The sequence below is a fragment of the Falco peregrinus genome, chromosome 1, assembly GCF_023634155.1.
Source record: "Falco peregrinus isolate bFalPer1 chromosome 1, bFalPer1.pri, whole genome shotgun sequence".
NCBI classification, from domain to species: Eukaryota; Metazoa; Chordata; class Aves; order Falconiformes; family Falconidae; genus Falco; species Falco peregrinus.
The window spans coordinates 123,769,212-123,840,876 of NC_073721.1; the positions used below are offsets into that span (position 1 = coordinate 123,769,212).

At 39.7% G+C, this 71,665-nt stretch overlaps 2 protein-coding genes across 14 annotated transcripts; one reads left to right on the top strand and one right to left on the bottom strand.

The window, feature by feature from the left end:
- Positions 1-6,277: 6,277 nt before the first annotated feature.
- LINS1 (lines homolog 1) lies at positions 6,278-23,324 on the bottom strand. Of its 9 annotated transcripts, none has more exons than XM_055814726.1 (8): positions 23,246-23,324; positions 20,253-20,429; positions 18,598-19,136; positions 18,413-18,502; positions 17,026-17,167; positions 16,166-16,756; positions 12,732-12,912; positions 6,278-11,599 (listed from the first exon to the last, which is right to left on the bottom strand). In XM_055814726.1, the coding sequence occupies exons 3-8, from the start codon at positions 19,009-19,011 to the stop codon at positions 10,702-10,704; spliced, it is 2,316 nt and encodes a 771-aa protein (XP_055670701.1). In that variant the 5' UTR covers positions 19,012-19,136; positions 20,253-20,429; positions 23,246-23,324; the 3' UTR covers positions 6,278-10,701. The 9 variants fall into 9 exon arrangements, with proteins under 9 accessions (XP_055670701.1, XP_055670675.1, XP_055670705.1 ...); XM_055814700.1 differs by having other exon boundaries at positions 20,253-22,812; XM_055814730.1 differs by lacking the exon at positions 23,246-23,324 and adding an exon at positions 23,142-23,194.
- Positions 23,325-23,557: 233 nt separating this feature from the next.
- Positions 23,558-54,009, top strand: ASB7 (ankyrin repeat and SOCS box containing 7). 5 transcript variants are annotated; one of them, XM_055814768.1, is made up of 7 exons: positions 23,558-23,682; positions 24,543-24,639; positions 30,194-30,292; positions 33,412-33,672; positions 40,745-41,350; positions 49,625-49,724; positions 51,546-54,009. In XM_055814768.1, the coding sequence occupies exons 4-7, from the start codon at positions 33,462-33,464 to the stop codon at positions 51,580-51,582; spliced, it is 954 nt and encodes a 317-aa protein (XP_055670743.1). In that variant the 5' UTR covers positions 23,558-23,682; positions 24,543-24,639; positions 30,194-30,292; positions 33,412-33,461; the 3' UTR covers positions 51,583-54,009. The 5 variants fall into 5 exon arrangements, 4 of the variants coding, with proteins under 4 accessions (XP_055670743.1, XP_055670735.1, XP_055670730.1 ...); XM_055814755.1 differs by lacking the exon at positions 49,625-49,724 and adding an exon at positions 29,101-29,316 and having other exon boundaries at positions 23,560-23,682; XR_008748881.1 differs by lacking the exon at positions 49,625-49,724 and having other exon boundaries at positions 40,745-43,556; positions 51,546-51,681.
- Positions 54,010-71,665: the final 17,656 nt, after the last annotated feature.

The following is a 71,665-nucleotide window of genomic DNA, read 5'->3' on the forward strand; positions in this document are numbered from 1 at the left end:
CCTAATCAAACTATGTTAATTCATAAAAAGCGTGAACAGACCTAGAGGGCCAACACCAGTTGCTTCAAGAACCTCCTAGTAACGCTTGTCAGAATGTAAGGAAGACTCTTTTAAAGTATGACGCTTTTCTTCAAATTATTACTATTGGGAAAACCTGAAGTCCAAAATAAAATGCTAAGCTACATAATGGAGATTTTACCAGAGTTGTGAGTCTTCTTGGTCGCTTATTTACGATAAGGGTTAAGGGCAGAGAAGGATAGAGCAGCATACAAGTATGCAGCAGCCAGGATAAGCACATTATTAGAAGTACAACAGTGCCACAAGACGCATGAAGACAGCAAAATAGGAAGGAACTAGAGAGGCCTTGAAGGTGCACAAGCAAAAGGTTGCTGGCTTCTCCACCTGCACAGCAGATGACTCAAGGTTTCAAATTAGCTCTTGGGAGGTAGCGAAAGGGACAGGGCTGGTGCATTTGCACTCTGGAAAACTGTCCTATTTGCAGCTTCTGAAACAGTCTTTAGCTACCGTGCACACAGTGGCTCAAGCTTGTACACTGACTTTTTAATGAGCTCTACTCCACCCTGAACCAGCAATTAAACCAAGTCTGTTGCGCTCCACTGCTCTCAGTTCTCCTCCTGTTGGTTAGCCCCTCCTTTGCAGTTTGCCCAGACACTCTCCACCCACAAAGCCAACTAGAGGAGGAGCTGGAACCTAACTGGTATTTCATCATTTCAGCCACTGTTTGGCATCCTTTTCATGTCCTGACAGATGTGAGAGAGGTATCTTCAGCTAAATGTGTACCAGCACAGCCTCAGCAGCAGCACCCCAGCTGAAGATCTGACCCAAGCTAGGAAGCTGGCTAAAAATAGGTATACATTACAAAAAGTAAGAGGGAAAAAATGAATGGAGTTCCTCCACCTGACTGTTACAGCATTACTATGAAAGAACCCTTTCTGGCAGCTTGTTTGAATGTGTTATTTATAGCACTAGAGTCTTCAACAGGTAAGTCTCATATAAAAAAAAAACTCTGTGAAACTGAATCTTACAGAAAATTTTTTTCTTAGGATTTTACAAAGCAGATCTAGAACTAGCTTTTTTCAAGCATTTTAAATTCGAAGGGTTTTTTAATGCAATCATGTTTACATTATTAGCTAACATGATTTTTCCTGTTAATAAATTTTCCTCCCTTCCAGTTCAGAACGAAGTGCTGTTACAAGCACCTAACAGAATAATGATACAAGAAGCAGAGAAGCAAAACTACTACTGTAACCTGTACTACTTTTCTCGAAAATAAAAAGCAGTTGGAAGTTGGAAATAGGTTGGAATACTTAGTGGCAACATATAAAATTTCATTAACACCTATTCCACACTTTATCCAAAGATTATCGTAAGAGTTATTCTAGTCTTCCCTTATGAAACGCACAATGTTAGAGAGCAGCACATACTAATGATTCAGACCATAATCTGAAGTAGGGGCGGCAGGGGGGATAACAAACCCAAACCCCAGAACAGAAATAAAGGAAAGAAAAAGAAATTCCTACCTTTACGATGTTGCAGTCAAAGAGAACATAAGCACATTAGCAGGGAAGAGGCATTACGCTCACTACTTTGACAAAGGTAAACACGCCCTATCTACAGAACCCTTTCAAATTCTTCAGAGACCCACCCAGCAAAGCTGCACTTCAAGATTTCTGACTGAAGGCAATCCTGATGTCATATGTATCTACCTGGTGAAACTCAGCAGTAGTAATGCCGCGTGCCTTCCCTTGTGCTTGTTTCAACATAGTAGATGAAGAAATGTTTGAAGTCACGTGGGAACTTGTTGCACGATGAGAATTTGTCTCAGCTTACAGTGCTCTACACACACGGGAAGATGCTGCACCTGCTGATTGTACAGAAAAGGAAACGCCAAATGCATCACTTCACATTGACATTTTTAGATGTATTATCAGATGAAGTATGGGTTTTCAAATAAAGTTGAGAAAGGTTCCTGCTCCTATTGACCAGCCTCAATCAACTACATTCATGTTTTACAGAAAGTGTGCCAGTTCCTCAGAAGATATAAAGTGGAATTTTTGAAATTCCTAAAGTAGACAGAAATACACACTGAGTGACTGTTTGGTTACAGATACTATACAAACATATACATTTTACTTAAGCCTGTGTGACTTTTTTTTTTTTTAAATTTAATTCTGTGACTAAGGAATAAGGCTGAAAGTCATTCCTCAGCAGCTCTCACCAGTTTCGAATAATAAGTAACAGCTTTTAGAAGTGTTGGCATTACTTAGCATTCTGGTGGGCAGGACACCTTAATATTGTTTGAAAGGAAGGAGAGAACCTCACTGACAAGTCAGGAGCAGAGAACCTCTTATTAAGTCCTTTCCTCCTGCTTGCAGTCAGCAAACAGCAACCCATGAAATGGGAACAGACATGTCAGCGTTGAACCGAAGTTTCACCTTGCCCAGCACAGTCTCTGAAGGAAGCTAATAGCAGATTGCTACGGAAGAGTACAAGAATAGAATAAACACAAAATAGTAACTGATGATACCCTCCCAGCCTTCAGTAGTTCAGGGCTCAAACTTCCTAAACCACAGATGGTATCTATGTAAATAACACTGGAGAGTTTCCCCCATCCCTGGCCTTAATTTCTTAATTTCTACAACTCCTTCTGATCTTATTGAAATTTTCATTATAATCCACGAGATGATGATAAAAGATGTGACCCAGGCAATATTTGGATCCTGTTCATTTATTTCCCCCACAGAGAAAAGTTTGGGTTTGTTCTTATACCTTTTTCTCCCCCTTTTTTTCTTTTTGAGGTATTGTATTTTGCAACTATTGCAAGTCTTCAGCCCTTCCATAAAACTGGGAACAGTATTCAATAAACTGATGCATCAGAGGAATATTAAACATGAAGGATTATTTCAGAAAGGTAGTGTTACGGCTTTGCTGTTGCTTTAAATTATCTCCATATTTTCCCACATCTGAACCACTAGTATGAAACAAGCAGAACATTTAGGAACACTTTGCCAATTAGGAAAGCCTAGAGCAAGCTGATTCATGTATCACTTGGCTAATACTGTGCCAGTAATGTAATAGGTAATTGGCAGAAACACCTCTTTCTTATGCCTCAATCCATGATTTCTTCACTGTTACACCAAACTGCAAAAAACACCTTTGTGTGACTGGAGCAAACGTAAGGCTGCTACAAATAATAAAATGGGAAAATATGGTTTTACATACTTTTTGAGGAGCAGTTGTTTGGTAGTACTCACCACCTACACAGGACTATTACAAGATTAAAGATATTGCATGGTAAATAATGACCTAACCATACCCTCTTGATCAAAGCTGCCCACTGACCTTTCAATTATTGCTGCACTTTCATAGTATTTATCCTTCAGGTATCTTAAATTTGAATGCTGCAAGAAAACCAAACAAAAAAACCATCTTAGTCTTTATATCTGAGAAAAAAAAATAAAAAAAAAAAATCTGTCACTACTCCTTACTTGCAACATAACACCTACTCAATCAGAGGACAATTAAATATAACCAGATAATGGAGACATGTATTCAAACCAAATAATTATTTCATGTATCACTGGAAATTATGTGTAAGTTTCCAGTAAAAAAAAAAACCAGAACAAAACAAGAAAAAAAAAAAAACACCCACAAAATTCACTTCCATTTTCCAGCTAGTTAAATAAATACATTACATTACAGTGAATCCACACATTGGATGTGAGTTTTCACCTGATCTTCTAAAACTGTTACATAAGAAAGATTATAGTATTAGTTAACTTTCTCACTAGAGAAAACCCTCTTGGCAAATCTTTAAGACTATTAAATCTTAAACTTGCAGACTCAGAGGTGTTGTGTATGATGGCAACTGCAGGGGGAAGAAAAAAGAAAAAAGCGCCTATAGGTTTCTTTTGTTTTCCTTTATACAAAAATATTAAAATTCATCTAGGAAGCCAACAGATAAATGTTCTAAATATATCGCCTATTATTACCTACTCATTTTTGCTAACTGATTATCTCAATGACAGACAGTTAATCAAATCTCAGTCATATGTATACACAGAGAAAAGACAGGAATCAATTGGATCTAATAACACTAATTTGGTCCGAATTCTCTTTCACCACCAGTGAAACCCATCTGCCTGCCATCTGGCGTTCCTTCAAGATTAAGGTAAAAACCCTTGGTATTCTTATACTTTCTGCTCCCCAAGAATAAACAAATAGCTGAAATTAATCATTCCAAGTCACACGTTCAAGGACATCAATATCATAACTCATAATCTTGCAATCTGTAGTTTAAAAGAGAAGCTCCTCTTCTTCACATGAATTCTTATCGTCCTCTAATATACCAACCTTCCCCTAAATAAAAAGGGTGAAGAAGTCCATTTACAACCTGTCAAAAAGCTTTCTCCTCAAGACCTAGGAAGTATGGACCTGACCATACCAGGAAGTATGACCTGATTTGTACTTGATACAGGGAGAGAGGTTCAGTAAGGACAGTTTAATTTCTAATTAATTCTAATTACCTAATAATGCCATCTGTCATAACTGAAGACTGGGTACCTTAATGCTTGCTCTGTTCAAAATCAGGTAATACTTATTGTACATGAATGCCATTGCAGGACTAAATCAGGAATACACTCATTTTGAACACGTAGGCTGAAATCTTCAGAACACTTGTAACTTTTTAAATCATTGTTTCAGAACCTGGCTCCTGTGAATTTTAATAAGAATTAGAAAACCCAATACTCTGAGAATCTGGACCTTAATAACAAGAAGGAAGATGACAACTGAATAAAAATGGGATGTGAAGTGGTAATACTGGAAGGATAAACAGTGGAGACAAGTGAAGGAACACTAATACATTCTACTGCTGACCCAAGACGCCATCACTTCACTAAAATGCAGAGAACAGGATTATTAATAGGCTTCAAATACACCTTAGGAAAAAGGCTCCAGGAAAAGACACTGACATTACCTGGGGACTGCTTTCTAACCAATTTCTTTCACACACACTTAACAATTGAGGTATGTAAATGCTACAATTATGCTATCTCAAGTTGTTAAACTCTTGGCTGTATTTCATTTCAATACTGAACAGTGTATCAATAAGCCTCCAGGACAGCAATTAAGGATGCTCTCATATCCAGAGGCAGAGATGTATGTGTGGTTTACTGAAGAATTTATCCGGTTACAGTTTGGTCGGCATTCTTTACATAAAATCCTAGTCTGTTTGGCTTTAAATTATCCTTGATGAGATATTTTTCTTTTCCCTTGATTTAACATCAACTTGTGCATACTTGCAAAATTCACCTTTCTAATAACACTAAGGCAATTCAAATATAACTGCATGACTACATAAGGTACTTTCACTAAGTATGTTCTAACATCGTTTGAAAAGGTAAATTAGCAAAAAGAATAACTTCAGTTACTCACGTTTATAGTAAGCAATGTGTTGAAACTTGTGTGCTACTCACAAAAATCTTAGCAAAACCAACTGTATCTAAGGATTGACGTCTACAGTTCACCCTTTCCATTCCAAATACAGCACTTGCTAATTCACTCAAATAATATTCCTGTGTGCTATTACCACCTTAAGACGCAAGAGACCAACACAAAATCTTCTGCCAACACTAGATATTTAACAATTAGTCCATCCAATTCATTTAGAGCTTTTTAATTCATTTCCGACAGTCCAAATGATACAGGATTAAAAAAAGATGCCTCGTTGATCCTTGAAGCTGGAAGCACTGGTTTAACAACTGTCTGAAAACACACCTCAACAATTTGTAACACACGCACATAAGACAACACTGCAAATGTTGTTTGATTATGTTACTAGAACACTCTTAGAGCATCAATCTTGATCTACCCACAAAGAACAAAGTGCGCTTGGTGAAACTTGAAGGCAATCCTTTTGATGCTTCACAGCCAGCAATCCCCCACTGTGTATCAGCTCATAACTGAAAATGACAGAAAACACTGGCATCATACCAGTCAGTATTTTTATATTAGGCAAAGAAACACTCCTTAGAGGGACCAGTATTCTGCAGATGATGACCAAGTATCAGATTCTCTCTTGAGGAGATAATTAATTTAAAAAAAAAAAAAAAGGTTGATTTTTATATTTGCAGCATAATGGATTTTTGCCTAATTCTCACAGCAGCTGCAGTGGTGTCAGCAGAAAGAGAACACCACTTCATACAAGTTTTTCTTGAAGAATATAAATACTATGAAGGAAGCCAAGTACTGGAGGTAGGTTTCCACAAAGCATTTATTTATGTTTCAGTTAAATCCCTACATGAAATAGCTATAAGTCTGTAGTAACAAAATTACTCTAAGAGCTGACAAACTCTAGAAGGTTACATTTGAAGATAAAGCTAGCAAGCAAAAGATGAACATAATGACTGTAGAAATAAGCACACAGGATTTTGAAATTTGACAACAAATCCTTTTACATAAACAATACATGCTGTTTTGCAAAACAGGCTCCAAAATCTTATCCGTTGTTTTCTACTTAACTATTACCTCCTTCAAAGTAGCTATGGACATTTGGAAACTCTTAGAAGCTCCACAGAAAATCCTTCAGGTTTCAACACTAGCAGCAGGATCAGACGGGGCAGATCCTGTGACAACTACAATTAGCAGCTAGAACTCCAAACGTAGTTTCAGGATATGTAATACAAACCTTCCCTACAACCTTTTAAGGAGGCCAACATTCAGCAGTGCAACTTCTTTTGAGGTTGTGTGCTACTTTTTTGAACATTTCACAATTTTTTCAAATCTTCCCCCCGAAAGGGCACTGCTGACTGCAAAATTCATGTTTTGCAGCCCAGGCAAGTAGGAACCAGAAATAACTAAGGATATTGTAATTCTCCACGCAAGCTTTTTACTACAAAATACATGGTATTCCTTCCTTCCTTGCTGTATGTAAACCAGCAGCAAGCCAGCTTGTCTGTCTATTGAAGTGTCTCTGACAGTTACCAGCAATAAACTCATTTGCTCAACATTTCAAAAGACAATGACTTGGAAAAGCTTAAACCCCTGAGACTTTTCTCAACCAAGTTCAGGTCCTTGCCTGCCTGTGATAGTAAAAAAGTCTGTCTATCATCGATCATCCACTCAGACTTGTACAATTGGCTTCTAACAAGATTTCAGAGTGAACCAGGTAGCTTAAGAGTGTTGTACAAAAAACAACAATAATTTACAAACTCATTTAGACAACTCTAAGAGAAAAACACACAGAAGTAAAATTATAATGACCGCAGCATTTTCACTCCTTCTGACTGTGAGAGGCTGTGATAATACTTGATACTGACTTCAGACACCATCTCAGATTGACTGGAAGAAGTACAAACAATGCCTATCCTGCAATGATAAACCAGGGAACAACCAAGGCTCCTTATTCCCAGCTTTATACGAGTATTTTAAATACAAAAATCCTCAAGGTTGGTTTTTATTCTTGTATTACAGGATTAAAACTCACATTACAAGTCTTAAAACTAGAATGGAAAGCAGTCATAAAAATATTGTAGAAAATCCAGTTTGAAGAACCACAAGCATGGAACCACCTGGATTCAGCTGTAATTGCAATCAAGCTCCACAAATACTCAAGTTTAAAAACATTCTTTATAAAAAGCACATCCTGTAAGCAAATTCTAGTGGTAACTGCTTACTTCATTAAAGCATAATTTATTCTATTGATGTTGAAGGTAAACTCCTCCAAACAACTGCACAGACATAAATGGAGACTGTGGACATCTCAGATAGAAAACTGTCTCCAAACCGGTCACCTGATTTGTTCTGTGTCTCGCTTTGAAACAATACAAGAAAAGTTGTTAGATATCAATATCCAAAGCTAAGGCACATCAACCTCCTAGTAATAACAGATCTACTTCCAAAGTTCTAATTTAACATTGGTGATAGGTTCTGCAGCTGATATAATTTGCTCTAGCAAATGAAACAACAGCTCTGCCTAAAAATTTGAGATAGTAAAAATTCAAGCCAATAAAAACCCCCAAACCAAACAACCCCCAACCACCCCACCTTATATACACACAATGGATTAAAATATAAATTCTTTTGCACGGTGTTTTCTTTTTGCTAGACTTTTTGAATACAGCCATAGTACTACTAGCTACTCATTTCATCACTCACACTCATTTTGTGTGCGATAAAAAAAAAAGTTGACTTCTATCAGTTTTACTCTATCTCAGGTCCTACAGTTCATAAATGGTAAAATATCAACACATTAAGGTATCTTGTTGCCAGATACAAACCACATTTACCCATTTTTACCACTAAAACATTCTGAGAATTAAAACAATGGCTTTCTGAGAAGTGAAACATGTGGGAATGATCACTACTAATAACCAGCCGGGCACACAATCAACTTCATGCCTGTAAGAATTAAATACAGTTGGATTGTAATTGGATTTGCTGTATTCAAAAATCAAAAATTAGGGCTCCTACACTTCTTGCTAAATTCTACACACCAAGATTGCTAAACTTTTACTTCAAAGAAGTTTTTATAGTTGTAGTAATCACTGACAGTCAAGAAGACTAGCACTTCACAAAACCAAAATTATCTCCCCATTCTACCTTTCCCACCCTCCTTATCTTAACAGTGTCTGAGAAATACTGCTGCAATTTAGATAGTTCCAGCTGGCAAATTATGGACCAAAAAATGCTGAACAATACCATGTTCAGTGAAAACAGTGAAGTTTCTCAGTTATAATAAACCAGTCAGAAAAGGCTAGACTAGAAAAGAAGTAAGGATTGCTGAAAGGATTTCACTGAAACGCAAGTACCTACCTACGTTTAAAATGGCGATCTTGAGAAGCTCCTGCTCAACTGCCTTGCCAAAGGCACTTCCCTTGTTTGAACTGAAAAGTTCTCAAGTTGTTTGGAGCTGTATCTTTGAACATGCCTAGAGGCATGAGCAACTCTGCCCCTAGAGCACAACGAAGTTCAAACAGTAAAGAGAAACCAGGCATTCTTCTGCCCTGGACAACTCAGAGGTTAGTTTTTGACTAGAGGAGCTATAAGCATGCGTAGAAGTTCCATTCATTGACATTCTTACCTACTCCTAAGCACAAAAGTTATCTTGGGAAGAAACCAAAGCACAATGAACACACAGATTATTCAGGTCCCCTACATGCCAGTGAAGGGGATCACTCTTTCCTATATAACTGCCAAGTGATTACAGCTGTCAGCCTGAAAGAATAAAATTGAGGTTCAAACCTTCCTGCTTCAGCATTCATACTACTTAAGCACCTCTGGAAAGCACTATAATTTCCAGCTAAACTATCCCATATGATTCATCTAGTTTTCTTCCTCTCCCAACAGTGCTGATTCACCAGTTCAGAGCTCAAGACTAATCTAGAAGATGGCCACAGAGATCTGGGGGTCAGAGTCACCTCCTCCAGAGACTGTTGGTCTTAACTCAGCAACTGTATTAATTAACATTAAATAGCTATTTAAAAGGAAGACAGAGCTTACTTGGTTCTCAGAATAGAGCACTTACCATCAAGAGAATCCTAAAAAGAAAACTGCTTCTCACAGATCTGATGAGGTCTGATATTTTTACAGCAATCCCCATCATCAGTACTTCCCCATCACCTAACCCTTGTACAATCGTTACAAGCTGCACATTACGCGTACCAGCTTTAGATGGCTTCCTGCTAAGTGCACACACTGGTTTGGATCCTGTTCTAAACTAACTCTCCCCAAGCAGTCTTACACACTTACCTTTTAGGTTAATCAAATAAAACATTTAAGTATAAGAAATTAAATATCCACCTTGCTGCAGACACTTAATTTCTAGTTATCTGTTTCTGATTTAACACATGTATTAATATAAAATATGTAATGGATGTGAAGAACTGTTGTAATTTCACTTCTGTATTACCTAAGCTTGATTCTAGATATAATGCTTCACTAAAATGTTATATAAATAGGCAATATATGTACCAGTCCCACATCTCCCTTTCCTTTTAATTAAAAGGAATAGACCATAAAATACTATGAAAAAGTAAATTAAATTTTCAGTGAAATAACACTGCTGTTTAAGTCAGGCAAACAGTAAAAGCTGAAAAACCTACATCCTAGGCATTAGTTAAGCAGCCAAGAAAAGTGTGGCATGGCTTATTGTGTTTGTGATAGTACTGTGTCCTGCATTAGTGCTTTCCTCTACGTGGACATTCAGATGTGCTAAAACTCCGACTAAAGTATTTTATTTAGTTCAACCTCTAAGCAGTCAAGTGTTGCACTAACACTGCAATGTCGTCCATAAACCACTACCAATCCGGCAATGACTTCATATATAGAATGACAGTAAGTAGAATTGATGATACTTTTAAGTATTGTTGATAAGCTTCCACATTAGTAATTTATTATCAAATTTTGAATACCTAACAATTAATCCTTATATACTGTACACTGACATACATACCATGAATAAGTCTAGGAGCCTAAGGTAATGCATTGTTTCACTGAATACAATTGCAGATTTTTAAGGTGTCAACCAAAACCATGCTTATCCTGTTCGAGGTTAAATACACTGAGAGGTGCAACAGGCATGAGCTTTAGAAGTCATTAATCTCAAAGAAATATTCCCTAGTATGCTAGTTAAAAAAAATAAAATAAAAAAATCAATCACTAGAACACTTCTTTGGATTATTACGGATTCATGTTATTACTGATCTTCTCAATGTGGCTAAGTAGTTTCAACAATGCAGATGGATTATACGGGAAAAGATCTCTTCTCTGCAACTTGGAAATAGCTTTTTGCAGTTCTTCCAAACATTTTGTTGATTTGTAAAGCATTATTCTTTGGGAAATGATGTTATCTGAAGACGCCATACAAGTCAGACAGGATGAGGTATTAGAATCCTTTTGTTTCAGAGGCAACACTTCAGGCTCCAGTGTATTCCATTTATCATCTGTGTAGCTACAACCAGTTTCCCTTATCCTTGTCTCACCCTCATTATTTGAAGGCACCTGCTTTGTGTTTACCAAGCACTCTTTTCCATCTGATTCTAATGCAGAGTCTTCTGAGCTGTCATAATTAACAAGACTTTGAAGAGAACCCAGCAGAGATGTACTATCAGTGCATATCAATGAGTTAGACTGCTTAGACTCTGCAATTTCATTATCACTTTGCTCTGTTGTAAACACCAAGTAATTGTGAGAAGAAGCCAAAGATAGCAGAGTCTGTGGTTCTGGTCCACAACAAGGATTTTGCAAACTCTCATCAGTCACACAGCTTTGTTTTTCTTCATGGGGTGGCCTGACAGAAAAAATTGATTGAACAGTTCTGTGTTTGCTGTCAAAATGGTTACAGACATCTACAAACTGATGCCAGTCTTTTCTAAGAAGCTTTAAGTATCTTACCAAGTACTCCAGAAAGCAAGTTTCTGATGAAATCAAAAAATCTAGTAGTACTGTGGAATCAAATGCAATTTTTTCCAGAAAAGATAAAAAGATACAGTGAGGATTACATCCACTTGCATGTATAAGGAAGTTCCAGGTTTCCTCCTCTTTTTGGCTTAAGTTAGCAGCAGCATCGTGCCGTAATCTGAAAAGTAAGTCATGAAATGGATTAAATTCAACTGAAGTTTACTTTTTTGAAAAAAAGCCAGGTATGTCCAGAAAATGGTATTCTATATCTTTTTTGATTTTGTCAAAAAACAAAAACCGAACGAGAAGGTTTTATATTAGAATGAAGAAGAAGGTAGGCAGGTGGGGCGAGGAGATCAGGCAGTTTAGGAAGCCAAAGCACATAAAGCAGGCCTTCTTAAACAGCACTCTTCCACAGGAAACATGACAGAATAAACAAAGTTACTTAGAATATGAGAATTGTTGTTTTAATACTTTCATAAACCTGAACACAGATTAACTTTCAGGATGCTAAGCACATCGGAAAAGAGTGCCCTACTTTTATTTAGGTGTCTAGGAATTGTGTGTATCTAAGATACTACTTGCTGTATCTTCACATTTGAAGCTTGAGGGACCTTTTATAAATTAGGATAATGTCTCATATGGTAATTTAAACAACAGTGAAGCAGTGAATGTCCAGAACAAATTGCTGAAGAACACATTTCAGTCATTAACAATAACAGTTTTTAATCAACTAGCTAGAATTAACACGGGTCCAATCAGAGGGCTACTTTGCCAAAAGTGCCTGATTTCTTGAAGTTTAATTATAGTAACGTAGGATGGTTTGGGTTGGAAGGGACCTTGAAGACCATCTCATTCCAAACCCCCTGCCATGGGCAGGGACACCTTCCACCAAACCAGGTTGCTCAAAGCCCCATTGAGCCTGGCTTTGAACACATCCAGGGATGAGAATATGTCCCGTTCACGTCAGACTCTCAGTGTTGAAAGAAAAGAGTTTTACCTTTTCTCTGCATCTAACCACTGTTTTAGATTGTGAAGTCAATTATTCTGAGTTACAGGATACGATAAAATATTTAATAGGAAACTGTTGCGTAACTCCCTCATTTCAATCCAAAAAACGTAATCAAATTATCAGCAAAGTGAACTGCTCTTACACCATACACTATTACATTGTCCTGAGGTTGTTTTTTTATTATTATTACAGCTATCTTTCTTTATACAGAAGTAATCACTGGAAGTGTTAAATATACCACAATAACCTCACTAAATTACAATTCTTCATAGGTCTGTCAAATAAATTGTACACTAACCTATCAATTTTTAAATAAATAAGTAATAAAGCTTTAGCAGCTTCCCACATATCATCATCTTGCTCTATGAAAATCAAGGAGAGCCATTCACAGTGATGTACAAATGGGTGAGACTGTGCAGAAGACTTCACATGACTCCTCCAGAATATCAACAGCTGGGACATGAAACTATGGAAGTCTCCTGTGTGGGGGGGGAAAAAAAAAGTAACCATGAATGTGCTATACATTTTTTGTTACTGAACAACATACACTTTTTATTTTTTAAATTAACAAGACATAACAGATAATAAATGCATTTATCATTCCTTAGCTCAACTGATTTACACAGCATCAAGTTTTAGAGGTTAGTTCTTGCTTCTTGGTATCAAAGAAATAAAGAAACATTTTGCAGAAAACCAAAAGCAGTTAAGTTATCTAACCCTAAATTCAATGTGAATGGCTACTCTAATAAACTCTAGATATATCAATGTTTAGATGCCAATGTTAACATAAGTAACCTGCGGAAAGTTAATTTACTCATTAGATACTGCCTGCCCCCCCACAAGGAAGATGCAACTTAAGGACATCATTTATTCATCTAACAGCATTATTTATTTTCTTGGAGTTCAAGAAAGAATAATCAGAGGTCACCTAGAAAGTTTAGGGTACAATAGAGTGAATCCTCTCACACCTAAATTTGCGGACTACTGAAAAAGATTATACCTCCAAAAATCCAGGTGTATCAGGAAACCTACAAAAATGTAACTACACCTACACAGCTGGGATTTATACTTTCCTTTAGCTCCCCAATTACATAGCTTCACTGGTACCTCACAAACTGAAAAAAGGTAAATCGTAATCAAGTCAATACCACAGATGTAATGATCCTGTATGAGCACTCTGCTGAGATTTCATCTCAGATAGTTCTTCCCATATGAAACAGTAATACAATTGTCATGTTTCAATAGGATTGAAGCAACCCCCCTGCAGTGTGGTTCACTGTAAAAATTAACTGCAGTAAAAGAAATTACTCATGGATTATTTCAGTTTTCAAGTACATACAGGCTTAGGATAAAGGTACCTTCATGAGATGGTCTAGAATCCTTGCTGTAAGGATTAATGTAAGCAACTTTTTTCCTGCAGATCTTCATTTTTCCCCTCCCTCTAAACATGGCACTCTTGGATACAAAAAGCACCTCCAACTTTATGCCAGTTTACTGCAGCAGCTTACTCGTAAAATGTATTCATATGACAGACTAAGTCAAGAAACCTCTTCAATACTAATGGCATACTAGGTAGCATGGTGCTAAGTAGCAGTTTTTCATGTAACACAGCACACGCTCAATGTTTAAAAAACAGAAAAAAACCATAGCGAGGTATACCTTTACCCCAAAGGTACTCCTTAAGTAAGAACCCTAATGCTGCTGGAAGTATAGTATGGCTTGAAGAGCACAGTTGCATCATTTATACTGACAGCGATTACTGCTTTTGAAAAGTTTCCTGCAACGTGGGAATCAGTTTTACTTACCACATCATTATGTGGTTTTCCTTAATATTTAACTTTAAAATTTGCTTTTCCTCTTAGCAAATAACAGGAAAGCAAATTATCTTTGTTATTAATAGTTACTATTCAGGCTGAAATTCTTCCCTATAAATCAAAGCTATCTGGAAATTACTCTCAAAATTGAAATGAATTAAAGTTAAGCCACTGTAATTCATGGTAATAAAAAAAAAAAATAATGATAAGATCAAGCAGCTTCCCGGAAGGGAAGTTAGCATATTAAAGCATTCTGGTGCTTATTTTAACCACTTAATTTAATGCCACTAAAATAGAAGCACCATTCCTTTCAACTTGAAATTCCTCTTGACAGTTGGGCTATTTGAATCTAATTAAAGAACTCATTTTTGTGTTATGAATCTGGAAAAGAAAGGAGATGATTTTTCTGTGAGAAAGAGTTTTCATAGAGACATCTAAAACAGATTTAATCTACTTTTTTTCTATTCACTTGTTCTTAGACAATCTCAGTCTCTATACATTTTTCAGGAGGTGGATTGGCGAGTAAAATACTCTCTACAAATATTTTAAAAACTCTAAGAATGCAACTGGCATTCACAAATATAACATATTCCAAAATCTGGAAAAAGTGTCAGAAGCTGTCTTACAGAAGTCCATCACTCTTTTACACAGTCAGATGAATTAAAAATTTATTTTATGCTTGCTACATACCATAGGGATACAAAAGGTAAGATAACACATCTAGAACTTGTATTAAAATGCCTCAGTATGTTTGAAATGCTGTAAAATTTCATCCTTGTTTAAAAAGAAATAGGAATTATTTGTTACTTTTTGCCACATCACCAATTGGCTGACAATAAGGAACACCCATTCTCACATGTATCTGACTAGAAACACTGCTTCAGAACTGCTTTTCCATTTTTGCCATAAAGCCTGTAATCCAGGGACAGCAAGCTGCTTTGATCATAGCATTTGCACATTCACATGGCTTAGCATCAGATGTGCATCACGTGCCCCTCAGAGGTAAAAAGGCAATTGGGAAGACGGGATTCCAGGAGTGTCTCAAGCAAAAAACCTCACCCCACCACTTCATTGCAGCACAAAGACAACTACTAACTAGCTACCAGCGTGACACAGTAACGCATCTTCCCCCGTCAGGAACACAAGTTACACAGCATTCCCCTGCCATCCCACTGCCTGCCCTGTGGCATAGCCCTAGCACAAGGGACAGATCTGCTCTTCCTCCAACTTAATTGATCTGCTCAGTAGAACAAACACACTCAAGTAAGCAGGTATGAAAAGTATGCTTCACACCTACTAACTCAAAGGACTAGACCTAGAAGTCTGGGTGAAGAACACAACCACTATACTCTGCCAAGTCTCATAATTTTAATGTCTCTTCCTTTATAGCTTCATTATTTTTACCTTTTGTACCACTGCTAGTTTTGCCCTATTCCATTATTTGTCTGACAGTAATGTCTAGTAGCTTCAATCAAAACAATGGTACTTAAAGTTCTGCCTCCACATTTGAAAACAGGAGTGCATCACCTGCGGTTCCTTTTAGTTCCCCACCCTGAAGAGAGTAGATGCTCATACTGTGGGCTCTCCTTTTCCAACTGGAGAAGAGCCTGTGTTCCCAAGCTGCCTCAACTATTTCAAATATTAACACATGCTCTTAACAGGAAAAGTTTTCAATCCCAAATGCAGCTGTTTCAAGTCCCCCACATCGCAGGGCTAAGGATAGGATAAAATGCATAGGGACAACTAATTAGGCAGGACACAGTGATAACAGGTTTCCTGGGTGGGTCTTCTCTTTCCTCCCTCCCACCACCACTAATTCAGCTGAATTCTATTTACTGTCTTAATGAGCTGTGACTACAAAACCTGAAAGCTTTAAAAACTCTTGCTGCTTAATGAAAAAGCTAAAAAAGACGATTACCTTTGATTTCAGCTTCTGTAGCAGAGTTCTGAAACTTGAATTCCAGTGCTTTAAGCACAACCAGACTTAAGGCTCTAAGAACAGTCTGGTCATAACCACCTTGGTTATCATCTCCAGGAACAGCTTCACTGCCTCCAAAGTAGTTGGCCTTTTCACGGAGTGGGACTTGATTAAGCCAAGTCAAATTCACAGTCTGCAGAACAGCAGTACTCAGTGCAAGCATATCCTCACATAAAGATGGGTTTTCTAAAAACAGTGATCTACTTACAGCATCTTCTCTAGAGTCAGAAAGGACACATTTTTTAAGGAGCATAATTAACTTCTTCTTGATTAAGTAGTGAACCGATGAGCTGATGAGGTTCAGGACATAAGAAACTTTCAAAAACAACACTCTCTGGCATCTGAGCAGTAGTTCTAATTGAATTCTAGAAGCCAAAAGTGCTTCAAGCAGATCTATAAAACTGATCAAATTGTTTGCAGCTTTAGAATAAGGTGAAGTATAGTGATGACTGTCAAAATGATGGAACAGAATGGAGTCATAAAATCCTTCAAGCACAGCATCAAGAGGAGCCAACAACTTCTTCAAAATACCTACAGCAAGAAGAAGGTGGTTACGGAGCTGGAGGGTAACATAGCTAAATTATCAAATAAACATAAAAAAGGTGATCGACTATTCTCAGTTTTTAAGCATGTTTAAACCACTCCATTTTTAATAGTACTTCCTTTATAGTTACTCTCTTTATAACAAAGAAAACAGGTGTTCTTTAGTCAAGTTACTTTAGATGAGATTACAAGGAACATTCCCCCCCCTAGTGGGCACTCGCATATCGATAACACCATAAAACAAATCACTACCATACCTGCACCGGATAAAACTTCATCTTTCAGTATGTCCTTGATAATAGCTGTAAGAGTCCACAGACATTCCGCCAGCTGCGTATTCACAGGGAATCCTGAAAGAGTCTTCAAACTAAAGGTGAGCCAGGTGACATTGACCATATTCTATGAAAATTTGTTAGGGAAAGAGTATGCTTTACCATTGCTGTGCAAATTAAATCATAATACAATGACTTTAAGTTGTACATTAAAAGGATTCAAATGTAGGCATAGACAAAACAGTGGTAGAAACAATATATCTGTCCCGTGCCTTTTAAGTACATAGGTCTCTATTTACAAACATGAAGTCACATATGCATGCAATAGAAATTACCTGTATTTTCCAGAGAACCTCCTAACATCATATGACCGACCCAAAATCAGATAACGCTGTAGACAGCCCACATCTGAATTCATAATTCCCATACAGCTTTGCCAGAAACATTACAAACATTTCTGAGAGAATTCTATGTTCAGAGATGGAAGCTACAGTACACATTAACCAAATACGCAGCAAGTAAAAAAACTCTCAAGTAATGGGAATATTCAAACAAGAAAATACAGAAAGGCTTTTGATTAACTTTCAATATGTTATTACCTATTCTTACCGGCTGCATCACCTGACTGATATCAACTAACTGTAAAAATATTGGTAGTTGGATTACTGGGTTTTTTGAAATAGCTGTATTGCAACCTTAAAGAGAATTATTTCTTGTCATCTACACACATTTTACCCTAAAATAGTTCCAAAAAATTTCCAGATTTTTAAATAGAAAGACATTCCTCCTCACATTATAAACTTCTGTTATACACTTGATCTTCCTTTCTACATTCCATGCCCCTCCTAACGCACCTGAAGTACTCACTTAGAATACTCCCTACATCTCCTTCCCATCCATCACTTACAACCCAAAAACCCTGAAGACACACTTGATGGAAGAACTATCCCATAGTATTATCTTGTATGAACTTCACATTGTTCCCGATACTGGAGCTAAACACCCTTCAACCAAAGTGTGTGGCATTTGGAGGGGACCATCAGCAGAGTGCAGACGTGCCTTTCAGAAAGCTGGAGCAGAGCTGACATGCAGGTAACAGACTGAGGAAAGGAGCAGTTCTGATGCTGCTCTGTGGGTCTGCTTATGAAAGGAGCCTCTTTGGAAGTACTTTTAGGTTTTACAGTAGTCATACAGTGACTGCTTTTGTGCTATATAAACACTATAAAAACTTGGCTCTAGAGTTCAATGGAACAACTTCAAGGCACATACTCACTAAGCCACTCTTAAGCTGTAAAAAGTTATGCCATACTCACCTCTATTCACTAAGCCATTCTTTTAAGCTGTAAAAAGTAAAAAGTTATGCCATACTCACCTCTTCCTTCAGCTGGAAATACACAAGAGAGGCTAAACTTTCTGAAGCCATGTGAGATAACAGCTGATCAGAACTATCGAGCAGACAAATCTGCAGATGTAAAAAGAAAAAGTACCCAACGCATGTTCCTTTTTTTTTTTTTTCTCCTTTTCCCAAAATGTTTTCAGAAGTTTATAAAAGCTTACCAATTTTGAGTCAATTTTTGACTCATTCAGAAGGACAAAGATTTCACAGTACTTCTGTCTTGTATTGAATTCAATTTCCTGGGACTCTGCTTTAGCAACCATCATCTTGATCAAGGTCAACTGAAGGAGCATCACTTCTCGTGGACAGAATGAGGAGCTCATGTTTGCAAAGCTATTTGATGTATCATCTGTTGTAGGAACAACTGCATCTGACATATCAGTGTCCTGATGGATCCTAATACCACCATTAGTAGATGGCAGATGCATCCGATTACACGATTCATCTCCTTCTAGTGACTGCTCCACACACAGATTAAGTAAAGAGGTATAGTGATGGCTTTCCTTTGCTAGTGGAACACCAGCCAGTACGTCCTTATACAACTGCTGCAGAAGACAGATCTTCATTACGAACATTCAATATTCCAGAAAATGCTGTATGTCTTCACTGATTATTCATGGTCAATGCAAATCAGCTTCCAAGTTATTTTTATCCAATAAGAGAAACAGAAGCACCATTAGGCATTTCTCTTCTAAGTTACCTAGAAATAAATACTTTGCTATTACTGAACAGATAACTAGAAAGAAACAAAAGAACAACACACATTTTTAGCGTTAATATACCATTATTAAACTTATTTTGAAAATACAAATTCATTGTTTAAAAACAGCAAGAGTGATAGCTGCACAAAACTGTCCCAATGAGACATTAAAATGTATGCTGTGAAGAAGTTTACAGATCCAGTATTATTCTGCTGACACCAACATTAATTTGCTGGAACTAACAAAACCAAAAATGACTGTTACTAGGGTCTACTGCTGAAAAATATAAAGTCTTTCTCTAAACTGCTAAAACTACTAAATCCTCATTTCTTTTGGGACAGATTCCTCCAAAAACAGGCACAAAGTTTCAACAGCAAATTTTCAACTGAACTGGCAATGTTTATTGCTCCGCCAAGGCTGGACGTGGCAGCACCTCTCAAAAAACCCCCAAAAATGTAAACCAAAGGACAAGTCTTGTCTTCTGCTTCACACAGCCTACAAGCTGAATAGCATGAATATACAGAAGGGGACAACTGGGCTCTTAATTTGCTAAGGAGGACCAAAGAATTCCTTTGCATCTACAAATGCAGAACTCTAATTCTGAGCACCTACATCTTGAAACCCAAAAGGGTTTTCAGATAATGCAAAGGATCAGCAATGTCACAGGCCTGGTCTCAAAGGGCCCAGTGACTGAAAAGTCTAAAATTAAAAAATACTTAAAAAACAAAGCATAAAACCTATTAAGAGCCAATAAAGATACTTAGCCATATTCAGGAAAGGTATAAAAAACCCCATCTTTATCACCATGTCCATAGAACGTATCTTTTAATCACAACACTGGAACATTCACTATAGCTTCAGAAGAAGAGCTATAGAACTCAAATCTCTCTTTAAAGTATGAGCACCTAAGCACCCACAGTTTTCTAACCATTTTGTAAAAGGCTAGACAGGTATTGTATCTCCCCAGAAAACAAAAAGGATATACTTAAGAACAGGGTTTCTTTTTCATCTATATTAATAGCAATTCTAGTCTGTAATACTTATGTTTTTAAGCCAGTTTTAACATGTCATCTAACCAGAACTCTTTCAATAAAAAACCCCCTCAAACTCATTACCTTGATGTACTGCGAAGTTAGTAGTGGGAATTTTGTTGTTTATAGGAATTTTCTTTTTGCATGCTTTTTGGATCCCTTTCTTTAAGTCTGGCATAATCATCCAGGTAGACTTCCAGGTAGATTCCTGAAGCTATCTGTCCACAGTTGGCTTTTATTTAGATGTTACATTTCCTCTTCCTTAACAACGGAAGAAAACTGCTCAGTATGGTAAGAAAACAGCTGAACTGGTAAGAAACTTTAAAGATCTTCCCATCTATGAATCCATTACACTTGCACTTATCATCAGACCAAGTATTTTAAATTATTATTGCTTTTTAGCAGAATATTAGAAAACAATGAAACTACAAAATTCAGTATATAAGACTTTTTTTTAGTTTATAATCTTCGCAATTTTTAAAAACACTATCAAACATTGATAATTACACCTTCTTTTTTACAATTTGATTTTTTAACTGCAACTGAAGTATGCATTGACAAAACGGCTTTCCAAAGGTACAAAGGATTAGGGGTACACCAAGATATGGTACACACACTCCTCACTTCTTCCACCATCAGGAATTATTTCCTTCAGAAGAGAATCTAAAATTAGAGAGTAAGAAGTTGCCTGCGGGGAGTGATCTACAATTCATTCCAGTGTGGTACTTTTAAAGACACATTCAGCAATGGCTGACCTGACTACTACAAAACATGACAGTATGTTCCACACCTGTCACCTGATAGAACTAGGAACCCTTCCCCCATCCTTCCCGTATTCCACATTTTAGATGTCAAGAATATATCTGATACTGTATAGACAATAAATGTCTTCTTCATTTGCAAAATCTATCTGGAATTCTATTTGAGGTAGAAATTTATGACCCGAAGCCTTGTAAAATTTCTTCAGAAATCACTCTGAATATTTTATATAGCTATTGTTCCTATCTTTGAGTTTTATTTCCTCCTCAATGAATACCTAATGAAGTAAAATTATCTCAATACATTTACTTCTGTGTTCAAGATCTACTTGAATTATCATCCTACATGGTAAATGAAAAGCTCTCTCATGCACAAATGCATACAATACAGCAAGGCTGTTAAGGCAGAAGAGATTTAGAACTCCTCTAGGACACCCACTATGAGATTTTACCTTCACCACACGATACTAGTGGTGCTTTCCCTGATCCTACCATAATACATGTATATTATACCATTAATTTGCAGAACACTTTACAAAAACATCTTATAAAAGATATGTCTCACTCACACATGTCAACAGTTCATTAATAGAAGTCATTAAAAGGAAATTAAATGTGAGGGGGCTTACTTTGAAGAAATTTACTTCAGAGGGGGGAAACGTCAAGGCAATGACCAGAGTTGTTTCAGACACAGTAAGACAGCACAGTGAAAAGCTCAAAGCTGAAGCGTAATGAAAAGCAATCACATTCATACACAAGAAGTGACAAACTCCATCCCTCACTTGTATTATTTATTTATTAATGATAAAGTCTAAAATTCCATTAAGGTAATGCCTGACAGTGCCAGACTCCTGCATAAACAATAGGAAACAGTTCTAAAATCCTTATAGATAAGACTGAAGACAGAAAGGAACACTATACAGAAAGAAAACCAAATGAATACTTTGTTATACATTATTTTCATGACCACTTAGGCTTTAAAATCAAAATCAAAGTCACGTGGAGCTGCAAACAGAATGACAGGAGACCTGACAGAAAAGGAAACGAAGAACTGGAGATGAAAACTCAGATGGCACCTGAAGCCTGTAAGGTTTAGGGACCATCATAAACCAAGCAAGTCACATTTAAGCTGTTGCAAATGCCTCCAGAATATCCTAAATCAGACTTATAAAATATGTATATTTCTACAAGGTGGGATAATTAGCACAAAATTGTAGAAAGCATTGATTTGAGTGGACTAACATTGTTGATATTGCTTTTTTTTTTACTAACACAAATGGCTTACGATGACACACAATTATTCAGAGACATTAGCAAAGAGGCATGACTAGAGAAAGCTATTACCTAGTCCCCATCTTAGTCTTTCCCTGTTATCTATGTCATTAAATGCTAACCGCATGAGTAGCAACTGAGAGAAAACAATAAAAAACCCCGTATTTTCATTTAAAAAATGAATCAGATAAAGCATAACAAAACTACAGTCCATGACTTTTGGGTGTGAGTCTGAAGGTTCTCGATCTCCTCACAATGCAATGGCTGAATCATTTAAGAAAGTAAGCATACATTAGACTACTTGTACCTGCCGTGACTCTGTAGGCTCATCTCTCAATAACGAATACGCTTCCACTCAGTGCTGAAACACTGTAAACGCCTCTAAAATAATGTCATTTCCTTCCAGAGGTTGCAAACAACCTGGGCTGCGAGCTGTCCATCCCCCGTTAACCGTGACACCTAAGCGTGCCAGATGCCCCTTCCGCGCTCCCGCAGGCACCTGTAGCCACCAGAGAGGGGACGAGGCGGCCCGATCCGGCCTCGCAGGCCCCTACTGTGCCTCACACCAGCGCTTCAGAAGCGCCAGCCCCGGGTTACTGGCGGGCAGGCCAGGGCTGCCGGGGAAGGGAGATGAGAGCATGGATGTGTAACAACTGCCCCGAAACGGCCGCCCTCCCGGCCTGCAGGCCCGCCTCCTCGCTCCCCTCCTCCTGAGGGCCCCGGCAGCCGCCGCAGCCCGCTCCCGCCGGCCCCAGCCTCCCGCGCCGCCGCTCCCCTCAGCTCCCCTCAGCCGGCGCGGCCCCGCATTCCTTCACCCGGCCTCAAGCCCCCTCAACACGCCTAGCCAAACCGGCCCCCCCAGCCCGCCCGCCATGACCCGGCTCCTTCCCCCCGAGGCGTGCGACCACCCCCCAGCCCGGCCCCGCCCCTCGCCCCCCCCCACCTGGAAGCTCGCGGCCCCGCTTAGTCACCCCGAGCCGCCGCGCACACGGGCCCCGCCCCGCCTCGCCGCTAGGCAACCGCTGCTAGGCAACAGCCGCCACTCACCCGCCCCCGGCAGACAGGGCGCCGTAAGGCCCAGCTCTCCTCCGTCAAAACGCCGGAACGGCCGCAACCGCCCCCTCTCCCCTCCCCGCCGCTGTCGCAAAGCCCTCCCCCTCCCTCTCGCCTTTACGGCAAGGGGGACGAGCCATGGGCGGAGCCGCCGTCAGCCCGGCTCCCAATCAAGCGTGGCGGCGACGCGCGGCTGGGGGCGGGTCCAGCGCGGCGGCAGCTGATTGGCGGCGGCGGAGGTCAGTCCCTGCCCGCTGACCCCGCAGCGAGCCGAGGGGGGCGGCTCGGTGCAAAGTGTCCCCACACGGCTCGGCCCCCTCCCGCGGCCGGCCCCGCCGCTGCCCCCGCCTCACCGCCGCCAGCGCGGGGGCGGCTGCGCACGGCCGGGCCTGCCCCCCCCCCCCACGCCCCCCTCCCCCGGCGGCAGACAGGTAACGGCAGCGGGCGGCAGAGCCCCGGTTGCCCCCAGACTCCCACACCGGGTGGGGGCGGGAAGGGAAGGGGTGGGGGGGGCGCGACCCCATGGCCCTCCGCGGGGCCTCCCCTCGCCGCCGCCGGGCAGCCCCTCCGGCGGGACTGGCCGCCGGCCTGCTCCGCCCCGCTGCCCCTCAGCGGGCTGTGAGGGGGCTCCCCCCCCAGCCACCTCTCCTCGTCCCCGGGAGGGGCTGCTCAGCCCCCCCGCCGCCCTTGCCCGCCCCGTTCGCGGCGCGGAGGCTGGCGGCTGCGGGCCACTCCGCCTGGCTCCCGGCCCATGCTGCCGGGGCTGCCTGCGGCGGGGGCTCCCGGGGTGGTGGGCGGCCACGGGCCCCACCGGAGCGCGTCCCCCGCTTCCCCGGCGGCGGCCCGGCTTGCCTTCCTCGCCACCGGGCCTTGGGGCTCCGCGCCAGGGCTGGGTCAGCCCCTTATTTTTATTTATTTGTGTGCGTGTGTGCGCTTGACGGTTCCTGAAGCGTGAACTCCTGCGAGGGAGTGTTTTTATTCCCCGGCAGCTCGGCTTTCTGGGGTGCTTGCCATCCCTTTCCCCAGTACTTGCCTTCCACCCCCATTCCTGGGGGCAGCCGGCCTGGCAGGGCAGCGGTCCAGCCGGCACTATCCCTCCAGCCCTTTGGCACCCTGAGGGAGTGCCCTTCTTTCCAAGCTCAGGTCCCAACACAAGTAAATAACCCTGTCCTTCCTAATTTTCGAAGGCTTTTCCTATTTTGACCCGCTATCGCTTTGGTATTAATCGCTTTAACCTCCATTTCTCTCTTTGGTGTCATTGTGTGGCTCAAGTTCTACTTTTATTTTCCAGGTTTAAGCTGCCTTAAAGGAGAATTAAAAATTGTGACTCCAAAGAGCAATGTAAGACAGAAGAGAGAAAACAGCACTCAAAACAAAACCCCGGAAAGGTGATAATTCATGTAGACTCTCAGATTCATCTTAGACACATGCTTTGGCTGGGGTTGGGGCCTCTTGTTGTGTTTTGGACGGGTGCAGATAGGTAGTGTTAGATTTCTTTGTTCTCTTAAAACCTGCTTGCTATTGACCTTTAAAAGTTTGAAAGCTCCGAAGCCCATTTGAAGTACAGTTCCTCTTTCTTTTTGTAACACTTTGTCATATTCTAAATTTAATCTGCAAACATTACTTCGGTTGTCAATTGCTACTTAATGGGTTTTTGTGTCTCCTGATCTCAGGAATGTCACTTAAAATTACCTCACTCTGGTTCCTTAACAGGGTCACAAAACTGAAACCCTTTTCGCAAACTTATAGGTGCAACACTGGATTTGTTTCTGCTCAGATTCTAAAATCTTGAGTGGAATAGGTCATGGTGATTGCATTATGTTGGTTTAGTCGTACTTGACTTTTGCATGGGTCATTTTTTTGTAACGGAGCTGCAAAAAATCAAAGTAATTTAATTGGATGGTGTTTGTTTACAAGTACTTATTTTTTGGGTTGAGATCATAGAAGGAGATAATGCTGTTAGGTGCTTGAGGGGAAAAAGTGAAAGGAGTCATCAAAAACTGAATCCTGCTGGTAGGAGGATGGCTAGGTTTCAGGGGGAGAGCAGTTTGTCGGAAGAATTGCTTTTTTTACGTGGTAAGATGAAGAGATGGGTTCTAGAAGGAGAGGGAGTGGGGGGGTGAATGATGTCACTCAGCCTTTTTCTGCATCCTACTGTTAGCGTGCTCCAAATAATGGAGTTTCTGCGTGTTCTTTTAATGCAGCTGTCTTGAATCCATTCTAATCTGTTTCAAATGTAGATGAGCCTGTGATATTTTGGCAAATAATATCCTCTATATAGGTCTCTCTGGTCTTTATTGTGATTTCAGAGATGCCATTGACTGTACCAGAATGTTTTTCATTGTCAGCAACGAATTATTTTTTAGCATTAGTTGCAGGGGAAAGAGCAGTACCTGTTGCCAACAATCTTGGTCAAGGGTGATCCATCTATATTTTTCTAATATAGGTGTCCTTAGCATACAACGAAAAAGAGCTGCTACATGTCAAAGATTAAATAGAAAATCTTCCCATGACACAAGTGCAATGAGTTCTGAGATACAGTTTTGAAAGTACAGGGAAGAAATAGTCCATGGTTTTTTGATAGTGTGCTGCAAAACCGTGAGTAATAGTGGAACGTGTGGACGTGCCCGGTGTGATTGCAGGAGGGATTTTTATGCTAATAGGTGAGACAGATGTGCATTAGTGCAAACTTAACAGTGCAGTTATGGCACACCTGTTTCATCTGAAGTTGGTTTATTATAACACCTTCTTTACAACCCATCCGGTGCATCTAATGTCAGGGCTTGCGTTAATGTAGATACTCCAACAGGACACCTCTTGGTGTGGATAAGTCAGAAGATCTTTGGATTTATTCATGCAAGGAAATTAAGTTCTCATTTGATTTGTGAACCTCATTCCTAATGTGAAATGCCAGTGCAGCAAAGTTTGATTCAGACACAGAGACTGGAATTGAGTTCACAGGAATCAGGGAATTAGCTGCTGGCAGAAATTTGCACATGGTCAAAACAAGGAACAGAGATCAATGATATGCTGAAGTCCTGTTCTTGATCTCTGGAAGCAGTGCAGCGTATTGCAAGTACACCTAGACCCTTAGATAAAGTTGCACATCCATATTTTCTTTTTTGTCTTCAGGCTGTATACTCATTTTTTTTGTTTTGTCTTACTGTGAATTCGCAGCCCTTAAAGGAAATGTGCCGTCTGTGAGGCTGTTTTCCATTGTTCCAGCATTTGCTTACAGAATGATACTCTCGCAGTGAAAAACTTGCTTTATTCGCTGAAGTCATCCAATGAATTTTGTCCACTTGGATTCTTTTATGCTATATTAAAAAGAAATACAGAGCAAATACAAGTCTTCCAGAGACTGTTGAATGAAGTAAACTCTATAAGCAGCACTCATTTTGTTCATCTGCTGTGCTATGAGTATTAGGGCTGAAGCGGCTGTTCTAATGTGGTTGGAACTAGCCATCGTTTTCTGCTTTTGTCATTCTATGACATACTGGTGTTTGGATTCTTTAATGATAGTAAGTCATGTTAAAATATGTAACACTTGCAACAAATTATTACTTCTAAGGTTAAGCTTTCTTCTGACTCTTACTGGTTAAACCTTAGTAACAGCACCACTGTAAGTTAGAAGAGGGTTTGTATTTTATGCTTGGTACAAGAGGACCTCCAAGCATGCCGCAGAGCACAAGCTCCCTGCGGTTTGTCAGCGCACATCTTGGAGGAGGGTTGCGGCTGTGCGAACCCTATGCAGCATTCTCTACTGGGAAATATCTGTAAGGCCTTGCTTTAGCGCTAGCATTGAGGTCCTTGATCTGGAAGGATTTGCAGTATTTTCTTCACCGGGCTCTGCCTGTGGTTAAGGTTGCCAGTGAGGATGGTAAGCAGCTGATGAGTTACCAGTGTTTTCTGAAGGTGAGGTCTCTTATTTTGCTCTTTAGTTTGCAGAACTGAAGTTACTTGAGCTGGGTGATTTCACTAATTCTCCATCAGGCCCAAAACTCGGACCTCGCAGCCTCTCTGTGAAGTGGATAATACTTGGTAAAATGATAGCTCTGTACTTCAGTTTCAGCCACCTGCAGAATGTAACAACACAACAGCTGCTTATTAGTATATAACACCACCAGTCAGCATCATACAATGTACCTGAAGCTGATGGACTTTAACTCCTTTAGTTACTTCAGTATGTCCAAGCTACGAGATGGCTTTATAGAAAGCTCTGATGAGAAGTGTGTAACTTGTAATGACCGCTTATGAAGAGTGAAGACTTCTTTCCTTTGAAGTAGCGGTTCCTCTGTGATGTTTTGGATTCATGCACTGTTAACTCATTGCTTTCGGGCCCAGCAATTAGCATGTGTTGCTTGGTGATTTTCATCTCAGCTACTTGGATACCTTGCTTGACGTCTTTCTGGAATGTAGCATTCCAGAAAATATGTTCAGGATTATAAGGCTCTGTGAAATTTTAATATTTCACATGTTATTTACAGACTTTACGATTGTCATATGAGAACACAAATGATAACATGATTGCTTGCCTTACTGTCTTGTCTGAAGAGCTCCTGAAATAGGAAACTAAGCGACATATGAAGATCATAGTCACAGTTTCTTTGTCAAACACATATTGACCATTTTTAAAATGCCATTTGAATGAGAACACATTTAGCTTGTTTGAGTTTTGAAATGGGTGGGAGAAGTGGGTTGTGAGAATAATGAATGCTTATGTGATTATCCTTTTCTACAGGGTTTCTTTTTTCTTGTTTATTTGCTTTAAATGTCTTGGAATACTTCAACCACAGACATCTAGGACCTACACTGATCAGGTCTATACTAGATATTAAATGTCATGTGTAATGGTACGCTTTCCTTTTTGTATAGAGTTAGGCTAACATCAATAAATATGGTCCTTATTGTGCTCTTGGATGTATAGTCTTGGGGCTTAGGAATCGGGTCTATCTATTACTTCATCTCAATAAGCAAAATACTGTATTATAAGGTCTTGCTCTTAGTACCAACCTTGAACTTTCTTTAATGTGAGTATATACGTATGTCGGAATTAATTTTCCACATGATGTTTGCAGTGACTTTAGTGAAGTGACACACTGATGTAGAAAAGTCTGAGATCTCTTTGACAACATGAGACATTATCAATAGATAATGTTTGCTGTTTTTTTAGTGTGCTACTTTACTATAATTATTATTATTTTAAGCAAACTTTAAGTCATTGAGTAAGTGAGCTTTACTTTCACTAAATAAGACTTCTTTTTATTAAAGTTGCAGATCTTACTCTTGCCATATGCAGCTAATTTTCCTTTGGGGGGAAAAAGCTTGTTACTTTTTTAGTGGAGCAATCTGTTACCTTGTCTGTAGTCTGTGAAGTCAGTGCATTTCTAATTTGCATCAGCTAATAAAAAATGTGTGGGTTTTAAAGTGAAAATCATGCAAAAATTAAAGAAAAAAAAAAAAAAGGTGAACCAGCGACTGATCGTCTATGCAAAAAAACAAGGCTAGAAATGTGATCAAATTAGGTCATGGCAGTGCAGTTTTGTGCAGGGCTGTGAGCATATCTGCAGACCTTGTATGTTTTATCTTGGGAAGCAAAGCTCTTGGAAAATGTGCATAAGAGGGATGAAGAGAGCTTTTTTCATCCTCCTCTTCTGAGCTATCGTTGGGAAAGCAACATTTTATATTGCATAAAGTGACGGAAATTTTAACTTAAGCTAAAAGCTGCACAGTTCATAGAATTGTTCTGGTGCAACTCATTTGCAGAAGAAACAGGTCACAGTTGGTTTTGTGTGATCTGCTATACAATGAAGTATTTAATGTTTTTATTACTTATTATATTATTGCAGTGCTCACACGTGATAAGGGGTCCTGTCATGAGAAGCTTGCAGCCAAAGTGAACAAAAGGTCAGATAGAGGTGTACAAAGGATTGATGAAATAACATGGATGCTCTCAACGGCTCTCAACAGTGCTGTGAGAAATGGTCTGTCATTGGGACTGATCCTGTTAACTGCAGATGACAAGGAAGGAGGATAAGGAGGGCAAGTCTGGAGGAGGAAACTGGGTAGGGATTGTAACTGGCATTCAGTAAACTTCGATATTAAAAAAGAGAGTTTTTATATGTGCAGAAAAGGCTGAAGATTTTTGAGGTGGTGGTAGTATTGGTTGTATTGTGAAGGTATCTGTATCTGATTGTGAAACGCAGCATGTGTTAGCCTGAATCTGTCATGTGAAGGAGAGATGACTATCTGGTGGTGCTAGAAGTCCAGTTGAAGGACATAGAAGTCAATGCTCTATGTTGTCAGGTTTTATCCTTTAGATAGGGAAGCGCAGATGGGATGGAGATGTAAAAATAAAAACAACCAAACAAAACCCACCAAAACAAAACACAAAGCCAACAAAAAACCCCCCAAAATGACCAAAGCCAAACCCACCACCAACAACAACAAATCAGGAAAAAAAACCCCAAAACCCAACCAAACAACTAAAACCCACAAAAATGAGTTGGGAGGAACTAAATGGATCCTGAAGGTTTTTCCTGGTATCTCACTCCCACAGGGTGATGTTGAGCAGTCAGGCAGAAATAGCTACTGTGTAACCTTTGCATCCATTCTTGTTCCATGGCGGGAGTAGATAAATGTAATCCTTAGAGAAAAGCTTAGACCATTTCCTCAAGGTTTACTCCAGAGAGGAAGCACATCTCTTGTTTCTCTCGTCTTCCATAAAATACCCTCTGTAGCCTTTTCCTGATCTGGCAGAAGCAAACTCTCCCCACCTCAGCCTCTGGAGGACTGTTGGATTAATGAAAGAAAACACACTTCAGGGCCTTTTCTGGCATAACTGCATTAAAATGTAGCGTTCTAGCACAGGTACAAAGTAAAAGTAAGCGAACACCTTGCTTTTACTCTTTGCAACTAATAAGGAATATCATTTTTTTTAAGGGGTAGCAGGTTGTTTGACACATATGGGCACACAAGATTATGAATAGTGAAGACAATGAAGAGTGGGACATCCATCAAAGAGTAACAACCTCTCATAAGGTAATTCAGGAACACATTGAACTTATCCTGTTGTACTTGCAAAATCAATTAAGTAGTTGTTGTTATCCTCCATTTTCATGGCACTATACAATCATTATAACCAAGAACGTATAGATGTATTCCCCTGCCCCCTGCTTCGTTTCATCTTTTTACTTGCATGGAGAAAGCCAATATGTAGCAATCCAAATGCATACTGTGTTCTGAATGAGATTGATTAGAGTTGCAAAACATTAAATATTAAATGCAAAATGGCTAACGACTTCCAGTAGTCCTCCTTTCCTTCTCCAAAGATTGATGCTGTAAATGGGGATTTGCAAACAGGAGTTTTAAATGATCTATGGAGCAGAAGTGAAAATATTTTCAGAGCTGGTGTGTACCTAGAACTATCCTGAAACCTTTAATGTTACAGTTAAGTATTATTGTAATATGAATTTCATTGCTTGCCATAGGGGTGAGATAGAAGAGTAGATATTTACAGAAACTGCACAAGTGATAAAAGGAGCTGCTTATGCCTGACTTTGTCTTCTGCTTTGTATGTTTTAGTATTTATGTACTTTAGTACTGGCTTATTTGAATAAGCTTTGCTAGTCACATGCAACATATGGGGCCAGTGCCAACTTTTTATAATGCTGCATTACAAATATACCCACCAGCTGAGAAGTGTGATATAAAGAGCTTTGCTTTTTCTTAACCAACTGTCTTCATAGATAGTTGCAGGGGGAATGCTGCTGGTCCCTTAAATCGAGAAATCCCTTTTTGCTTCATCTATTTAGACATCCTATCTCTTTCTGCAGATTTTGAGCAACTAGTTTGACCTTAATTTTCAGGATCACATGAGATCTTGCAAGTATTAGTCCTTTACAAGAAGGGACTGTAAAAATGGCAGTAGAAAGTTTCTTAACTTTTGAACAGATATGCTCAGTTTGAGGAAAAAGTTTTCATGTCTTGGTTTTTTACACATTCGGAAAGTAGGGCTAAAGAGACAAACTGATTTTTTTTTTTTGTAAGGTTCTCCCCCTGAACTCATACTTTTTATCAGTTCAATTCTACAGCTTTTACTTGTAAATCCAAAGAAAGTTCTTGTAGTTGGAATTCCATTAATAGTCCTGTTAGTGGTGTGATCCAGAATGAAGTCAAGCTCACTGTCTTATAGGTGAGCATGTTCTGAAGTGCTAATTGGAATTTAGAAAAGAGCTTACCAAAAGCTCATTAGAGTCCACAGAAATACTTCCATTGTCATCAGATTAACCGAGTTTGATTTTTGGAATATGCTGCAAAAGCTGAACTATTGAGTTAGCAGTTGCCAGTTTGTAAATCGCCTTTTCTTCCAGGGTCGTACTATAAACCAAAACAAAGCCTGTACCCAAGTCATGTATAAACTATTGAGCTAAAAAGTCATTTTTGGTAACCCTATGTTGAAATAGTGATTGTTGCCATACATGGTAAATTGAGGCATTTACAAATGTCAGACAGGCATTTGCTGTGTGTTAATTTCCATATTTGCAATGTAAGTAGGGTCATTGTAGCCACCTGTTAATTATGACTTTATATCTCTCCAAGAAGCAGATAAATAACTTTTTTTGCAATGGGTGCAACTAGGTTATAGAAGAGTAAATAGATAGGTATGCCTTTATCTGGAAAGATGGCAGTGATTGATGTTTTCACTTTTCTCTTGTCTGTGTGTATATCTGGATCACAGGAAAACAAGTACCCAGCGGGATATGGGGAGTTGATTGCGGTGTCTTTTGAATGACCTATGAATCATAAGGATCTGGAAATTCTTATGATATTTACGTAAAAGAAGGTTTAGGTGATGATGTGGGGTTGACATCCTAATAAAACAGGGTTGCTGTAAATTAAGTTTTGCTTAAAATTAATTTTTGTCTTTAGAACTTTTCCTTGCATTTTAATCTTGATTAACTTTACAGGAGTTAAAATACATTTTTCTTTCTCTTTTTTTTTATCTTCTAGTTAATATCCATTGCAACAGTTTTTGACTATTTTCTGAGACTCCTATTGTTCATCATTACCCTTCTCATGTCCTTCTTTTATTCTCTTTCTTTTGATATTCCTTTCCATTGTAGGAATATCTGTTAATGGGATATGATACACAATGTATGTGAAAATGTAAACACTTAACAGACTTTTTATACTGTGGAAGAATCCCTAAATACCTGTGGGTTTTGTGTTGTTTTTTTTTTCTTGTCCCCAGCTGGGTAGCAAGTAGAACTACAGATGAATACTTTTCAAACAGAGCATGGCATAGAGCACTTCTTTCTATCCCAGTGTATGCTTTTTTGGTCTAGCGCTCTCACATGCTGTATCAAGGCAATTATAAATCTAATTGTTCTGGTATATGTTTTCATAGCATTTGACATAGCTATATTAACTGTACTTACGTGTTTTCAGGTCTTTTATATTATCATCTTTGTGTTTAATTTTTGGAATGTAGAGGTTCTTTGCAGCCTGCATGTACTAATGAAGTCCACAAGCCAAAATACAGACAGTTGACTCATTTTAAAAAAAAGAAGGGGGGGGAGAGAAAGGAAAAAGAAAATTTAATTTTCAGTTTAACCATTAGTCTTACTAATATTCATGTACCGTAGGGCACAAGAAAAGATTATATTGGTAAGATGACAGTGTTTTCACTGAAGCTTAGAGGTGATACGTTTCTAGAAAAAAACCCAAAAGAATAAAAACATAGTTCACTTGCTCTAGCAATGTTGTTCCATGCAACAGCTTACAACATCTATTTAAACAGTATCTTTGGAGTTAGTGGTATGAACAGTGTTGTGATTCCAGAGATGTTGGGTTCCAGAGATATTTCGTTTTGCTTATTGGTCAGGTGCTTTGACTGTGGGCTGTTGTTTGCTGTAATTTCTGAGGAAGATGTTTGCTATTTATAATGTGGAAATGCCCTTTCCTCTTGCAGATCAATGATGTGAACCATATTGTATGATTTTGCTAGCAACAGTGAGATTGGGTTTTATCCTCTGTATAAGACAACTTTGCTCTGCATATAGCGAATAAATCTTAGCTTTTCGTTAGTGCTGATCTTTTTTCCAGATATCTCTTTCCTGTCCCAATCCTAATTTATTCAAGCTTTATATTGATTCAAGGTGACTAGTGTGACCTCATGACGCTTCTGTAAAAGCCAGATTCAGCTAGGATGTTACACCATCACTGTCGGAGAAACCCTGAACTACAGGAAGAGTTGCAGATTCAGGCTGCAGTTGCTGCTGGCGATGTTCACACCGTACGCAAGATGCTGGAGCAAGGATATTCTCCAAATGGTCGAGATGCCAATGGCTGGACCTTGCTTCATTTCTCTGCAGCAAGAGGGAAAGAGAGATGTGTCCGTGTTTTTCTTGAACATGGAGGTGAGTTGCCTAGAGAGAAAAATCTTGATACCCATCTTGGCTTTCTATCCCAATTTCCATTGTAGGGCTTTCCAGCACTCATTAGGTATCAGACTACTTCTGGGTTTCTTTTTTCTTTTCTTTTTTATTATTATTTTTTTACTCTTTAGAGTAGCACTTCATCTCTATTTACTTCTGATGTATACTCTGTGAATGAGGTAACAGATTAGCTTTATACCTTAATACTGTACTACTTTTTTTCTTTTTTTTTTTTCCTTTTTTTCCCCCCCTCAGAATTGTCTAGGAATTGTCAAAAGAGAATGAATAAGCATTATGAAAACAGGGCAGAAGGACTCTTTATAAAATTCAATGCACTCACTGTAGACTTTTCTCCTCTCTTAAGGGGTATTATTAGAGGAAGGCAGGTCCTTGAACTGTAATCTTGGGGAAGTTTGTTTCATAATTCTCAAGCAAGTTAACAAGTTGCGTTAAAGGCTAAGTTTCTGTATAGGCTTTAATAGAGTCCACTGAACTTTGTGATAACATTACTCTTTGTGCAAAGACTTCGGTGTCAGCTAGTTCAGTGCTGAGTTTACACCTCTCCTGCATCGGTCCGTAGTGAAGCTTTATTTCAAGAGCTGATTGAGTTTTGTTGGTTTGTGATGTATTTGCTTGAGTGATGAAGATTACCCCTCAAATGGTGCAGTCAGGATTTCTTTTTGCTGTATCTTCTTTCAAGGACACCTAAAGGTTTAGAAATGGGTAGTCTTACAATGGAAAGACAAAATAAAAATTCTAGATGTTCTCCGCATTCTGATTAGTGCCCTTAAAGAACAGCATCCTCTATTCTAGTGCTGTTCTTATCGAATGAACTAATGTTTTCAGCCGAAACCAGGACACCTAAGGAAAGTGAAATTATCTTTTTGATGCTTTAGATATCTGAGGCTGTATGGATCCCTTATGTGTGTCACAGTATTAGTCAGATATATGGATCACCCATATAATTTGATGGCATTAATAGGCTGTGGTATTTGTACAATTAGTGACATAGTTCTTAAGCGCAGTAGTGAAATACACCATTGATTTACCTACTACAGATTCTAACCATACAGCATACAGTTAGAATTTAGCAATTACAAAAAAAAAAATCTAACCATACAATATTAGCAAGCCCTCATGTCCTTATTGAAAGGGGGGGGGGGGGGAGGGGAGCTAGTAAACTGCACTAACAAATAACTTACATTACATTTGAGAAGTAGAATTTTATGTGGGTAATCTCAAGCCTTCAGTTTGGTAATTCAAAAATTTGAGGTCTCAAAATGCATTGGTTTTATCTCTGTAAACTTGAAGATGATCTGAAAAAACCCCACCAACAAACCCTTCTGTATTCCTGAGTATTTTTGTTGTATAGGTTTTGATATTAGCTGCTGATGCAGTGTTTTGGTTTTATTTTTGTTATTTCCTATATGATGTACCAGCTGAATCTGGTGCCTCATGAAAACTGCCTGTAATGAAACACCCTTGTTCTGGAAGCAGTATAGTGTTTAATCACCAGGACTAGAAAGTTGAGTAACAAATAGTGTGAGGGTTAGTCATCTATGGCAGCTTTCCTGTAGCTGAGCCTCACTTCAGAAAATTGGTGCTGTTTTGTGCCTTGCCTTGTTTTACCTCCAAACAGAGGCATAAAAGATAATGAGTATTTAAGACATAATAATGTCACAAATGAGCTATTAAGGAGTGAATGAGCTGACGCTTAAAAGCAGAGTTAATCATGCCTGCATCATTAGTGAGAGGTTTGTGTCTACCTTTCCTCATATAGTCTCCACCTTTCTCAAGAAGTGGATTATTTTGATGTTGGCGCTTAATCCCTGTGGACCAAAATGATATTGGGGTGAAGGAAAAAGTAATTTTCTGGTGCGAATCTTATGGTAAACAGGGTATTGAACTGACCATGTACATTAGTAATAAAGAAGATAGTGAGAGGGAGCGGATGGAGTTCTGGAGGAAAGCGGGAACTGAGAGTGGGAAAGAAGGGGAAACTGGTGATAGTTGTCTAGAGGGATGATGAAGCTGAGCAGAACTGGAAGTATTTTCTTAGCACAGGAATGAGAAAACAACGCTGGGCTGTTGCTGAGGGTAGTGCTGAGCCTCAGATCTGCGATGCTGAGAGACTGCTGATGTAGTCTTGCATGATAGTGGGATGGAGATGGGAGTTTGGCTAATAAAGGCTGAGAAGGAATCTGGTCGCTGACCTGGAAATAAAAGGTAGCTTCTTATGGGAGTCATGACCTGGCCACCTCCTGCTTTTCTGTTTTTTCTTCTCTTCCGTCATTGCTCACCAGCAAAGAAAAGAGCCAGAGGACAGCATTGTGCATGCAGATTGGCTGATTTCAGTGGAGGTGGTGGAAAAGGAGGAAGCTTTTTATTATCTGCTGAGCAAGGAGACACAGATAGATGGGGAAAATGCATAAAACCCAGTCCAGACTAAAGGATGAAACCAGCAGAAATACCAACTAGATACAGAGGTAATAGGTCAGATGATAAATACACTTTAGCAAGTGATGAAATGAGGAAAGTTAAGCAGGATCATGAATTAGTTTTCATGAAAAATAGTGAATTTGAGTTTCTTAGTGTATTTGCCTCACTTTAATAAAGGGCAGATTTTTGAAGCCAGCTCTTTCCGTAGAAACAATCTAGACTCACAAAGCTGGACAGGAAAGCAACACAAAAATAAGGAGTGTAGTTCTCAGTAATCCTGGATTTTTGCACGACAAACCCTTTTTCCCCCTTTAGTGTACTTCTTTTTTTAAAATTTATTTTCAAAATTACACATTGAGACAGACAATCCAACCCTGGACAAGAACTATTTTATTAATCCCCAACTGCCACTGTTAACGTTACAACGAACTAAAGTCTCGAAAGTGTGTAGTTGTTAGCTGCCCCTTGGTGATATCTTCTCAATAATAATTGAGCAGGACAGTTTCTGTTTACTCGTATTGAAGTAAAGAAATGATTCACTAAAGCTCCTAGAAATTGAAGGGTAACAGAAAGAAGTAGCCAAACAGATATATTTTTTATTTTTAGTCTTGACTGCAAGGTATCTATATTTTAGTACGGTCATGCAGAATCTGGGAGAAACTATAGAGAATGCCAAATGTTCATACCCCTCAGCTAGCTCATACAGTGTTTCTGTGTCTGAACAGTAATGCTTTCCTGGAGGTCTTTTGTATCAATGTTGTCCTAGAAAATTTAAAAGAGAAGCTCTATGTAGCCCTGTTTCTAAACTGTGTGGTCAGAATGAAACCCTAGTTGGGGGAATTAAGCTTGAAATAACAGAAGTCCTTTTTGAAGCCAGAAGCATTGCTTTCCTGGCTTCCCAAACTAGGTTGTGATGCTGATCTAATGAAGGTATCAAGAAAGAAGGGAAACTGTCCCACTGAGCTGTAAATTGAAACTCTAAAATATTTGACTCTTAGGAATCTATATAGCCTTTAGATTACAGTATTAGAAAATAATTTCATTAACAGTAGAGTTTAAATGACTAGCTTAGGTGCCCAACTTTTAACATGAAATAGACTAAAACAAATATTCAGTGTTGCAAATTTTCAATCTCAAGTGAGCTTGATTGCAGTAATTTGGTACCCTTGATAAGTAGTTCAAGGTTTATACTGTTGTATTATGCCTTATATTTAAGAACATTAGAAGTGACCAAATGCAGCTGCTCATGTTTCGAAGTTCTGCACTCCCCAAATCAATGGGAAGCCTGAAAAGAAATATTCGTTTGACAATCAGGATGGAGGCAAAATAAAGAAATGCTGGCAAGTGCTGGCTTCATCCCTTCCTAGTTAAATATGCTTGTACCAGGTACTTTTCTGTTTTTGAAGGTAAACTGAGAATCATTCCCAATTCATTTCTAACTTTTGTGTTGCAGGGGAGAGTTACTTTACAGCATGATACCAATACTGAAGCCTTTTAAAAAAACAAACAAAAACCCCTCACGGTAGTCCATGTTCTTAAGACAACATCAGCTTTGTAGTGCTACTTTTCCTAACAGGGAGTGAACGGATGGAAATTGTATGCAACATAATGCAGGTCCAACTTCTGCTAAAAGCCCTTGTGAAGTTGAGAAGATTTCCAGGAGATGGCAGCAAAACATTGACTGAATAGCAACCGACGTTTTGCTCTTGTTAAAATAGTTTCCTTAATCAAGGGCAATGCTGGTACTATTAGCTCACTAGAAGGCCATCATCTTAACGAGAATTACAATATTTTTGCCATGAGATTTCGTTACCGCGTTTACTTTTGGAAGGTTAGTTGTTTGTGTTGCTTGGTTATCCAGTTGAGAGGCTTTTTTTCTATTCTTATTGAGACGCTTCTCTTATATGACTTAGTAATTTTTTTGGTTCATTTTAGCAGTCGCAAGCAATGAAATTTTGGGAGTAAGGAGGGCATGGAAAGGTACTTAAAATTGTAGGCAAAGGACACCCTTATGTTGCAAGTAAATTGTTGGGTTTGCATTGCAGCAATTCATGTAAAAATATGTATATGTGCACACACAGAAGTTGGGGCATATCTGATTGAATTTGGACTTTGCATAAATAAATTAAACAGGCTAGCAGCAGTATCCTGCACTTCAGATGGGGGTAGAAATGATTGACTTGCATGCCCTGTGCAGCATGGAAGAGAGAAGGCATAACTTGAATTTTTTTATTTTTTTTTTACCTTTTCTTTTTTTGGTGGAAAATGGCAGTGATTGCTGCTTTCTTCTTTCCATTATGCCCATCTTTCTCCCCTAATCATGCCTCCCAGAATGTATCATCCCTCTACATCTTAATTCTCATGCTTATGCTGCTCACTCTATTTATCACCAGCCAGGAGATAATCTAGAATAGACAGAGCAGTGCAAAGAAAGAGACCCTGGGAGCAGCAACCATCACTTTGAAATAGTATCTTTGTCTTTAATGACTTTGTGGGTTGTACTGATTCTTTGCTGTATTTTGGACATGATCACAGTGCAGGTTAGGAACCACCTACTCAGTCACTGACATCATTTTTCTGTCAACCTGTGGGTGCTTCATCAATTACTTTAACTCAGGTTAGTATAACTTTACCGAGCACTGAAACTTCTGCTTTTCACAGAAGACTAGGAAGGCTGTCTCTACTAAGGGACTAAATTTTCCTTAATCTTTCGCTCATTATTTCTGCGTTCCTATTCTATACACTAGAGGCAGTTCTCACATTTTATTTTGCTGCGTTGTCAGGCTGCATTAGTTTGTATGGTGGATTTGTTTGTTTTGCTTTCTTCCCCTCAGTCTTCACTTTACATTTTAAAAAAAATCCTTGAAGTTGCTGGATCACCTTTGCAGCTGTATTCTATACTTCTGCATTCTTTCTTGCCGGTCCTTTTGTTTTGGTATGACATCTATTAGTGTGTTAGCTAAATATGGTCACAGTAGGTCCATACTGGGAAGTTTATTCCTGTTTTGTGTTAGCACCTTTGTGCGTTCAGGCTAAACTAGCTTAAAATTTGTATTGCATTGTGAACTTAACTTGCAGCAGGTCTAAATTTTGAGATGCAAAATGGCATTTTCCACCCTCCTCTCCCTCTGTCATATTTGAGTGTGATGGCAACCGTGCAGAAAACTCTGACCTCTCCATGTGGTGCAGGAGAGCAAGTGCTCCTCTTGAGCGATGTGTGTGAGCATTGGGTGTTCATAGCCTTCAGCCAAGCTTGTTTTAAACATGAGTGGTCACAATGCCCTGCTCTTCCACACCCACCCCCTTCTAGACCACTGCTACTTTCCTTGTAAATGTGGTATGGAAGATGAGGAAATTACAAAGAATTCAATGTGCCAGGATACAAGGACAGGGCTGTCAAGGTTATGGAAGGTGGGAAGACACCCGTATGCTTGTCTGCTCTTAGCGATGATGTGCTTTGTGCGCAAATGTTGTATGATTACAGAGCAGACAACACCACGAGCAACTGTGAAGGGCAGACCTCAGCCGTTGTTTCCATAGATAGATGGGAGTATTGAAAACACGTCAGCTTAAGGCTAGTATCTTGTGTGCAGATAGTATCTCTGTTTACCAGTGAAGAGACTTAGGTTAGGAAGGTGCTTTAAGCTTCCAAACTTTAGTTTGTACCTCTTGGCATCCGATGGGCAGCACCTACAGATGGTAGAAGGAGAAACCTCGCAGCCCAGCTAGTTCTCTAGCTGAGAAGTGGTAATGAGACAGGCACTTTTCCTTTAGCAATTAAATTGGTACATGGGAGTAGTCACTGGTGTTACAAGTTTGGGTGTCCTGAGGAAATTAAATTAAGTAAATTGATTTGCTTATTTTAATTTTTAATCAGATTGAATTTTTGTGCTGTGTTGGGGGGGAAAAAAAAATGTCTGTGTAATCGCTTGTATTCTGCACTAACATTTTTCCTGACTCCTTCCATAAGTGGATGCTTACATTCTTGTAAAACCTTAAATTTTTGTAAAACTATAAACTCAGAACAGATTCATCATCTATAAAAACAGACTTTATCAAGATAATCTAAAATAACATATATCCTACATGCTTTGGAAATCCTGCAGACCACAGAGAAACATTTTACCTAATGCAGTATTACACCCTAAAAACAATACAATGCTGCCAGACCACAAAACATCCGCAATTTGGGACAGCAGATGTTTCTACACATGCTTCTTTTTAAGACCAAGAAGTGCAACACAAGGGAAAATAAAAAAGTTGAACATTGAGAAAGAAATGTAATATTGTAGAGCTGGAGGAATACTGGGTGGACAGAGAGATTTGAGTAATTAGCCTAAGAGTGCGAGGAAGATGTGGAAAACTATCTGTCAAATGGAAACATATGTATGTGAAAGAAAAGGTCTTTTTTTGTGTAACACTTTCTTAAATATAATTTAACTTTTTCTTAAAAATAGTGTGTTCATGAAAGCAAGAATTAGTTTGAAGTACAAAAAATCCTGTCACGCTATGCCTGAAAAGACTAACATTCAACCATTTGATTATTTTTTTTTACAGCCAGCGCTGGATTACTGTAATGCCCTCTAATTATTTTTTAATTTTATTTTAACTTCAGCTGATCCCACAGTTAAGGACTTAATTGGAGGCTTCACTGCTCTGCATTATGCAGCCATGCATGGCCGAGCGAGGATTGCACGCTTGATGTTGGAATCTGAATATAGAAGTGACATTATTAATGCAAAGAGCAACGATGGTTGGACTCCCCTCCATGTAGCAGCCCACTATGGCAGAGACTCATTTGTCAGACTCCTGTTGGAGTTCAAGGCTGAGGTTGATCCGCTCAGTGATAAAGGTACTACACCACTTCAGCTGGCCATTATCCGAGAGAGGTCAAGCTGTGTGAAAATCCTTCTGGATCACAATGCCAACATCGACATTCAAAATGGTTTCCTGTTACGATACGCTGTGATCAAAAGCAATCACTCTTACTGCCGAATGTTTCTTCAGAGAGGGGCGGATACAAACTTGGGTCGCTTGGAAGATGGACAGACACCCTTACACTTGTCTGCTCTTAGAGATGATGTGCTTTGTGCACAAATGTTGTATAATTACGGAGCAGACACTAACACAAGGAACTATGAAGGACAGACCCCACTGGCTGTTTCAATAAGTATTTCTGGAAGTAGCCGACCGTGTCTGGATTTCTTACAAGAAGTGACAAGTATGTATGTAAGAGAAGTTAATCACAGGACACAATGTCCTCTAAAAGCCTTCTTTGAATTTAGCCCCAGAAAAAAAATGCTTCCTCTCTGCCCCTTGATGCTATTTAAATGCACTAGAAAATTTCTGGGAAGGTGAAGGGATTGTGATACTGGGAATCTCTTGCTCGGCAAAGGTGCTAATGTTAAGTATAATTTGTTTAAATTAGTTTTGTTTAAATATCTGCGGGAGGCATTCCTTTTTTAAAAAAAATGAACTGTGCAATCTCATTTTATTAATGGCCTTAGCACATACAATGTTTGGGGTTTTGTTTTGTTGTTTGTTTAGGGTTTGTTAGTGTCTTTTGCTTTCTTTTTTAATTGCCGTGCAAATACTCTGCAGTTGCAGGCTTTTTCATCTGGCACCATGACTAGGGCAGAAAAGAGCTTTTTCTGCTTTGTGTTCTCCCACATTCTCTCTCCTCCTCTCCCCAACACCAGACAACAAAATAGCTTAGATCATTCGTGCAACTTGAAGGGGTTTCATGTGCTGTGTAACTTTGATTTGATTTTGTTGATGTCTTTGAAATATGAAAGAGATTTTAACTTGTCATGACTTCCAGTATTTAAAATGAGTATTAGGCTCCTAATATTCTGGTCACTTTTGATTATCAGTTTTTGGTGTACTAGATCTGATGAGGATTTTCTCTTCCTCTCTCATCAATATGGAATGCTATAATAGTGTTTCATGACTGTAGTGTTGCCCAAAGCATTTATTCATTGCTGATAAGCAATGAGCAGGGGTTTGCTAATTCAAACATGTTAAGGTGGCCTGATAATTTATCATCCAACTAGGATGATCTTTGCACTACAGAGGATGGAGTATTTCATATATTGGGGTTTTTTTCCCCCTACAGTTCCTTTTATTGTTTTTTTGGTGATGTGGTAGTTCTTTATGAGACTTAAGCAACCATATACTCTGCAAAGAAATTGAAATTTAGTGTGGGGGTGAATCAGCTGAGATCTGTTGTCAGTAGCTGATACAAATAAGCATTTGGGATTTCATTTTTGTCTTAATGATTTGTGGTATTTTTGCTCATGTCTGAAATCCAAAGAGAATTTTTGGAAAGGTGGAAGTTGATAATAAGAAATACAAGTAACTAAAGGATTTTGCTTTAATTTGGTTGCCCCTTCTCATTCAAATGCATTTCCTTCTGGTTTCCTTTTTGGGAGCCTCTCACTATATAGTAGCACCAGCAGGGTTATTAGTAGATAATAAATATCCAGACTTGCAATTTTTCACAGTCTTGGGACGTACCTGGAAACACAAAGGTTTAAACTGCTTCAGTGTTGCCTCTGTGTCTGAAGACTAATTCAGGAAGTTGGAAACTGGTACTGTAACTTTTAGTTTGCAAATTCCATACCTTAAAGGTTTAACATTAAGTAAGAAGTAAATTCTGCTACAAGAAAGTAGCTTAATTTTATGGCTGATGTAACAGTGCTGGACCTAATCCAGTTTTGTGCTGATGGAGGGAGATACTGGGAAAGCAGGGAGGGCTGGTGCTGACAAAACCACTTCAGCTTTGTGTTTCTGAGCAAAATTACTGTGACTGTATGTTTACAAACAGCTATAAACAGACTCTCCCCAAACACAGTCTTCCACGGTTTTCGTGAATAATCACTTTAATAACATAGTGCAGGGCAGATGAAATGGATAAAAAACAAGCTGGGATTTTAGTAGTGGAGTTCCCAATTAGATCGGACTGTGTACAGGGAATTGCTGAGATGTCACGCTGTAGCACTTCGGGGAAGAATCTCGCTTCTGAGTCTGTTGCAATGTGTATTTACTAGAAGAAAAATTTACTAAATTTTTAGACTTCTAGCGGTTGTCCTGAAATTATCTCTTGTAGTTGCTAACAGTGCCTTAGTCCTAAGGCTTAACGGGAATTTCTGGTTTGTTTATTTGAACATTACATTAAGTGCTGAATATAGAAATCTGTAGCTGTAAGTTTTAGATATGCATCTGCAGCTTTGAAGAGTATATGTGATAGTGAAACAGAAACTAGTTTTTACTTTTGAAGTAGATTTTAAATTTTTGCAGTAAATTTTTAAGCTTGAAGATTAATGTATGTGAACTATGAAAGTTACCAAAGAGATCGGTGTCTTCAAGTGAAAGCAATTGCATGCTTCATATAAATGGGATACTATTTAGCAGTCTGCATGTAAAATGTAAGTAGCAATTTTTTTTATACTCAGAAAACATATTTGTACAGTTTCAGTTCCTTAGAAGACAACGTATGTGACTTTCTTTTTGTTTTGGTGGGTATTATAATCAGTATTAATTGCAGCCTTTAGCCCAGGTCCCTGGTTGTGAATGATAGGCAAGAAACCAAGCTCTCGGAAATACTTGGTATTGGCCGTGAGAGTCTGCAGGAAGATATTTGAGTTTGGGTTTTGACCTTGGATGTCTGCTATTCTTCCTGGTTACAGGTAGAGAGATTCCTTTGCTCCGAAAATAATTCCAAGAGGAAGGAAGTTATTCTGTGGTTGTGTCTCGGTCTTTAAGCACAAAGCTGGAAGTCAGGAACAACAAAGTCTTTCATCATGAGTCTGCCGTTGGCTTGGTGTTTAGATGGTCACTCATTCCTTCCCCTGCCACCCCCCCCCCCCCCCCTTTTTCAATATAAAAGTGATTAAAGCCTCCCTGTGAAAAAAACAATATTGAAGATGATCATTGCTCAATGGTTTTATTAATTGCCTTCCTTTTCATAGTCCTTGAGATCATTGATAAAGAGTTGTTTCGGAGCACTTCAGTATAATCCTTCAGGTTTTTGAGATCCGAACCTGCCTGTTCAGGAGTGTCAGTGGGTTAATCTTGGAATACACTAATGCAGAATTCAGAGATGCATGTATGTAATGTATCTGAAGATAGACATATAGACATACTGGGATTTTTTGATAGTGTCTATGTCTACAGAATTAACATGTGCAATTACAGTCCTGGATGGAATGATTTATGATCTGTGTTGAAGCTGAAGTTGGATGGGATTTAACAATATTAAACTTACAAAGAGAATGCTGCAGGTAGGAAAAAATGCAAGTATTGGAAAAATACTTCAAGGTTTAAATAAACTTTAAGATACTAGAAATTCAAAAAAAGCTTGAACCCTTTCCTCTCCCCGTAGCTGTCATTTAATTTAATCACTGTTCAGATAACATAGCACAAGCGTCTATGACTGGCTATGCAAATGGCTTGTCTGTGTCGGGGCAAATAGCTGAGTAAGTGGATGTGGCCATAGTAGTGTAACATGGCAAGTATGGTTAACAGGTATCAAAGAACTAATTTCAGGTCTGGAACAAGATCTAAAGGTCACCGAATGAATTAAACTACAAATATTCCATCTGCATTCCTTCTTTTCATTTTCAAAAGGGCAGATATTTGGTTTTGACTAGAGAGTATAGGTTTTTGGTTAGATTCATATAGCACTGTAAATGTGCAGAAAAACTTAAGACAAAAGTCCCATTAAGGAAATCCTTATACATTCTCTGTCTCTATCCCTTTGCTAAATAAAAGTAACATTTCACTGGGATTTTTTATTATTATTTACTGGAAGAACTTTTTGAAAAGAGTCTCTGTATAGTTTAAACTTTTTCTTAATACAGAAGTGCCATAGTGAATTAAGTGGACTTCCACATATTTTATTATGTGGATAATTGCAAAGGAAATGGTTACCTTCATGTTTGTTATAACACAGAAGAACTTTCCTGGAGTTGCCTGCTTTGACTGCTTGCTTCCTTGGGTGCTGCTGGCAATCTTGCACTAATGAATGTGTTCTGCTTTCTCATCAAGAGTTACGCAGGGAACTAGGGTAAGAGGGTTATTTTATGGTTTTCAGTTTAGCTGGATCAGTGATAAACAAATATAATCTGAATTACGATTACTTTCTGCAGACTGCAGGTACCTGTTTGTTAAAGACAGTATAGTTTTTGATATCATTATAAAGACATAGCCAATTATTTTTTTTTTGTCTAGAAAGAGGGAAGGTACCTTTCAAATAATTGTTTAACTCTCAACTCAGAATTGCCTAGTGTGATACTGAAAAATGTAGCTACTGACTCAGTGTAGTTGATGGTTTATATTGAGCAGTTGAATAATTTTTGTATAGCTATATACAGTTGTATACTTTGGAAGAGTTTTTTGAAGAGGCCTATGTAAAAAGCAGTATTTTTAAATACATATTTTTATATGTGGTATGTAAGGTGCAGCCATCCCCCACTCCCATTTGCACACCTATGTTGTACTCTGTTATAATGTAAAAATAGTGTAAAAATGCATCTTAAGCCTGTCTTTATGTTCAGAACACTTACTGTCTCCTAAAAATAGATAAATATTATGGTATTGAAATTCTTAGTTGAATTTCCGTAGCAATTTCAGTAAGACTGCATTCATAGAAATGTTACAAAATATTTTTTTAAAAATATCTTATGCAAGCATATTTGAATTTTAATTTCATTGCAAAATACACCTGTTATATTTAACATTGAGCTTTACTGGCACTCTGCTTTTCTATATATAAATTTTCAGTCCAAAGTACACTCCTCCTTGGTACATATTTTCTGTGCCAGATATACTGAAATTTAATAAACATCTAAAACCCATTGTGGAGAATTATTTTTCAAAGAGCAATGAGAACATACTTCAAGCTCAAGTATTCTAACAGAGGTATACTGAACACAAAATTAAACTAGAACTTTTAAATTAACTTGTATGATATCCAGTTAAAAATAATTTTAAACTGGTTTTTGTCCTGTTGAGCTAGATACTGGTTCAAGGAGTTTGTTCACTTTCTCAGTGAACGCTCTGTAATTTTCTTTCTCTCTAAATTCATGTCTTATATTAATATATCAGACCTATAGATTCTTGCAACTAGCTTTTTCTGGCATTTTGAATGCTGGAAAACCAGATATCCTCTCTAGTTATTCTGCTGCTGTTTTTTTACAGAGTGCAAGACCACGCATTTACTAAACTGTTAGACCTACTGCTATTGCAATGAACAGCTGAATTCCCGTTCAGCTCAGCAACAGCCATTTACTAGGTAATGGCATCCTTTCAGCATGATCCTGTTTGTGCATCCTCATCAGTGAGTTTCTCGGCTGGTGGATGTGAGTTTTCAGTTGATAAGTTCAGTGTTAATTTTCCGCACACACACACCCTGAAGCCAACAAAATTGTGATTAAATTTTGTTGCTGGTAGTAGCTGAGTTCCTTCACAATTGTGAAATAAGGGATGGATTTAATAGTTAGCTCTGGATATAAATACTTATTCTGATACTCTAGAGGAACTGAGTTGCTGCCAACCATGTATCAGCCTGGTTTCAACTTTTTTTTAATTAATGTTTTACAAAACTCTTAATTTTTAAGTTTCCTTTGTCACTAAAAAGAAACTACCAAATGGTTTCTTGCTACTGTTTTCAGCCTTTCACAATTCCCAGGGGAGGCAGAGGCTCAGTTTGAGAAGTAACACTGTAAGCTCTTTTTCTAGAGAAATGCATTAATATTGCAGCGAAAACTGTGGGCAGCTTCTGAAATGTAACTGATGTTGGTTTTTTTGGGTTTTAACTTCTTCAGGAACTATGTATGCACTTCAAACCAATGACACTGATTGTTTGCTTTTAAAGTTTTTTGGTTTGGTTAATTTTTTTTTAGTAGGCAGCACAATACATCAGAGAGAAAGTTCTTGTAGCATACAAGCATATTCATTTCAGTTACTCCTAAGTTTTCTCTTGGGTAACAGAACAGGTCAGTTCATGATTTTTGCTTTGCATGGGGGCCCGTGTACCTTCAGAGGAGGAAACTGGTAGGGATTCCCCCTTCTCACCATTACAACACTTTTGTTTGAAACTGGGTGAATGTCTCTAAAAATCAGTGTTGTCAGAGGTACTAGGTCTAATGCTACGCCTAAATGATCCTTACAAATACACCTATTCGGTGAATTAGCATTTTATTTCTTGGGGAGCATGGGCTGCATAGGAAAAATGAACAGGCGGAGGTCTAAATGTGTAAGTTGTGGAGCAGCTGTAATGCTGATCTACAGTCTTTTGTATAGGTAATAAACCCTAAATGCAAGTTTTGTCTGTTTCTAGGATAGGAAACTCCCAGATAGAATGGCAGAAATATCTCGAAACTGCAAAAAGGAAAGGAATGGGCTATTGAGTGGAAATTCATGATTAATTGGAATTCCTTGCTGTGAAAACATGCTCTTTTTAGCCCCCCTTGCTTTACTGAAGAAGGTCAATCTATTAATAATAATTTAAAAGGTGTATTTCATTATTTAAGTAAAATAATGATTAATTATTCGAGGAGGAGGCGGAAGCTCAGGAACTTTCTTTGTTAGCAGTTGAAGAACTGAGTTAGATGTTTAGATTTTATATGCACTGAAGTCTGCTGCCTCTAGAAAGAAACAAAAATCAAAAAAGCAATTCCTCAATTTTATAACCCTGTGTTTTACATTTCTTCTGTTTGGAAGTAACTTTTCTGTCATGCTTAGGAAACTATACAGAAGTGCTTTGGTGGGGATTTCTGCTTTCTGTGACAGCACGTAGCACAAGCTGTTCAAGACAAAAGATGAGCTACACATCTCTTTTTTTTTTTTTTTTTTTTCTCTCCTGTAATTAATACTTCTAATTTATTTGATTATCACTATAAGGTGTGCAAAACAAGCCGACTGAAGTATCTAACTTGTTCTGGTGAACACATTAGCAAACCTTCAGCTCTACAACAGCGGCAGGTGTTTGCTGCCTTGACGGTAATTGAGGTTGTGTAGCAGCCTGACAATAACCCGGCTGCTCCAGCATAGCAGCACTGCTATCGGCAAGGTGTCCCTCTGTGGCTGGGTCAGGGATGTGTTGGGTTTTTTAATGTTGATCAGTAGTTTTATGTCACTGTTTTGCATGAGAATGGTAATTAGGTCAATCTTACCTTTTCTGTTTGTGGGGTTTTTTTGTTTCTTAATTTTTTAATTCCCTTCCTTTCTTGCTTATTTGCCTAAATAACTGTCCAAACTTGTGATGCAGGATATAACCAAAGCTGCTACTTCCAAATCGTTTTTAAGCAGAACTTTATTCATCACTGAACTTGCCTTACTTTGTTGAATTACTGATAACATTTTTCATTTGCCAAACCAAGGTTCACTGACATTGGTCTGTAATCCTTTATTTTTTTTCTCTTTCATTCAGATGCAACCAAGAATGAGTAAGTGTTCTAGACACCGTTTCTAATAAATCACAAATGCATTAATAACCCTGGAATTTGCGAGGCGTGACCTAAGACACTAACAGCCACTAGATGTAGCAACTGGTGCTTAACACTGGAAATGTCCATTGTTAACACATTCTCAGGAAATATTTTTAGGCTTATCAGGGGAAAATGTCATATATTTGATAATCGGGTCTTTCTGAATTAACTGATGACCAATTTCTTCTGGGTATTTTAAGTTGTCTGTTCCATTTTGTTCTCAAAAAACCCATAGGATGTTAATTAAAAGGCATTCATTTCTGAAACCAGAAATCAGTGTCTCATAGCTGTATTATTGTGTACTCTACTACAGAAAATACACATCTCTATTGCCCTCTAACTCTGTTATTTGCAGGTAACAAGGTGCATCCTTTCTGAACCTTACTTACATTCACATTTAAAGCATTAGAACTATTTCTTTATCACCATAAAGATTCCTCTGCTTGGTTTCTTACCAAAAGTAACTTTTTTTCCCCAGAAGCTTGAGCATTCAGCTGTTAGAGTTGTATAAATTCATTCCTTCAGGTTGAAAAAAAAAAATAATAAAATGCTAAGAAGAAACCACCAGTGGACAAAGTAACTAATGATCTGTATTCTAAGCATGGCTGAAGGATATAGTTAAAAATAAATTGACATTTAGGTACTGTGGTGGTAAGTATAATAAAAGTATTTTAAACTTCTGTGAAGGAAACTCAAAGTTTCATGTTCTTTAATTTCAAATCTAATTTCTTTAAAAACAGACCGAGACTATTTTCATGCATTACTTCTGCTAGCTTACCTCGGATAATTTTGGTGCTTAAGATAAATCCCAGTGTATACCTGTCTGTCAGCCCATTTCTATAGAAAAGCCCACGCAGGGGGAAAAAGGGAGGAACTTGCTGTAAAGGGTAACTGAAACCATGTACAGAATGCCCAAAGTAGAAAACAGGAAATAGTTTCATAATCTCTTTACTCTGTGCTTACCAGGAAAGTCTAATAAACTCATAATGTCAATGTCTATTTAGCTGATAGAAGGTTTGTTGCTGAACTAGCAGGAGGATGGAAGAAGGGACGGGCTCTGGGGCCAGCTTGGGCGAGAAAAACTCTCCTGTCTCCCATGAACAGGTTTGTGCCCGGTGAGCTGACAGCATCCTACTGTCCACTGTAAAGCCCGCCCACGTTGAGCCCCCTATGGAAGGCATTTCCTCATTCAAAAATGTCCTGCTGAATTGGTGGCAGCTCTGGAAATGTCAGGCAGCTAATTGGAAATTTAAAGTCGCTTTTGTTGTTTTGAACTGCTTTTTAAAGAAACGATTGAGTCAAGCAGACAGCTCAATAAAATTGCCATGCCTTTCTTTGCAAAAACAAACACCGTCTTTTACCATTAAAGATTATACAGATAATAATGACTGCAGTAAGTTGCTCTGTTGGCAACAGATTATCTTGATGCCAGCATAAGCACCTACATTGTTCGTGGTGCCGAGTATTTTGACTTGGACAGCCATTGGGTGCCATAACAGTGGAAGCCTCTTTTCTTTTTCTCTCTCTCTCTCCTTTTTTTTTTTTTTTTTTTTTTGGCCATGACACAGCTGAGTCAATGATCAAGATACTGACTAGCCCAGCTTCAGTGTGTTATTGGGATAATTTTTAAAAAAGGTGTAACTGAATGAGGAAAAAGCACAAAGGCAGGCAGCTGCTTTGGTCCGAGATTTGGAGTGGTTCCCATGGTGGGAGATTATTAAATAGAATCTTCAGCTTTGGAAAGAGGTACTGAGCGTGAGTGGAGGATGGAGATTAATATAAAGGTATGTAAAATCATGACTGACATGAGAACAATTACTTGGATTGGTTTATTTTTTTGTGACTTAAAGAATGGTAAGCACCCAACAAAGCAATCAGGAAGCAGATCTAAAATAAATAAAAGTACTTTGTAGTTTTCCAGCCAACGCCTAATTATATTGTGAAACTTGTTGCCACAGGATGTTTTGGGTTCTGAAAATATGAATGGGTTCAAAAAACATTAGACAGATTTACAAAGGGCAAGCCATTCGCAGCTATTAAAGACATAGATCTGTGTGTGATCAGGGTATATCGGGACAGGATTTCTCAATGTCTGTTGTTCTGCTCTTTTTCTCTTTCTTTCTTCCTTGGGATCCTCTGCTGGGTATGTTCAGAGGCAAGGCTAGGTTAACCTTTCTTGCGTTATGTTGCGTGGGGGACCGTTTTTCAAGGTGGTTGAATAGTTTCCTGTTAAAAATGAAATGGAACCGATTACTTCGGAAAAAATCCTTGCTAGAAATTCTGTAGTTTGTGTGATATCAGTAAAACTTTTCCTCTGTGGACAGTGGTTAACTTGTATTTTCATCTCTTTCTGTTTGACAAGGTGGTGTCTGCATCCAAAGCATCTAAAGGCCTCATCTTTTCATTAGAAAAGAAAAAGCAACCTCTAACTCTGCCACGTGATCCTTGTATTACTCTTATAAAGCTTCACTCTCTAAGGAAACGCCTAGTCCTGTTACAGTTGAACATAAGTTTTTGTCTTAATGTTTGAAGAAAAGCAAGACTGAGGGTTTTTTTCCCCCAGCTGTTACAAGGATAGGAAGAAAAAAAAAAAAAACCCCACAAAAAGTTAAATGGAGGAGTTATGCTGTTCTACAATGCTTAAGCATGTGTTGCCACCTCATGGGAATCCTCACATGGATAATGTCACTTTACACTGGCATCAGCAAAATTATGTGCATGGAAAAATATTTTTAGGATTCATCCCTTGAATTCATTGAATTGTTCATTAGAAAAATACTGACTTCCCTTTTTCTGTTGTACTGTTCCCTTCCCTCTGCCTCTTAGAAAATAGTAAACACCTGTGATTTTACTGAGTAAATGATCTCTTAATGTATGTTTAAAATGTGATCATTTTACTTTTATGTGTTCCTTTTGTCTTTTCAGGACAGCCCAGAAACTTGCAAGATCTATGCCGAATTAAAATCCGTCAATGTATAGGCCTTCAAAACCTAAAACTACTTGATGAACTACCCATTGCCAAGGTCATGAAAGACTACTTAAAACACAAATTTGATGATATCTGATATCCATGAAGAGAAGAACTCTGAGCAAGATTAGTTATATTCCAGATACTGAAGAGGCTTGTTGCCTTGCACAAAGTATATCCTATGCAAATTCTGATTTTTCTGTGAAGTCAGAAGGCAGGTATACACTTCCTTGGGTTTTTTTATACCACACGCTAGAAGGTCTTAATTTTTGGTTTCTTGGTCCAAGTTTATAAGGTCCAAGCTTTCTATACAATATTACATTTTAAAAATTGCTGTTGGCTTTTTGTTTGTTTGTTTTCACATTAAGTGTGCAGACTTGCAGTGAAGATGGAAGGTAGCCTCTCGAGGGAAGTGGTTGGTTTGAATTGGCATGCTGAGCGATTATTCAAGAAAATAAAATTTGGAAATCAAGGCACTGGTCCTGCAAAAGGATACTGATAGAAAGACCTCTAGAGCCCTGTTATCTGCTGGGACTCTTGTCTCTGCCAGGGTCTATGTTTTTGCAGGATAAAGGGAAGAGTTGATAATCAATGTGTGGTAGGGTACTGTACGAGTATGATTTGGAAATTAAAGAAAAATGCAGTTACCCTATTCAATTTGAGGGTCTATGCGTTGGCTCTTTTCATATTATTCTTCTAAGTGTTACAGTTGGGATGCCCATAAAATTCAGGCCCTCTTCTTTCCTGACATTCCCTGTTATAATGGGCGGCTGTTTGTAAGTCTATTTTTAACAGTGGCAGTACACTACAAAGAGGCATAGCCGCTGAATTTTTTTACATTAACTAAAGAGTAAACAAATCTGGAGGTGTTTGGTTTTTTTTTTTTTAAGCCAATGTATTCTGTTTCTCATACAGTGCCTCCTGTGCAATAATCTTTCTAATGTATTTTACCTTCATGTGTGATTCCCCTACGCACACTATTCCTCATTTAGTCTCGGTGCATTATTTGTGAGAATAGGAACTGCTGCCCTGCTGTAGTGTTGACATGACATTACAAAGTGATGCAGCAGTTGCTGTTCGTTATTACTCCCTGAATTTCATGAATGTATAACCTGCTTTTTTTCACTTTCAGTTAAAATTTTATGTACGGGTTCTCAGCCAAATCATGTCCACTTAAAAATAAGAAAAGGAATTGGTCAAACCCTTTTGTTTAAAAAGCAGTGATGGTTTTTTTTGTTCTTGTTGTTGATTGCTCTGAAATTCAGTTTCAGGTTAGAGAGTGGGAAGTGCACATAAGTTATTAAGATGCATTTTATATGTGCACTAACAAGAAAAGCCGCATTCATATTGGAAGTTTAAATTTTGCAATTAATCTGAAAGCAGCAACTAAAAGAAATTTGGCTACTGGATGTGTTTTTCATACTAGATATCCAAAAGATTTGTGAAAGAGTTTTGTTTCTTATCATAAAAAGAAAAAGTTCTTGCTATCAAAAAAAAAATTGGGCCAAAATGTGCAGTTGTTTCACTCTCTTTATTTTCAAGAGATTACAGAGTCGTCATAAGGTTCTTGCCAGCGTGCTCTACTTTTGTTTTGCCATCCTACTGGCTCCAAAAGAGCCTCTAATATCAGGAGTGCTTTTGTACCAATTATACCAATGGAAGTGGGGAGATGAAAGGAACGGTGGTAGCTTTTAAGTTTAACACTGTCACTTTCAAAACATTTAATATTAAAAATATGAAAAGCAAGGTGAAGCCGATATATTATTTAATGTGCTAGTTCCTTTTAATATTATATTATTTAATGTGCTAGTTTCTTTTAATATCTTATAACCCTAGACTGCAGTTCCTTGAGCATGAACCTTATCACTGCTAATGGACGTTCCGCAATTATGGCAAGCAAGGAGAATTGTCTTTCTCTATTGTCCCTGGCATTGCATCAGGTTTCCAAACAGTAAGTGATTTTGGAGATTCATGGCTCAGAAGATTGGTAATGGGATGCTGAACCTTTTTATCTCCAACTTGTATGGGTTCAAGTCCAGCCTGCTTGAGCAGCGACCAAAAAGTTCGTGTCTCAGCAGCATGAGCGAGCAAGTACGTCCAGCCTTAACGCCACACAGCGCGTGTGGTGCTCAGCTCTAGGCAGCAGAGCTTTACAGAGTGCTTCCTCCAGGTTGTATGTGATGGGGGTGGCATTGTAGCAGCGACAAGCTGAGAGCGTGGGTGGGGTGTGCGTGTGAGCTCGTGTGTGTGATGGTGTCTGCCGGCTCCTATCGAAACAAAAAAACCCAGCCGTTACAATCTTTAAGCTCTCCAGTACTGAGACAGGACAGATGTTAAGCATTGACTCGCAGGTTTTAAGCATGAATCTTCAGTTTTATGATGTGAGATCAGAACCCTAAAATTGCTTTTTTTTTTTTTTTTTTTTTAAATATTGTTCACTACATTTGTAAGTTGGTCTAAACCAATGTCCTTCTCCACTGAATTTTTACAGTAATATTTTCTAAGGTAATCTAGAGTCTATTTTAGTTGCAATCTATATTAAGGGCAAATTATTTGTTCTGTCTGTTGCTGTGACTGAAGAAAATTATGGAAGACTTTGTTGGTAACAAGAATGCTATTTAATGAAGAAATGTGTAATTCCATTATTTATTGTTTGAGGTTTGTTTTTTGGTTATTTCTTTTAAGTAACTGACATCTAAAGGGAGCACACATACATTTCAGGCCAGTAAAAAGCCTTTCTTTTAAATCAGTTTTTATCCTAGCTCCTCTCCCTTCCCCAAGGTGGAGGGAAGCCCTCACCTTGTCTTACATTGCTAAGCCATCTCTTGTGGCTGGTTTCCCTGACCTTGATTCTGCAAAGCGCCACAGCACATGTGTGTGTCTGAACCTACTGATAGTCCCCTTCACTATCTTAAGCTATACATGTGCTCGAGTGCAAGTGAAGTGTGATTATTCATTAATAATCCTATCCAAATTTCAATACTGGGAATTTGGTCTCTTTTTATTATCTGAAATACTTTGAAGAACAAACTGAACTTTGTTTTTTCATTTGGTCTAGAACGTGGAAGGAGAAGTGCATAATATACGCTTGTTGTGTAGCCTAGTTCTGTTACCTTAAAATTCACGGTTGAACACTTTTAATAAACCTTAAATTGGCAAATACACCAAAGAATCAATATGAGCAAAAGACTCTGTTCATTAACAAACTGCAAACCTCATCCTTTAAAACAAAACAAAGGTTTTGTAAATATTTATGTTTATAAATGTACAGCAGAGTAAGAGTGTTTTTTTTAGATTATTTAATTACCATATTTCTAAACTATTTACATTATAGACAATACTTGTTAGTTTGAAAAGCTCTTGAGTGTTTTTTTTGTTTGTTTTGTGTTTGGTTGGTTGGTTTTCTTTTTTAATTCACTATCACTCACGCTTGGAATAACTTTGGCTTCCTCAGGATAGTGTGGAAAATTCAGTTTTCTGGCTCTAGTTGGCAATTGTAGGAGAACGTATCCAGAGAAACTCGTCAGATAAATACCCAGAGGCAAAAGCGAATATGTAGAATGTTTACCAGGGTGGACCTGGGCTAGATGAAAAAACTGGATCCTAAGTTTCTCAGTTAAATCTGACAAGAGACCCCAGTGACATTGTGACAAGAGCAACTTGCAGCCTGCCCACAAGTCTAGCTTCCATGCAATGCCGTGTTACCAATATCATAATGTATTTTGTTCTTCCTTTGCAATGTAAGTTTTTGCTTTGGGTCAATTCGAATTTTAAAAAAAGAAAAAAGTTAAACCTGGTTAAACCATTTTTTGTTTATGTTCTGTTTATTTCTAATTAATGTTTTAACAACGTAATACCACTTTACACATTATCTCTCAATGTTTGGCTGTCTCATCTACTCCTTTTCCCGTCTCCAGTGCATGTGACTCTGGTAATGCATTTGGTACTCACATTTGGCCCCACAGACAGGAGTTCAGATGTCTCATGAATATTAATGTGATTCTTACCAGTAAGTATGAGCATAAAACTCACTTTAGAGCTGGGCTTCAGAAGGGAGAACAAACTGGTCTTTGGCTATGAGTAGCTGGGTTTTCCCTGCTCAGATTCCAGTGCAGCCACTTCAGATTTTCTGGAAGTTTCGCCTTTCCTCCTCAAGTTCATGTACTAAGATACAAAAATGGGCCAAATAGAGGTCACGTTGTGCAGCTGAATCTCTTTGGTGTCCATTTACTACTAGTAAAAAAAGTTGAGTGAGGGAGATGTATATGAATTATCCTGGCACACAAATGGGAACTGGAAGCATTTGGCTTCAGTCATGACAGTAATGCAACATCCAAAAGTTGCAGTAAGGTTTTGGACCCTAAAAATCTGGGGGGGAAGGAGACTAGATTTAAAGGCCTTACTGCTAAAGGGTAGTAGGAAAAGAAAAGAGATTGTTTTCAATTGCTCAGTAGCAAGCTATACAAACATCACGGGGAGTGTGTACACTGTACAAGCAACGGTTGTGTTGAGAACTGTTGATGGTGGTTACTAACAGACTGGCCAGGCTTTGACTGGTGTATTTACTGAATGCTGTGTTAAAGACTTTGTTCCCATTTATGTATCATATTTCCTGTTTGAGTGTTCACTTGTTAAGTTTAAAACTATTACTGACTAATGTTACTACTTAAAAAAAACATGATTTACAAGCTGTCGGCAAATGAAGTGTTTAGAATATACAATCTTTCCATATATTGGTATAAGTGTACGATAAGGAAGTATAGTTATTTCATATAGCAAAACACTTTTTTTTTTTTTTTTTACTGTAGTGTATAACAAAACTTTTGTACCTTTGAAAGCAAAAGTAATAGAGCTGATAAAAACAAGCAAAGAACATGCGCTGCCATGTCTTTCTGCAAACAGCCTGGACTGAAGCATTTAAATTCTCTTTGCTCTGGTCTCTCCCTTCTGCTTTGGTTGGGGCTACCACCACCTCAGAGGCTTTATACTGCTCTTTGAAACTGAAATAGTATGGAAAAGCTAAAGTTTGCTCTTTTGCTATATCATGGGTGTGTTGAATCTCTCCTGTATGGTTCTACTTCTTGACTTAGGTTATTAGCCAAAGTAAAGATCAACATGTGATTTAATCCCATGACAATAAGAAACAAACCAGATATATACATTGCTTTATGAAACCATGCTACCAGGAGTTCCTTAGCCAGCGCATTCCCCAGGCATCCACAACGTGCAGCTGGAACAGCAAAAAAGTTGGGATTGAAAGCTGCGATGACTTTTATTGGGAAATCTCCAGCTGTCTAGTGAAGAAGTTGGAACTCCAGCTGTTTCCTCCACATCTGGGATCTCTAGTGCTGCTGACTGCTGTTGTGAGGTCCTAGGTAAGTTTTCAGTGCTGTTAAGGCTCGTCTTCACATTTGCAAGAATGATGTTTGACACATCTACAGAGGGTGCTTGTAAAGGGTCTGAAAGCATTTCTATGCCTTCTCTAAACTTGCCAGGTTTTTCTGTAGAGTGGAGTTTGTGTAGTCTTACAGCAAGTGTGTTTGAGAGTGGTGGGTGCTACAGAAAGTGAGTATTTCCCAGACTTTGACTTGATCTGCCACAGTGTTTTGCAGACCCCTCAGCATCCGTGAAATACTCCTAAAAGGTCTGGGAAAGGTGAATGAAAAGCAAGCTTGCAGGCAGTAGGTTATGTAAGGGTAAATGCTTTTAAAAGAATATGTAAGACTGTAAACAACTGAGATATAGCAAAGGGCATTTAGTCTTTGTTAAAGACCACAAAATTGGCCATAACTCTTCTGTTCTGACTTGCAAAAATAGTTTATTTGCAGTCTTGGTGCTCTCCAGATGTAACAGAAGATAGTCTGTTCTGTCACAAGTCACTAAGAGTTAATGGAAGTATTGTATTAAATTCTGTCCTTATTTCTGACTTACACCATTGTAACTCCACTGAAGGTGGTGGTTACTCAGCGTTAATCTAGTGTGAAAGAACAAATTGATTTGGATGGCCAGCTTGCAGTCCTGCTCCTTGCTTTATGGCCTAATGAGGAGAATATTTTTGGAAAGTATTTGCAAAACACTCTGTGAAGGAGTGCCGATAGAGATTCTGTAGTTGGGGCCAAATTTACAAGCAATCAGTTGACAATTCCTCCCACCCCTCCAAAAAAATACAGCCTGTTTTGATAATTATTGAAATGCTCTGATATCTAGTGCTGAGTTGGTGAGAGTCATTTCAGTTTGATTGTCCATTTTGTGTCTTGAGAAACTTCACGTATCTTGCTCTGTAATACAGCAGATTAAAGTAGATCTGCAATGAAATGTACACTCCTTTTATTTTAAAGCCACTGCAGATTACATTTTATACGCATAAGTGTAACAGCAGGTTCCTTGGTTCTTTGGATGCATGCTTGCTTGGAGCCAGCAGCCTGCATTCACCATGAGTTTAAAATACTGGGTTGCAAACTGGAGTAGCATCTTGTTGGCTGGAACAGCGAGAGCTGCCCTTCTCACTGGCATGTGTAAGCCTAAAGCCAGGCTGCGCGTACTTACATGTCTATGTCCTGTTCGGCTGCGATTCTGTGTGATTTTTAGGTTCTTGTCTGTTACTACCTGACTTACAGCATCTGCATGGGATAATAGAAATTTAGATTCAGCTTCATCTAGTGTTTAGTTTTTAAACCTCAAGAGTGCCCAGCTGCAGGACATGGGTTATTGGAATGTGCCTTCCAAGCTATGCCTGTCTCAAGCAGCTTGACTTGGAGATCTGTCCCTTGGCTATCTGGATATTGCTCGTCTCGTAAAGGGTTTCAATAGTATAGCTGTGAGGAAGCAAAACTAAATAATTTTTAGAGAGCGATCAGCCTGAAAATAAAGTGACTAGGATGTTTGGTTGGAGGATGAAGTTGAGATGTGGGATTGTGTGTGTGAGAGAGAGCAGAAAATGTGGCTTTTGATCTTACAGAAATGTTTGGTATGTGGGTTGTTAGGCTCAGAAGTTTGAATGTCCTTAATATAAAATAATCTGCATGAGTATTTGAGTCTGTTCCTTTTCTACTTTGTGTGAGCTGTTTAGTGGTTAGTGAGCCAGAAAAAAAAAAAATCACTGTGTTTTCTGATGGTTCAGGCACCCTCCTGATGAGTCGAAGACTTGACTTAAAGTTCCCACTCTGAACCAGGCAAAACAATTAAGGATGGGGATTTGCATTCGCATTCCCACCTTTTAGTGCTGTGATTACAGGGGTTTTGAGTTGTGCCACAGAGAGAACTTAACAAAACTGTTACACAAGCCCTGAGTCTGACCCTGAAAAGTCATTCAAAGCAGGTACCCGGCTGGAGGAGCTTGCCTGTATGTTTCTTGCATGCACAAGCAAACAACTGATGCCTGTGTTGTGTTTTTTGTTTTGGTTTTTTGTCCCTACTTATCTGTAATCTACCTGGAAAAAATAATTCAGACCTCTTCTGGTTTCCTGAGCACCTTATCTTGAGCTCTGGTGGTGTTTGTATTTATGGGCACCTGCCTGCTTCCAGCTCTAGTCTTTGATACCAGTGCTGACCTTCTCTTCCTCTCCGCAACCTGCCCTCCACGCCAGCTCTCAGGCTGAGTCTGAAGAGAGTGAATCCATACTTGTTGAAGTTGAGTGTGTAAGTAGGGTGGGCAGCTGAGCGGGCATCCAGAAGTGTGGACCCAAGACTGTGAGGTTAGAAAAAGAGGGTGCTGTGAAAGCAGATACAAAGCAAACGTTAACTGAGATGTATAGAGCGGGATTGAGAAGGGGAGGTAGGGTGTTGTCTGAAATACATCTACTCTTGTCATTTCAAAATGGGTGGCAGCTTCCCCCTCCTGGTCTTTCATCAGAAGAATGTGCCATTGCCACAGCTTCAGGATATTGTGGATGTAGCGTGTCAGGCTTAATGCTGTCCCCTCTGTCCTTTGCGTGTCTCAGGGGCATTGGTTTCCTACAGTGTCAGCCTCTTCTGCACTGTTGCCTCACTGTACAATGGCAGAGTAGCTTGGAAAGGAAAGACTGTGAGGAAGAGGAGATGGGGATGATAATTAAGGTGGCAGTGATAATTTTAATGTGTGCCTCGAGCGGTGGCTGGGGGGAAGGATCACACCTTTGTTGCAGTGTAACTGAGTTTGCTACTGATCTGTTGTTAATTTAAGTGAAAAATCTAATGTGGTGCTAGTTTTTGTGATACTGCTCAGGACTTCTGTATACTTTGGTTTTATTTCAATCTGCTTGCTTGGCTAAAGAATCAATACTTTCCTTTTTTTAAAAAACCAAAATATCTTACTTTGCATTTTCATTGACTTCGGTTTCAGTGCTTCATCCCGGATCACTGATTTATCTTGTGGTGGTGTTTTAAGACTCAAAAATGCTTAGCAAAGTTCTTTCTCATCGCAACCAGTTACTATTATAATGGATCAAACTGACTGAGGGCACACCAAAACCTTATATCTGCGTTATTAGTGCTATATCCCCTAACTCTGCTTTTAATTTGCTCATGTCCAAGTGAATTAAATTAAGTGGCTTTCTTTAAGAGTATCATCGGTTATCAGCCAATATTAGAAAACACTTTAAACAATTCCAAATAAGACTTCTTTGAAAGATGATCCAGATAAGGGCATTGTCAATCTTATCTGCTAAATAGCTTCAGATAACCTCTGTTGCTAATTGAGTCTTGTGGTTTGTGTTTTCTTCTTCCCAAGCTTGGGTACAACACTGATTGCTTTTCCCTTCGAGACATTTTGCCAAAGTTTTGGAAATCTACCTTGCTGAACTTGAATTGCTTCTGCAATACATTGGCCTGCCTTCTGTTTGGGGAAGAGAACTGCTTTTAATGAGAGCAGACCCCTTGTTTTAAAGGGCGTTTTTAATGGCCCCTACATTTTTGCCCAGATGTTCAACATCTTATCTAGTACTTTGTTAATTTGTAGTTATCTTGTCAATAAAGTGGCTTTTTATCAGATACATGTAGTATAACAGTTATTATACTGGTATATACAGCTGAACTTGCTGGCTCAGGGTATTTCCTGTGCTTCATAAATACTTATATAATCTGTTGTGCAGGCTCAGCTGTTCTTAATTCTAATGTGATTCATATTGTGCTTAGAAATCTGACATTCCTGGCTTGTCAGAAGTATTAATATACGTTAGGGCTGTATCTATTGAAAATTGACATGGGCTTTTGCTGTGCTTTAACTTTCACTTCTTTACATTGCAACATTGCATATTAGCAACACAGCATTGTTTGCGTTTGAATTTCCCTCTCGCCTTCAGTCCTGAGAAACCAGAAATAATTAATTAGGTCTTTCTCTTGGCTTGCATAGTTTTCACTTGTACTGAACTATGCCATGCAAAACCGTATCCCTTTCGTTGTCCTTGTTATGAGCAACAGCTGGACTGTGTAATACTTTGCGCTACAAAGACGCTTTGCCTGTGGCTCGGAATTGGAGACCATGCCTCGCCAGCAAGGAGGAACAGCTCTTTCCTCTAGCAGAAGTGCCATGCTTAACCTCCCCAGGCCTTTCTGCTGTGCATAGAGCTGTTGTGCAGATAAGAACGCTGCTCTACAGCCCCAAAAGTAGTACGACTGTCACTCTTAATAGACAGCCAAAAGTATTACAGGAATGTTGAGCTCCATGTGGACAGGTCCCATTTCTTCTATGTGTCATGGGAGACCAGAAGGGAAATGCAGACTTCCATCTACTTCAGCCCAGTAATGTATCCTGATAACTGGATGAAAGTTTATCTTTAGGGAAGAGGTTTGAATGCACCTTTAAGGTCCATATGACAGCAAAGAGAAGCCTTTACTGTTCGGCCGCTTCTGCGTTTAATTACCCTACCGCAGAGGAGCTGAAGCTTTTGCTTCCAGGTTGAGCCTTTTCTGATTTCAGCTGGGAAGTAATAAATGTTGCTGTCTCTCTGTACAGTCTTTCGTCTTGCTGATGATATCATTTTCTTGTATAATGATGGGGGTAGTAAATGATCACTATTCAGGCTTCCTCTTTAAAATCAGACTTGAAGAGTTTGTGTGTCTCACTCGCTGCATTGGTTTTTTTCTGCTGTCATCTCTTATGCTATGCTTTTTATTGAATATTTGCATGGTATAGACCCACCAGTTCTTTACTGAAGCTGTTTGGTTCTGATGAGACACTGTAAAACCAAACCTGCTTTGGAGGATTCTCTTGTTTGTGAAGTAACGGGCAGCAATGCCATTTGAGTGCCCAGAGAAGAACACTAAAAATGTATGGACTTTGATTTGGTTTGGTGGTTGGTTTTTCCCCTCTAGCCTATCTACTGGGTCAAGGTGCTCCAAGCAAAAGTGCCCCTGTAGGCAGAAACCTTGGAGGTTGCTCCGATAGCTAAGCTATAAAATTTTTTCTTCTGTAAAAGCCGTACTCAGAGCTGGTGGTGGAAGAAACACTCTCGTGGAAGTATAAAGCTGTACTGAGCTTGATTTGAGATAGCATTTGAGTGCTGTCTGTTTCTGTCCATGCAGAAGAAAACACACAGCTCAGTTTTGAAGCCTCATCTCTCGTTTCCTGTCCTCGTTCACACCCTCTCCCATCCCTTTTTCCCAAATATATTACAGCATTAGCAAAGTCAACTGTTCTGCAACAAAAAGTCTAGTCTGAATTGAAATCCTAAACACCTGTTTTGTATCCTGTTAAGAGACTCACATTTTTCTTGTGGAGTGTAAGTGAAGTCCGGACACAGGTCCACAGCTTGCTATTGATCTCTGTGCAGGGCGAGCTCTTCCAAAGGCGGGGATGAGCTGCCACTCCGTGACGTTCCCTTGACTCACCTGTCTCACTAGCACATGCCGCAGCATAGGTACACCATGGTTTTTAAGTAGCACTTACTCTCAGAGTAGCTAGTCACAGCTGCCTTTTATTCCTGTGGTGCACAGATGGGAGGTTACAGTACAGTTCTTCCCCCAGAATGATTTATTGCTATTGTGACCTTGACTTCTGCTCTTACAGAGGTTCATGGCCATAAAAATCACTTTGTTCAAGAGCAGTGGCTGTAACAAATAAGCTTAGCTAAACCATCACTTTTTCACTTTTACTGATTTCACTCTTTTGCCTTATGACAGAGGTTAATACAGAGAATTAGATTTCAGTGACACTGTTTAAACCTCTTTATCCTTGTCTAATTAAACTGAATACTTTAAAGATGATTCATATTGCTTGACACCCTTGCATCTAAATAATCTTTCTTTTAGACGGAGAGTAAAGGAAATGTGCAGGCTAGAAATTTGAGTCAGTGTTCCTTTCGGTTACTGAGAAAAGGGTTTGGGAGTTGGGTTTTTTTAGGATTTTTCTAAGCTTTCAGTAGAAAGCACTATAGTTTTCCAGTATCTGCTGTGATGATAGTGAGCTCCCAGATAGGTGGAGTCCCACAGAATATTTCTTAAAGGGAAGAGTTCAAGAGCCATCAGGATAACCCCTGTTTGCATGCAGGGCAGCAGCATCACCTGCTGCAGAGGGGCACCGATCAGTTTTGGAGGTTGCGATTTCACCTGAGCTGCATGCCTCTGGGTGAGCCAGGACTGGGTACAACCTTCCCTCAGCCCCACCACCCATCTCCCCATGCATCCAGCTTTCTGGTCTTGGGAGCTACGGTATACCCCACTGAAGTAGTTTATGGGAGTGGGGAGCAGGACTCTTTGCCCCCGCTGTAGGACAGCTGTGGTCTTGTGGCAGATTCTTTCAGGTTTTGTCAGCTCAGGCAAGAAGGACACACAGAAATGGAAGTTTTCTGTCTCCTAATGAATACTTACTTCTTCCTAAGCTACCAGGAATGATGTGGTTTTGCATAACGCTTTGCGGACTGTCCCTTCCAGGAGGCATGGTGTGCGTAATAAAGGCAGGGTCAAAAGATACTATGGTTTCCCTTCCTCCTCGTTGCAGGACTTAATGATATAAAAAGCACAGTATTTCACTGTTTGTTGCTCTTTCTGCTTGTGGGCTTTTCACAATACTGTGGTCAGGAAGATGACAAGATAAAGGATGACTAGTGTGGATCTGCTCCCTCTTTTAGAATAGGAATAACCCCCTTTTCTGATTATATTTCCTCTCTCCTCCCTTGGAAAAGATGACTCAGAAATCCATCACAAAGGAAATAAGTTCATTTGAATTTCTATTGAACCTTGAAAAGCTGCTTTTATGAAGTCCTATTTGGAGGCTTTCAACAGTGGGCCTTTGACAAGAGCAGAAGGCAAAACTGAAACTCTGGCTCCGAACACTCGGGTGGCAGTGGCTTGCCCTTGGCTCTTGCGCTGTAGCACAGATGGAAAATGAGACTGTTACTCATTCTTGGAGGGAATGGTGTATGGTCAGAGTCTGTAATAGCCATAGTTGTAAGAATCTCTACCATACAAGGAAAAATTAGTGTTAGCTGATCGAAGGGGGGGAAAAAAAAAAAAAAGGCCAGCAGAAACCTGCTTTATTCTGTTTGGAGGGGAGAAAAGAAGGAACTGGCTGAATGCAATGACTTATTTCCCTGTGCCTTTACAAAATTTCTGATGTTCTTCTAAATAAGAATTTGTACATTCAGCCAGCATTTTTGATAGCATGTTGAATGGTGCTCATGTGTACTTAGAAGAAAGGTTTTCATTTTTTTTCCTTCGAGACAGCAAAACTTAAAAGAACAAGTCTGACAGATACAGAGCTGAAAATGTGCCTGTTCTTGGTCCCGTGCTGCATGTGTTCCAGGAGCAAAATTGTTGTTCTCTGTTCTTGGCATGATGTGAAGAAGGTGTGTGGTGCTGAAAATGGGCAGCAGCAGTTTTACAGCTGTGTTGGGAAGGCAGAATAGGTGCATCTGCACCTGTTGGTGAATAAAACTTTTTGATTGCACCGCTGAGCTTTTTGTGCCAGAAGAAGCTATAGTTGTCAAAAGTTAACATTTAAGTTAGTTAACTGACTTAAGTCAGATTTGCAAGCATTGTTCCGAATTCAGTGTAAATAATAGATATGTGGTCTTGCTCCAGAGAGGCTACATGATCTATGCTGGGTTATGAGAACTTTTTCTTACTGTGCCAGCAAAGAGAAGTTCTAGAGCAAAGATACTGGTTCCTTCAGCTGAAAAAAAATAATTATTTGTTTTCCTTAATGTATCCAACCAGATTATTATTATTTTGTTTGAAGTTGCTCAGTAAGATACACAAAGAGCACCCATGGGTGTGTGCAGAGGGAAGCTGCTTCGCGGTGCAGGGCGTGCACGGGCGCAGCCTTGGAGCCCCCCTTTCTTCTTCACCCTTCACCATCCAAAAGCAAACACTTCCTCTGAAGACTAGTAATGGAATGCTGTTTCTGCCTTTCTCCTTTTCTGTAGGGTAACTGGAGGCCTCCAAATGGTTAAAAAATAGTGGTGTATCAAACGGAGTCCTGCTTGTTAAGCAGTCATTAAGACAGATTAGATTAGGAGCAGGCTCAGCTGCGCTTGCTCTTGGAGGAGTGATTGGATGCAGAAGAAAACAACTGGCACGTGGTTGTTTGAGTGGGGCAGGATACAATTTTTAAATAAATCACCTTTCCGTGGTTAACTGTGATACTGAGCCGCTTATTTCGGTGTTGGTGTTTGTGTGCTGCTGTCGCACAGGGCAGGCAGCCCGGCTCTTTATGGATGTCCCAGGTTACTCCAACTTGGTTCTCCCTAACTTACTCTGCTGAGCTGTAGCTGATACGAACTATTTTTCTTTGGGTAATACAACTTGAGATGATGTGACAAATGTTTTCTCTTTCGATTGATTGTGATGCTGGGAAAGAGAAGTTTTAAAGAGCAACCTAATGTGTCTATAAAAGAGGTCTACCTGGTTTTGGACATGCGTTATAGAGGTCTGAGACCCAACGTTTAACAGCGAGGTAATTCTCTGAAGTTTGGAAAAATCTCTCTGCATTCAGGCTGTCAGGCTACTTTTGTTAATCAAGTTTCTGTACGCTGGACTAACTGTATATTTTTTTAAAAACATATTTAGTAGTAGAGAAATAATGTCATATATGATAGGTCTGCTTTATATGACACTTGGCTATGTGTTTCTGGTATTTAAACAGTTCTCAAAGTAACAGTTGGCGATAGGAAGGCAAATAATGGGAGGAATACCAGGCCATGACTTGAGAGATACTTTTTTCTTACATCAACATTTGAGTTTATTTCTCAAGGGTTGAAATCAGACATGTCACTTCTGTACTTGTCCCTAATTAAATACCAGTCTGCATCCATGAAACTCGGCACTCGGGCTCTGTAGCTTATCTAGCCCCAACCCTGACATTTCTACTATTGAAAATATTTTTTTCATTAAAAACACAAGGAGTGGGGGAGATTTTGCAGATGATCCTTAGACAGGGTCACTTTCGGCATTTTTTGAGCGAGTTGGTTTTGCAGCTTTTGTTCTGCTAAGCGAAACAGGGAGCCCAGTCGGAGGCCTGGGAATCGGCGCTGGGCTGCTGCTGGCGGCCGCTGGCACCGTCCTCGCCTGGGCAGGGGACGGGGCACGGTGTCATTTGGCCCTGCCACAGCCGTGCCCTTCTCATGGCTCCCCCACAAAGGCTGACCCTCAGTTCCCTAGACTGAACAGAAGAGATGTGTAATGGCCATTAGGGTCAGGGAGGACGAGAAACAAATGGGTTCAGAGTATTTTGCTCTAGCTTGCTAGTTTGAGCATGGGGATGAAAATGTGCGTGCTTAGTAAGAGTCTTTAGAGATATATAATCTCTATAATGAAGCCTGCTCTTAATTAGCAGTCCATTTTAATTCAAACAGAATTAATTCTGATTTCTGCCTGCCGGCTCCTGTAACTCAGGGCCATGTATTTACAACAGGTTAAGGGTTTTCCCCTCAGAGCACCATTTCTTATTGAGTGTTTCTAGCACATTTTTTTTTTTTTCTGAATATAGGCACAGTGGTTACCGGATTGTTCCCTGCTTAAATTCACGCCAGGCAGTTATTTGCATCCCCTCCTTTTGTAATAACAGAATTAAAAGGTGCGTTTAAAAGGCTTGCGAGCAGCAAATGAAGCAATAAGCAAGCAAGTAGCGTATGTATGCACATGCTGTCAGAGTTTTGTCATGTTCTGGGATGTCGGCTACCTCTGTGCTTCCAAACCTTCATCCCATTTGGTGCCCTGTACTCGGGCTTTATGCCAAAGCCTGGTGGAGCCAGCGGGTCTTCCACTGGTGGGCTTCTGACTTGGGTCAGAGATAGGAGAGGAGCAAGACGTTACCAGCCACCCTGACTTCACCAGGAGCTTCCCTGCATTAGGAAGGTTTTTTCTGTGTGGTGAATGAAACCAGCTCGTGAGAGCCAAAGAATAGCCCAGCTTTGGAAACTCTTGCCTTGCCATCTGTGTCGGCCACTTTCTTGATCTAGTGAGCTCAAGAGCTGCAGATGTTGAGCCTGCAAGAAGGAGCCAGCCGCTCTACCTAGAACTGGAAGAGATTAGCAGCTTTTGTAGCTTCTGGCACAAGGAGAGGACAGGAAGCACGCTGACCAGCGTGTCAAAGCTCAGTTTCCTCCTGGAGAGTATATAAATCTGTTAGGTTCACAGTGAAGTTATCCCTTGAGTGTGCAGAGTAGGTGATTTCCATCCTCCCCCCCCCCACCCCTCGTGCCTGCAGCATGTGGTGTGAGCTGTGAGAGGCCTAGGTGATCTCTGCTCCTCAGCTGAGACAGGCTGGAGACCTTCCAAACCACGTCCCATCAGTGCCGTTACCTTTTTATTGCTAGGAATCACAAGGTGCTGTGGTGCTGGGGGGGATGAGTGAAATCTGTGTTGGTTTTATGTGGCTTTTGAGTTGTTTGAATGGCTCTAATAAGCTGCTTTGCATTATAGGATAGGCAGATCAGTATCTCAAGAGATCGCTTTAGGTTTGGCTCTTTTTCCTTGAGCTTGATAAGCAGGAAGGATATTCCCTAATGGGAGGAGAGGGAGAGAAGGAGCAAGGAGACATGTGGCATGTGCAACCTGGAAAACTTGTCTATGAGCTTGACTTGACTGCATCTAGGGAAGGAAGCTGATGCTAATGGCTCTGCATGAGATAACAAATTACACTCGAGCATGTGTTTTCTGTGTTCGTTACAATATGTCACGGGGGGTGGAGAAACAGGATGTAAAGTGTGCGCTTATTTCTGGAGCCTCGTGAGAGCTACCCAGATGTTGAAAAGGAGCAAGGAAGAGTTGGAGATAAAGGAGAAAGACCTCCAGGGTGGGACTGTAAAAGCTGATCCAGAATAGGAGTCATTCTGTTTTGCTCAGTCACACCAGCTGGCTTCAAGTGGCAGGGGAGCTTTCCAGATAAGCTGTGGACAGTAGGAGCATAAATAAGGAATCTGTTCCAAAAGGGTGAAACAAATAACTGAAGGATGCAATACACCCATCATTATTTATTTAAACAAGCTCTCCTTAAAACTGCTGCTGGGTAGATTGTCCTAACATGAGCCGTAGGTGTGGTGTGAAATATGGTGATAGTCTGGTATGTGTTGATAGTTGTTGTGCAGTCGTCTTCAAGAGGACGTGTAAGGCAACGCGGGTGTAATTGCATTGCCATGTGTAGCTGTGCGCCGGAGATGGTTCTGCTCCGTGTGGTTAGCTGTCAGGGGCTGCGTTAGTGACTGATGTAACTCGGTACGCTTGATCGCTGTGTGCTTGCAGCATATGGTTTGCAATGAATTGTCCCATTCCAGTCCTTCCCCGAGGCTTTCCCAAGCCTTTCCTCCTGTCCTGCCTAGCCTCTTGGGAAGTATGGCAGCGGGGTAGGTGCAGCAGCCTTGCTGACCCAATTTGGTTGTCTGGTTACGCTTCCTCTTTTCTCGTTGCTCCAGTAATATTTTGCTGTGTTTTAATTTAATCTGTGATCCTGCTAAAACCAGAGTTTAGGAACTCTTCTGTTGCCTGAATATGCAGTGCTTTTTTGTCTGAATCAAAGGGTATGCTTTTCTCTACACGCACGCAGGTTTTTTAGGGGGGAAAAAACCCCATAAATTAAAAATAAAAAAGTGTACAGGCTTGTAGAGGAATGAAGCTGGGTTAATTAATATTGCTAACATACACTGTGGGCTGGCTTCAGGGGCAGTGGGTTGGCTGATGCAGATAAGGTGCAGCTGTGGCTGGTTCTGTTAAGTGGTTGAGAGCCAATGAAGAGAGAGCAGTCAAGGAAGAGAGGGGAGGTGGAAGCAGAGAGAAGAGAGAGCACACGTGCCCTGGATGAGGAGAGACTAGGAGAAGGCAGCAGAGGGACTGGTATGAAGAGCATGTTGGTATGAGATGGTAAAAGACCTTGTTGCAGCTTGATAGTTTGGAGAGTGCTGTGACACAGGCTTCCCCATTATTCTCTATCACTTGCAAGAATCCAGGTGATGCTGCTATTACTGGGGAAGGAAAGTCCAGAACATTTGGTTTGCTTGTGGGTGATACCGCGCTTTAGTTGTCTTGAGTTTAGTGTGCATAAGCTCTCGTTTAGTTACTTATTCCCAAAAGCCATAACCCTGTGACATAAGACGTTAGAAACCTATTTCCTGCTCTCGCTGACCTGTTCCCGTGGCCTTGCCTTTCTCGCAACTGGGTTTTCAGAAGTGAGTTGTGCCTTTGAAAAGCCTTTCTTGGCAGAAACTTCTCGAATGCATTAGCACTGCAAAGAGTTTGCAAGGTGGAAAATGCCTGTGATTTTTTTTATCAGCTACTCACTGTCCAGGTCATGGTGGGGTGAAAAAGGGAGTTTTGCAAAATGCAGTCACTAGGAGATGTCCAAGTGTGTTACAGGCTTTTCATTGCATCTCCCAGCTCTTGGTGTAGAAGCACCAAACCATGTTTGGTGCAGTACAGAGTCACGATCTTCTGAGCATTTAGGCATGGCAACATGTGTAGGGAAAGAGATTCTGCCTATGAGTTTGACTTAAGTATTTTTGAGGGGAAGAAACAGCCCCCGAATGATTGCTTTTCTCCCCAGCCCTTGCCTGGAGTTAGCACAGCAGAACAATGACTGTGACTAGCAGCTGTTCTTGCAATAAGCTCATGTTGCAATTAATCTATTGAAATTCTGATGTGGATAATTTGCTCAATCAATCAAGCACATTGGAGGACCGCAACCATTCCAGAGTCCCTGAGGAGGTCGATGCTCACCCTCCCTCTGCTCCAAGGAAAGCAAAGATAATCTGAAGGGGTACGTTTTGATGGCTTCAGCCAAATACTTGAAAATGGCAGAATTTTATGCGAACTGTCGTAACTTCTGGTATCTGCTGATGTTGGAGTCAGTTGGGTGGATGGGAGAGTAAATCAGCAGAGAGCTGTGAAGCCTGGGATGACGGGCAGTGCAGCGCAGCTGACAGATAATGGGATGATATCATCCGTTTCCTGGAAAAAGAGATGTTTCTAGCCAAAGCATTCCAGACCCCGAGTGCTTAAGTGAGCTGGAGAATTCCTGGAATATTTTAAACAGATATTTCAGTAGTCCAGGTGTAATGTGATTAATGATGAGTAATAGCAAGATATGACTCAAGATCGAGATTTCTGGTAACTTTTCTGTAGGCGACAGAATTACAGGCAAGGAAAGAGAGGGGAACTGAGAGCTGTGGTCAGTGTGGGAAAAATTTAATACGGGGTTGTGAAGTGGTTTAACCTTTGTTGCTTTGGAACTGGAGAGCATTGGCCGACTCTGTTACCATCAAGTACAAGAATGTTTATGTGTAGGGGGCTTTCCCATCTGTAGGAAGACTCATGAATTGGAAGTATTGAAACACCTGAAAACGCTGTAAGGGAGGGGAAAGATTAGGAAAAGGCGGACAACTGGTTTGGAGGAAGGCACTGCTGCTGAGCTTTTGGGAGTTTTGCATAGGGGGGAAGATGATTTCTGGTTACTCATTTCAGTTGCCTTCTGTGGAGTTTGATGTCTACATTCAGCCGTTACACGTGGACAGAGCCCTCATGAGAGAGTGCTGGAAGGTAGTAAGAGATTTTCTGGATGTTGTAGACAACTCAAAAGACCAAGAGACATTTGACCTGCCAGTTGCTTGATTTCAAGCTTAAAATGAAGCAAAAACTGGACAGGGAACGTGTACATTTACTTCACTGTTGATAAATGTAAGGAAAACGCCCAGCAAGGTTTGGTGCCTTGGGGTGGGTGGCTGGAGGAACTGCTCTAGCACTGAGATGAGGATTCTCATGAGCAGACACACCTGGATCCCTCTTGCAGGGGCAGATACTCCCATAAGGGCCAGCTGTTTTCACCTCCTCTACTGAAAGAAACTAGGCAAAAAATACTAAGACTATAGAGGCAAAAAGAATACACAATGTCAACACAAATGAAGTGAGCTACAGCTGAACCTTAGTCACACCTCCAACAACTTTGCATCACAATCCTCGGAACCATAAAAGAAACCAGGGCTGTACATGCTTCATCCAGCTGCTGAAATGGAGATGCTGGTATGTTCAGAACCCGCCTGTCTGGGCTGCTAATAGGTGATTGTGCTTAGGAGGATCTTTAAAAGATAAACGCGCCCCCAGTGAAATGTCTCATCCTAATAGTATTCTGTGTTAGCATATCTGGCAAATGTGAGCTCATCTTTTCTCATGCTTGTAAGATCAGTTGGCCAACAGCAAGTATCTAATTATCTTGATATTGCCTGGCTTGACTTCATGTTTACAGATTGTCTCCTATGAGGAGACATGGTGGGTGGGTGGGTGGGGGTCAGGGAGGGTAGAGAGATTGTTGGGACTAAGTACAAGTCATAGTCTGTTTACTGGGGAGTTGATGCCTTTGTGAAAGCGAAGCCCTGTGGTCCATATTGTGCTTTGGGGTCTCCTAAATGCCAAGGGGAGTTAGTCCCGAAGGATGGGGGGCTGCACGCAGTCCCAGCGGTGTATTTAGTAGTGGGATCCCAGCATGTCTGGGGATGGCAGGGACATGCAGCAGGCTCTGCTCCTGGATGTGTGGGGGACTGTCTTAAGTGTTGCAGGTGTAAAGAAAACAGATCCTTCTAAAACTTTCCAAGTTTTGTTCTGAACCAGCAGCTGTTTGTCAGTCTGAGTAGCCGCCTGGCACACAGCACCTCCGGGCCCTCTCCTTCCTCCTGGTGTT

Bases quoted from the DNA above. Each gene is read 5' to 3' on its own strand.
- LINS1 (XM_055814741.1), bottom strand. From the start codon at position 19,011: ATGTTCGTAATGAAGATCTGTCTTCTGCAGCAGTTGTATAAGGACGTA. The intron at 18,503-18,597 runs GTAAGCTTTTAT...TTACATCTGCAG, and splicing joins CAAAAATTGACTCAAAATTG to ATTTGTCTGCTCGATAGTTC. The intron at 11,600-12,731 runs GTTAGTGTACAA...CTTACTTTTCAG, and splicing joins ATTTATTTAAAAATTGATAG to ATTACGGCACGATGCTGCTG.
- ASB7 (XM_055814760.1), top strand. From the start codon at position 33,462: ATGTTACACCATCACTGTCGGAGAAACCCTGAACTACAGGAAGAGTTG. The intron at 33,673-40,744 runs GTGAGTTGCCTA...TTTTAACTTCAG, and splicing joins TGTTTTTCTTGAACATGGAG to CTGATCCCACAGTTAAGGAC. The intron at 41,351-51,545 runs GTATGTATGTAA...TTGTCTTTTCAG, and splicing joins TTTCTTACAAGAAGTGACAA to GACAGCCCAGAAACTTGCAA.